The sequence below is a fragment of the Castanea sativa genome, chromosome 12 (assembly GCF_040712315.1).
Source record: "Castanea sativa cultivar Marrone di Chiusa Pesio chromosome 12, ASM4071231v1".
In the NCBI taxonomy this organism is placed as follows: Eukaryota; Viridiplantae; Streptophyta; class Magnoliopsida; order Fagales; family Fagaceae; genus Castanea; species Castanea sativa.
The window spans coordinates 40,191,763-40,253,718 of record NC_134024.1 but is presented as its reverse complement, the minus strand read 5'-3'; the positions used below and the strand labels follow the sequence as shown (position 1 = coordinate 40,253,718).

General features: G+C 34.6%; 4 protein-coding genes and 1 pseudogene across 8 annotated transcripts; 2 read left to right on the top strand and 3 right to left on the bottom strand.

Moving 5' to 3' along the window:
- Window positions 1–5,563: 5,563 nt before the first annotated feature.
- On the bottom strand, window positions 5,564–13,984 carry LOC142618301 (TMV resistance protein N-like; annotated as a pseudogene).
- Window positions 13,985–17,465: 3,481 nt separating this feature from the next.
- Window positions 17,466–18,266, bottom strand: LOC142620668 (uncharacterized). The gene has a single exon (XM_075794000.1). It carries the CDS (start codon window positions 18,264–18,266, stop codon window positions 17,466–17,468), a length of 801 nt encoding a protein of 266 aa, XP_075650115.1.
- A 10,284-nt stretch (window positions 18,267–28,550) lies between these two features.
- LOC142619544 (photosystem I reaction center subunit IV A, chloroplastic) lies at window positions 28,551–30,117 on the top strand. The gene is made up of 3 exons (XM_075792671.1): window positions 28,551–28,909; window positions 29,705–29,770; window positions 29,865–30,117. The coding sequence occupies exons 1-3, from the start codon at window positions 28,667–28,669 to the stop codon at window positions 29,967–29,969; spliced, it is 414 nt and encodes a 137-aa protein (XP_075648786.1). The 5' UTR covers window positions 28,551–28,666; the 3' UTR covers window positions 29,970–30,117.
- Window positions 30,118–30,290: 173 nt separating this feature from the next.
- Window positions 30,291–37,381, bottom strand: LOC142619183 (protein LOW PSII ACCUMULATION 1, chloroplastic). 5 transcript variants are annotated; one of them, XM_075792261.1, is made up of 7 exons: window positions 37,094–37,381; window positions 33,627–34,199; window positions 33,202–33,252; window positions 32,574–32,738; window positions 31,754–31,828; window positions 31,566–31,675; window positions 30,291–30,482 (listed from the first exon to the last, which is right to left on the bottom strand). In XM_075792261.1, exons 1-4 carry the CDS (start codon window positions 37,300–37,302, stop codon window positions 32,597–32,599), a joined length of 975 nt encoding a protein of 324 aa, XP_075648376.1. In that variant the 5' UTR covers window positions 37,303–37,381; the 3' UTR covers window positions 30,291–30,482; window positions 31,566–31,675; window positions 31,754–31,828; window positions 32,574–32,596. The 5 variants fall into 5 exon arrangements, with proteins under 5 accessions (XP_075648376.1, XP_075648375.1, XP_075648373.1 ...); XM_075792260.1 differs by having other exon boundaries at window positions 31,636–31,675; XM_075792258.1 differs by having other exon boundaries at window positions 31,754–31,791.
- Window positions 37,382–52,853: 15,472 nt separating this feature from the next.
- LOC142618459 (uncharacterized) lies at window positions 52,854–56,448 on the top strand. The gene is made up of 7 exons (XM_075791402.1): window positions 52,854–52,881; window positions 53,550–53,642; window positions 54,735–54,949; window positions 55,043–55,108; window positions 55,206–55,259; window positions 55,345–55,467; window positions 56,161–56,448. Exons 2-7 carry the CDS (start codon window positions 53,579–53,581, stop codon window positions 56,209–56,211), a joined length of 573 nt encoding a protein of 190 aa, XP_075647517.1. The 5' UTR covers window positions 52,854–52,881; window positions 53,550–53,578; the 3' UTR covers window positions 56,212–56,448.
- Window positions 56,449–61,956: the final 5,508 nt, after the last annotated feature.

Sequence of the window (61,956 nt, the reverse complement as noted above, 5' to 3'; positions counted from 1 at the left end):
AGTTTTTATTTTATAGGAGCACTATATTTTATTCAAACAAATAAATTGTACAAGGGATGACTATAACACATCCATAAAAATTCATACAAGCAATAAAATCCAAAAAAGAAAAAGAAAAAGAAAAGGAATCATGATATATATGCCAAAGAGCCCATGTCAAATCTGTTAAGTAGCAAGAGAACGCGTTTCAATGACACCCTTTCCATAACTGTTCTTTGTGATAGACTGTGACTGATTGCTTTTTACAGTCCTATGAACTCACCACTTTTTATTCTCTACTCACAGCTTGCCACATCAGAGTTGTGACAAAGTTGTGGCGCAAAAATGTGTGGTGCTAGATTTTTTTAGGCATAAAAGTCAAGCCTTGGTTCGTAGCACATGCCTTCCACCAAAACCGATAGGTCACGGTTTCAAGTAACATTAGATTATGAAGCAGAACACCATACTGAGAATAAGGTTAAATAAAGTGGTGGTGAATACATTACTTAAGAATGTAGAAGCCTAAGAACTCTCTCACCTTTTGGAATACTAAAATCACAAATTAGTCTAACCCAAGCCTACAAAAAGAGCATTCCTAGATGCCTTTCTAATTCTATCCGTGTCAAATAGCCCCCAACAACTGTCATAGTGCATGGGCAGCAACAGATACGTATCACAAGGAATCAACTATCAAGAAACAAGTGGTCAACAATGAAGGAAGCAGCATGCATCTCCTACACAGCATTAGTATAATTTTTGCTAGGGATTCAGAATACCAAGTGATATCCCTAAAAGTGGTCTCAGGACAGCACAATCTCATATTTTTTTTCCCTTCAGTATAAACTGCATTTATATCCACCATTTTTAAAGATGTTAGAAATGATAAGCGAGTGCATTTTGGAGAACAGAAGAGGAGCTTGCACACAATATTAAAAGGTTATAATAAAATCACAAAATGGAAAAACTAGATTGCACGTGCAAATTAGAGTGAACAAAGTCCATTTATTTACAAGGAAGATTACCATAACATTATTCCAAAATTGGGAGCAATAATTTGTCGTCATGATTTTCTTCCCTTTTTATTGATAGAATAAACAACTAAGAATCAGAAACATACCCTTAAAAGAAAGAAAGAAAGAAAAAAGGCCACTTTATAGCACACGCCTGATTTCTTTGATGCTCCACCAAGAGGTAACAGGAGTGAGGTAAAGTTACTAGGTGTAAGATTTTCAGCAAGCAATAGGGAACCAAAGTCTTTACAGCGAAATTTGACACTGCTGGTGTTTTCTGTATAGTACAGAGAAAGCATGTAAATAATCATGTCCAGGAAAGTGCATTTCCTTTAAATATTTTGAGTATGGCTGATTCATATCCATATAGAACTTTTCTAGAAAAAAAATAAATAAATAAATAAACGAATAAACCCAAATTGCAGTTAAGATGCATTTCTGAACATTTACCTCCAGAACAGTAATTTGCCTAGTAATAAAGACTACTAGGATTTTATTTATTTATTGTTTTATAAGAGTAATATATTTTATTCAAAACAAATAAATTGTACAAGGGATGGCTATAACACATCCATAAAAAAATTCATACAAGCAAGAAAATCGAAAAAAGAAAAAGAATCACTATGTATATGCCAAAATGCCCATGTCAAATCTGTTAAGTATGCATCAGTATTTCAAGGCGAAAAGAGTAATTCTAGTTTAAATTAGTATTCTAACTAAGGTATGAATAACAACAACTATTATTAGTATCCGATGATCGGTGACGGATCTTTATGGGTAGTTTTGGAAATTCGTCGTTTCATTGATACGTAAATGAAAACGCCCTTTATATATAGATGGGTTTGGGGTTTTTCTTTCCGAGAAATTGAAGATTTTTTTTTGGTCTGGAAATTTGGTATGAGGGGGAAATTTTGGGTGCCAAAATGGCACGTGGCTGAGAGGATGTACTACTCTCTCTCTCTAAAATGGCACGTGATTGAGATAATATCATGAGTTTACTCTGATACATTTATTTGAAAGGAGATCCTCCAACCAAACCGAAACTCCTTCATGGGTCTCAAAAAACAAAGCTAATTGATTAGCTATGCAATTTGAAGCAATACAACCAACTTAAAAACAAATTATGAAAGCGGAAAAGTTTGGTTCTAAACATGTTTACCTACCACGTGACAATTGAAAAAATCATTTATATATAGTTTTAATCATATAATTTTTTTTAATGGGTAATGTGACTTATTTAAAACTTTAAATGAGACAGATGAAAGCTAGTTTTTTAAGAGTCTTGAAGAGAGTATTGGAAGTAGGTATCAGTCTTGTAACAATTCCACTCATATCAAGTTCTTCTATGTTGGGTTACACATGTGAGTGAAGTCTCACATGGAATAATAATGAGAAAATTTGAGCACATAGTCATTACGTTTAGACATTTTGGGTTAAAGTGTGTCTCTATATATTATATTAATTATTCAAAAAAGCTCTCCAAGATGTTTATCTCCCAAACACTCTATATATACTTTTCAACTGTCCCAATGTTCTCTAGTAGTTTTGAGCATCCCAAAAGATTGAGATTTTTAAGTGATTTTATATTAAGTGTGCATTTTGCAATCGCTTATTTGGCTGGTTATTGAATGCTTTTTGCTGAAAATGTGTCAAAGTATATTTATACTTAGAAAAAAATAATAATAATCAGGGCTTAAAAATTATACATAAAAGTTAAAAGTTAAAAGTTGAACAAAAAAGTTGAAGCCAAACAGACACTAAAAAAAGTCATAGGAAGAGACGTGAGATTTTCACAATCTCTTAAGCTCAATGAAACAAGGCAAGTCAAGCATGCAATTGATGTGAGCATTTTTGTAATAGTAGTGTCATCCAATAAAAACTTTGATACACGATCCATGTTTTCCTTACAACTCTGGAATTTTTTTTTAAAATTTTTTTTTTTAACTTTCAAGCAAGTAGAAAAATTATGAATTTCAAGAGAAACATTTCAAACTTGCTTGGAAGAGTTATAAGGTTTTTCTAGCCTTTTAAACTAAGAAATTTAAGATTTTTATGAACTCGATCCGATTGATGGGTGCACCTAGATAAATTTATACATTGTCCAAAAACCAATTTCTCAAGAACTAGGATTCCAGTGAAGTTTGGGAGTTTCAATAAGTTTTTGAGACTTGCTTAATCGAATGGATTTTAGCCTATCAAATGATTGTTAAAAGCAACCCAAAAAAAAAAAAAAAAAATCAATTACCTACTACAAAACCTCGTAGTTTAAGGAAACTTAAGAATAAAGTCGTATAAGGCTACCTAAACTACTTTGGTTGGAAACTTGATGGAAAAGATTTTGAAGAGTATCCACTCCAATTGAGAAATCTTACGATATTTGGAATATGTTTGGGGATCATGCAAAAGGGGAATTTTATCAATTTTGAGCAATTTAAGATGATGCATATTTCCAAAGGATTTAGGATTCCAATAAGACTGTTATGGTTCAAGCAGCTTTAAGACTATCCTTGAATTGCTTATGTTCATAATCATGAACAAAAGGGATTGGCGGGTTGCAAAGTGTAGGATTACCAAAATCATTCCAAGTCTATTGAATAATATAAAAGGGCATGTGCTCAAGTTTTCAAAATAACATCTTACCATATTTTTTTGTAAGAATTTTGTTAATATCCTCAAACAACAGTAAACTATGCTTTCTAGGTTCTTATAGCACACTCTTGATATATTATGTTCTTGCTCATTTTTTGTAGTAAATCATGCATCCACAAACTATTGTCACTAACTTCTATGAGAGTTTTATCAATAAGAACCCTGAATGATAAAGACCAAGATAATCTAGTATTTCTACATGGTTTTAATGAATATTTTCATTGATCCCGATAATCATGATCATGTTAGAGCCAAGCATTCAGTTGTTAATATTAGCATAGTGTTTCCAGGAAAGTCAACAACTCAATTATTTAAACAAAGTAGGGGTACAAAGTGTGTAAAGTGTAAACAAGGACAGAAAGTTATTCAACTACATAAGAATCTTAAAAGAAGAAAAGAGAAAAGAGAAGAAAAGAGGAAGACAACCTTGAGGGACTAAAATGACAGCTGGGAGCAAAGTTCTAAAGGATACATGGGACTAACTGCTAGTTGCTACATGGGACTAGCTCTCTCCAAACAGCTTGATTTTTTTTTTTTTTTAATTTTAATACCAATTTGAACATGACAACTAATTTTCATTGTGCAATATAGTTTATGTAAGTCGGATTTTTTCTCCATCAAAAGCACTCAATTCATATGATTAAACTTTTTTTTTGGGTATATTGATAAAAAGGAACAAGAAACAACATTAGAATAAAAGAGTACAAGATTAGGAGTCCACTGTCTGCTATCCAAGCTAATGTTCATAAAGAAGTTAGGAGAAATGGTTCCTAGAGATTGAGGCTCTGCCAGAAGAGATCTGTCTACCCATCCGAATCCAAACATCTATAAACTGCTGAATGTCCTTCATCAGCTCTACATCTCTTTGTTATTTTTCTGCTGTCGAGGCTTTCCTTTATTCTGAACTGTTAGCTACCTTGCACAAAAAATTCGGACTTTTACTATACATTACCACATTAATGGCAGGGAAAGGATCTCCCTTCACTATTGCCATGTTCCTACAAGTCCAAATAGACCATAAAATAGAGACTTGCGTCACTGAGACGTACTTTTAAGTTTTCTAAATTACCAGCGATACCCTTCAGCCAGCTCTTGATTCATGCCTGAATCGAGTAAGGCTGAATGAAATCAATTCTAATGGATTGATCTAATCAAACTAGATTTCTAGATGCTACAAAGAAACAAGAAAGCCATTTAATAGTTCCAAACAAATAAAACCCTATTTTCATACTTTAAATTAAAGCAAACCAAAATATATGTAAACGAAAATGACCACAAGGAAAAATATAAGAATTAGAATTCTAGTATATTCATTTTGAATTACCTGTCAATTTGTCATGATTTTTCTTACCAATCAGCTTGCGGTTATGGACTACTAAAATAAGGACAACCCATAGGCATAGTTTTGAATGGAAACATGGGATAAAACTATAAATTAATAATACCTTTGGCAGTGAAAGCTTTCCAGTTTTGATCTTTACTTGCCATCCAGCACATGATTTCTATTGCTTCTAAAACACCAACAAAAAGCATTGAAACAAAGGAACCAAAACAGCACAAGAAGAAAAGAGTAGGAGTTCTCTCTCTGCTATCCAAGCTAATGCTCATAAAGACTTAAGGACAATGGTTGTTAGAGATCAAGGCTCTGCCAAAACGTTTGTTTACCTGTCAATCCCAAACATTTGTAAACTACTGAATGCCCTTCATCACAGCCTCTCTATTTGGTAACTCTGCCACCTCTTTGTTGCTTCTAAGAATACTAACAGAGAGGAATCCCAAAGCTAGAATCTTCAACAGTCCTCATAAAAAAACCAATAAAGCTGCTGTCACAATAGAATCTTTATCAGCCCAACTGAAACAACCAGCCACAGACATGGACCTCTATTTTTACAAAAAGAAACTGGATCCCCTTTCCTTCTCTTACCCTTGCAGCTCTCAACCAACCTGGTTGGTTGCCAGTTGGAACACTCTCTAAAGGTGTGGACTTGCTTCTCCTGCTGCTGTCGAGGCTTTTCTTTGTTTTTGAACTGTTAGTTATTCTGCACATTGAAATCTAACTTTTACAATACTTTTACCAAATTAGTGGCAGATAAAGGTTCTTTATTCATTGTTCCTATAAGTCCATAGACCATAAATTAGAGACAAAAGACAGCAAAAAGTACTTTAAGTTATCACAATGGCCCCTGATGCCCTCCATCCAGCTCTTCATCCATGCCTGAATCAAGTAAGGCTGAATGAAATCCATTCTAATGGACAAATCAAACAGGCCAGATTTCTCTACATGACCAGGGGGAAAATTTGATCTAAGCTTTCAGTATCTTGGACACAAAGGACATAAGTCCTCAGATGTCTTCTCAGTTCTACCCTCACAAGAAGAAGATTCAAAAAAATTTTAAAAAAAATTTCAGAAAATGATAATCATTTTAGAAGGTAATTGTATCCTACACAACTAGTTGCAATGCCATTAAGATCAATAAAAGGCCTACCAGCTTGTTTTCTACAATTCCTGGTATGCAACAGCCATTTTCCTTTTTCGACAAAATAAGACCCAGATTTGGAATGGGGCTTTATGAGCTTGTGAGCAACACAAACAGGAATTGGGAAAATTCTCTTAGCATCATTTTGGCTATTGAGTTTCCAAACTTATTCAGAATTCCCTCTTAAAGTATCTTTAACTAGGACATTTGCCACAACTTTCAGAGATCCTAAGCAATTTTACTGAACATCCCTTTGGAGAAATCCGATAAAATTGGAACCATATGTATATACTTGGATGTTTATAATGGAAGCACATGGCAAAGGCCATTTAGTAATATTACTATTTAATACTATCTATTATTCAGTGTTTGTTGTTTGGAAGAAAACAACATGAGGTAAAACAAAAAACTTTCCTATTTTGATGTTTACTTGCTTTTAAGCAAATGAATTCTTCTGCATTTAAAAATTTCTAACAAAAAGCTATTTCATTCTAGTCAAACTGCTAGGAGTGTCATTGACAACTCCAATCAAACATATGGTGGGCAATCCATTTACAAATGTACACTGAAGAGACAAACATAATGCAGCAACCAACAAAACTTGAATTAAGAAGAAAAACAATGAGGTGACTTACATGTAATTGCTTAGCTCTTCACCACATTCCTTGCACTGACTGGATTCCTCAAAATATTTACCATGGGCCATAAATTCAAGGACTCTTTCAAACCCTCATAAGGAATGATGCTGTTGTTGCTACATTGAACCATAGTACTGTTGAGATCTTCAATGTCTTTCTTGTATACCACACGCAACCCGCATTTCTTCACCAAGCTTGAACCTTCATTATCAATTTTAATTACAATCTCCCGGAATCCATTTGCATCATATTCCCACAATGATTTTTTGTCGTTCCCTATCCAAATCTCAAAGTTTTGAGGAAGAAAATACCACAACCAAATATGATTTGATAAAGCAACCATATTATTGGAAATTTTTAAGTTAAGACACATAGGTTTTCCATTGGCTATCAAGCTGAAACAAACTGGATAGTCACTTTGAATTTGGTGATGTGGAAGAGAACAAAGTACAAGGCAAACAGCAATCCCAATCCAATCATTACACAAGTGAGAAAAAGGTTCCATTATATTCACTTCATGCCCCATACATTGATGGCTAAACCACTCCGGAATTTCACTTCCAGGAAAAAGCAAACCATATCCCTTACCACCATAGTTAGGAGAGAACCCCTGAAACATACAAAGCATGATGCTTAGAACCATGAGAAAGAGAGAGAGAGACCTGAGGGGACTTTTTTATCGCTGCAAAAAACAAGTCAATGAATCCTTGATTGTCACTCAGTTTGCTACAATTTGAAAGTGCGAGAAGTGGCTCAAATGAAGAATTTGGTCTCAATAGATTTGGTATGGTTTCCAATGAGGAGCAACCAAATCCATCAATATAACCTACATTTAAAGGAAGCTTTGGAAAGGATTGAAGACTCGTGCAATTATCCACGATCAATTCATTCAGATTAGATAGTTGAGCCATGCTTTCCGGAAGGCAACCAAAATTATTTCCACTTAGATCTAAACGTTTTAAGGAGAATAAGCAGCCAATATCATTGGGGATTTCCTTGAGATTGCAATTACTTAAATTCAATTTGATCAAAGAAGACAAACCAAATAGAGAAGACAATAGCAGACCCATGGATTTGGAACTTGGATAAAAAGGGAGAAGCTGAAATCTACAAGAACCTATTCTTTTAAAAGTTTCGAAATAGCATTAGAAGAAGCAACCTGTCCGTTCAGGTCAACCCTTGCAGCGCTCCCCAAGTTCTTTAGTAGTTTTGAGCATCCGCAAAGATTGAGATTTTTAAGCCATGTCATATTAAAAAATGTGCTAGGAAGAGACATAAGATTTTTACAATCCCTTATGTTCAACAAAGAAAGGCCAATCAAATTCCCAATTGATGTGAGTAGTTTCGTAATAGCAGTGCCATCCAAGTAAAGCTTTGTTACACGTCTCATATTCTCCCCAAATTCTGGAATTATTTTTAAATTTGAGCATTTAGAAAGAATAAGGATCTCAAGAGACTCCATTTCAAACTTTCTTGAGAGACTTCTGAGCTTTTTGCAACCTTTTAGATTAAGAAGAATAAGCTTTTTGTGAAACACGATTGATGGATGTATCTCGCGTAAATTTATACAATCTTCAAGAACCAATTTCTCAAGAATTGGGATTTTGGAGAAGTCAGGGGTTTCAAAAAAATTTAGAGATCTTTTCAATTCAATGAATTTCAACATCTCACAAGACTGTAAAAATCCAAGAAGACATAAAACAATTTTTAGCTTCTAAAAATCGTATAGTTTAATGAAACTATTAAAAGAAAAGCTGTAGAATGGTATCTATTACCTTTGTTCCTTTCCAAAGTCGTTCAATGTTGCTATAACACATGTGTAGTTCAATCAACTCATTTGGTTGGAAACTTGCTGGCAAAGATTTCAAAGGATACTCACTCCAATCAAGAAATCCTAAGTCATTAGGAAGATGTTTGGGATCATGGCTAAGGCAAAAATTTCCAATGATGAGGAACTTCAAACAATGCATCTTTGAAAAGGATTCAGGATCCTAATGTGCCTTTTTTGGTTCAAGCAACTTTAAGACTATGCCTTGAATTGTTTCTGTTCCCTAATAATCATAAACAAAAGGGATTAGTGAATTGCAAAATGCATAATTACCAAAATTACTTTATGTTAAACTATGTTGAATAATATAATTAATAAGGTATAGTCTTGGGTTCTTTCAATAACCTCTTACCGTATTTTTTGTTAACACATTGTCAATGTCTTTATACAACCACAATCTACTACGCTTTCCAGGGTCTTTGGGGCACTCTTTACGAACTATATCTCGACCCATTTCTTGGAGTAAATTATGCATCCACAATTGATCATCTTGCAATTTGATGAGAGATTTTTCAATAAGAACCCTTAATCCAATTTCAAGGTAAAGCTCAAGACGATCTAATATTGCTATAATAGTTTCTTGATTTATATAATTCAAGAAAAATGCAATATGCAAGAAAATTTCCTTCTCTGTTTCTTGTAGTTCATCAAAACTTAATTGAAGTACGTTGAGAATTTTTCTTTCAGGAAATTCTTTAAGCCTATCTAATTCACTTTTCCATTCAGATGTTCTTCTATTGTACAGAAAGGAACCCAAAACCTCAATGGCTAAAGGAAGACCATTAGCATAATTTACAAAGGCTTGGCACAACTCTAGATAATCTTCAGGTGGATGCTCTTCTTGAAAAGCTTTTGAATTAAAAAGATGAAGAGCTTCCTCATTACTCAATCCTTCAACCTCATATGTATCATCTATTTTATATGACATTAGCAAATGCGCATCTCTTGTTATTATGATAACTCTACTACCTGGGCCTAAGCAATCATGCTTCACAACTAATTTATTCAACTGGTCTAATTCATTTACATCATCAAGAACAAGAAGAATATTTTTGTGACATAACCTACTCTTGATCATGGAAACTCCATCATCAGCATCTTTTACTTTTATGTCTCTAAGAATCAAAAGATCATTCAAAAGTGTTTGTTGTAACTTAACTATGCCATTTTTTTCATAAACTTCTCTGACATTAGAAATAAAACTACATGCTTCAAATTGATTGGAAATCATTTTGTAAACAACTCTTGCTAGAGTTGTTTTACCCATTCCTCCCATCCCCCAAATTCCTATAAGGCGAACACCATTTGATTCTATAGCTAAATGTGACATTAATTTCTCAACTCTGGAAGTTATTCCTACTAGTTCCTTGGTATCTATGAAAAGTGTATAACTTAGTTTATTTAATATCACTTTTACAACATCTTCAATAACTTCTGCCTCAGGCCTGCAATGAGGAGAGAATAACAAGCAGTGAGTTTGAACCTTCCATAAAGGGATCCAAAGTAGAAAATTTTGTAGATATATAGCATTTTAGTTGATTAAAATCCCAACAAATAAATGTATATGCAACCAATAATATAAAATCTGAATGTATCATTTAGTTTAGTTTCATTCCTTAAGAAACCTAGGCTTAATTTGAGACATAAAATATATACTCTATATTAAAATATGAGCTGGATTGAAATAAAATTAAGCTAATTTCATGCTACCTATGTTTCCATGTTCGTTTGGGTTTTGAATTTGATAAGTTTTCGACCAGGATAGTATAAGCAAGTAGCAACACCATGATTTTTCCCCTTCTATTAACAAAAAAATAACGATATTTTGAATGCAAGATTTGCTTTTATAGCACAATATGTTATCTTAAAACAAAAGTTACTTGGAGTTTTACTTAGCTTAATTGGTAAAATATTTTATCATAGAAAAAGTGATTTAGAGCTCGATCTCCATTTACTCCAAAAACTTTTTTTTTTTTTTAGAAGATACTCCAAAAACCAATTGATGTCTTGGTTTGATAATAATAATAAAAAAATCATTAGTAGCAGACGTCATATGTTAAAACTATATAAAACTAAATAAATAAATAAAAAGGTCACTTTGTGCTCCGTTGCATTTAATTGAGTTAAATATTGTCCATTTGGAAATAAGAAATGTCTTATAAAATGATGAAAAGTCCAACCCACGAATAGTTTAAAGGTTCCTAGTTTAACATGATTACTTATTGGGATAGAATAAAAGTTCATTATTTGTCAATAAGAATAATTTTATGTTTTTCTTTCACCAAAGAATAGGTATTAAAGGTTTATATATAAGCAGCACTACGAAGATTTTGAACATATAGTTTTTGGTGAATTTGAGAGTCAACAAATTTTGCCTAATTTGTCTATTGTGTTATTGTAAGAATACCTTTGGCTGAAATGATAACTTTTAGGAAAATTCTTAGGTAGTCCCGGAGTATAGTGAAATGGTGCTCCCTCCTCTCACATTCATGGTGGACCCCATCATGAATTTAATGAGCGGACCCCACCATGAATGCGAGAGAAGGGAGTATCATTCTCCGTGCTCCGGGAGTACTTAAGAATTACTCTAACTTTTATTACTTTATCTTTATGACAGTTGGGAGTGCAGTTATTTTTTTCTCATAATTAATGTTATTGACATTTTTTTTTGTAAGTAATGCTATGTCCATAATATTTTTACAACAAATTTTAAGTGAGAAATTATTACTAGTTCTAATTTGCTTCCATCACTAAAATAAGGCAACCAGTTACAATTTGTTACCTAGAATTTATTGTGAAATTGTTGTTGTGGATGTAGATTGTTATTATGGATGTGGAAAATTATTAGGTACTTCCGGAGTGCCATAAATGCGTACTCCTTCCATTAACATAAATGGTGGGTCCTACCATGAATTTAATTAGTGGAACCCACTATTCATGGAGAAGAGGGAGTACACAATAATTTCCTTATGGATGTAACCTTTCTGTTTTTTCTTTTTCTTTTTGTTAGTATTGCCCTTGAATGTAAGCACAGAGTTTGTCAAATTATGTTAACATTTGTGTCTAGTATTGCTTTCCTTTTTCTAGAGCGGCCACAAGAATTTGTAATTGCTTGAGCTAATGTACATTTCAAATTAATCATGCGATAAAAAATTGTACATGAAGCAAGTATTATGATCTTTTCATGGTTAATCTTTTCAGGGCTCCACAAAGTCCAAGTGCATCTCAAACTATTGATGCATAAAAGATGTTCTATTTTATATGTACTCTATTGGTGCGCACTAGTAGAAGTTCATTAAAAGTTATAAATGTTATCAAAGAAAATATTTAACTTATATGATAAAGAGCTTTGTAGTTCAATTAGCACCTCTTGATATTTTTAATAGAGCTATTCTTTTAACTTTTAAAGTAATTTAAGCTCTTATGTAGTGAACCAGAAGATACACATACAGCGTGTATAACACAACTTTTTATTTTTATAAATCTCAGTGGCTATTTTCTTTTTTAAAAAGAAATTTTATTTGGCTAAATTAAGGCCCTCAGCACTATGTTTTTAATTTTATATATAATTCAGTTTTAAAGCTCTTTTTTAAATAGAATTTTATTTTGCCTAATTATATTAACGGTCTTTAAATCTATTGCTACTTTATTTGTAATTGTTAGGTTTTACATTTGTGTTGGCTAATTCCTGTGTTAAGTTTAATAAGTGTTAGAGAGGGTTGTATTTAAATAGTTTTCTTAATATCAAGTCAAGGAGTAACATTGAAGAAATCAAGTTTGAGAAGACTCGTTCCAACAAACTTCATACAAAAAGTTTACGAACTCTCACTTGACATTCTTTTGACCCAAACTTAAAAAAGTTTTCTCAATTGTGATTTCAGTAAGAAGGTAACTTCCTTTTCTAGTCTAACAACTAAAAATTTTCAATGTTACTCCTTGACTTGATACTGGGCAAACTATTTAAAGAGAGCCTTCTTTCATTGAGCTTGAGCCTAATTAAAAAATCCCTCCCTATGCTTTTACAATTTTGAGCCTAATTTGATTTATTGCAAAACCACAAAAGTTGTTAACCAAACTAGTGTGTTCATTAGTTTCTCCATCCAAAAAGTTCTTTAGAATTCAAAGCATCAAAGTTCTGATAATTTGAAACAAGTTCGCTTGTTGAATTGGCTGGTTTGTTTTTATTATTATTATTATTATTATTATTATTATTATTATTATTATTATTATTATTATTATTATTATTATATTTTAGCCAAATCTGTGTACTCTTTTACCGTTTTCATTGCTTTTAGATTTTGGTGATACTTGTAGTGGTTGTCCGATAGATCAAATTTTTAACTCTGGACATATATGAAATTTGATTACTGTCAACATGTTAATCCATTGTTCATGCTATTGGGTTCTAAAATCATATTGTTTAGTGATTAGGTATGGTATTATTCTAATTTATAAAAAATAAAAAATAAAAACCTCTTTATCATTCTTTTTTTTTTCCCTCCCACTTTCCAAAAATTGAGATTTATTCTGAATCTTCTTATTTAACAATTTTAACCTTATCATATTCTATACTTTAAATTCTATCATTTTATTTAAAACTTTAATGAGATAATTCTTGATAAATCTAAGGATGAAACCATCAAATCTCACTCTGCTTATAGTAATATAAATTACCTATCATGTATAATGTGGGCGGATTTAACATAACAAATATTATAGTCAAAACATCGTTTTGTTGATGATGTGATTCATGATATATATATATATATATATATATATATATATATATATATATATATATATATATATATAGAGAGAGAGAGAGAGAGAGAGAGAGAGAGAGAGAGAGAGAGAGAGAGCTATTTAAAACTTTAAAAAAATAATTGTCAAGTTACATTACCTATCTTGTACATGCCAACCAGAGAGATTGGCCACTTCACTTAAAGCGTCTCGCCAAGTTTGCACCTTTTCTGTGTTTTTCTTCAAACGTTCTTCATGCTTAGCAAAGGCTTGTGCAAAAGTTCCCATTTGTTTTCGTACATCAGATGGGTCTACTTTATAAAATATGGATAGAACTGTCATTTTCATCTTTTTCATGCATCGAATGATCTTTGCAAGTTCATTCAAGCACCATGTTGAAGATGCATAGTTTCTTGAGAGAATAACAATAGCAAATCTTGATTTTTCTATTGCTTTCAAGAGCTCCGATGAAATAGATTTTCCTCTTTCAAGTCTTTCATTGTCTCTAAAGGTTAAAACACACGAACGTTGCAAAGCAGCATATAGATGGTCTATTAAACCATTGCGTGTGTCCTTGCCTCTGAAACTAAGGAAAACGTCATATATCCACCGTCTTGAAGAAGAAAATGATGATGTCATCGGTGAGGCTCCTTGAGTACTCATTGAAGCTAATAGAAATCAAGGAAGTCAATACCGTACCGGAGGCTGTACCAGTTTGGCCACCGGTACGATATATTTCGGATACCGGTCAATACCGGTGTACTGTTTCAGGTTTACTGCTATTTTATATATATATACACACACACACACACCAAAATCTTTAGAACCATGTTTATAAACATATAATATTTCACTTATATTATAGTAAATATAAAAGTTTATTATAAAACATTACCTCAATTCAGAACAAATTATTCATAGTTTTAGACTTTAGTATCAAATAAAAGAAAAGAAAAAACACAATATAAAAAATAGAAAGCTTAGTTGTTCATTGCATACTAAGAAAACAAATAATACTAAGAAGTTAATGTAAATAATTTACCATTATGCCTTTACAAAAATTTAAAAATTACAAAACTAAAAAAAAAAAAAAAAGCTTTTTTCTGTACCGGCCGGTACGCCCGGTATCGGCCGGTATTGCCCGAAATTGACCGGTACGCGGCCGGTACGGCCGATATTTTTTTCGGTACAATATAGAAGTGTACCGGTACCGGTGCACTGGCCGGTATGGTATGTACCGGCCGGTACAGCCGGTACCGGTACGGTATCGGCCACACTGATAGAAATATGTTGGTAAATCTTGAACCACAATAAGGATAAAGAAAAATTAGTTAACGAAACAATTTGAAGGATGTGTGTGGAAACTGGAAAGTAAAATAACTAGGGAAGAAGAATATAATTTAACGTGGATTTTTTGAGAAAAGAGAAATAAAAGAGATAAGATGTGTCTGAAAGGTGAATGCTTACAGATTTAAAGAATTGCAGTAATGGTTCTAAAGCTCAAAAGCAGCTTGAAACAACGCGGCCTTATCCAACCTTTTCTTTTTCCCTTACTAACTAAACTTATTGTTCTTGAAAGCAAGTCTTTATTTCCCACTAACAAGTAACAATTGAACCCCGTTTCATTTTCCTTTAAACAAAGTAGGGCAAAGTAGGTATGCAAGTGGTCCTTTTCTTCCAGGAGTCTTCCTAGCAAAACAATGATAAAAAATTATTAATAAATGTAATGACTTTTTTTTTAATATAAACATATACACAAGATAAACTTGTCTCCGTTTGGATAGCATTTGTGTTTCACGTTTTTCTTTTTTCTTTTTTGAGAAGAGTGTTTATGCTTTTTTAGTGGGTGCCGTACACTGTTTATGAAACCCACAAACTTCTTTTTTCAACAAAACTTTTATTAAAAATAGGTTCCGCAGCACTATTCACATATTTTAAAAAAAAATTGCTACAGTGTTTTCAGTTTTTAGTTTTTAGCAAAATAAGTGGCATCCAAACACACACTAGTATCTGTTTGGATACTGAGTTTTGCACGTCTTCATTTTTTTTTTTAAAACGCGTTTCAGCACTTTCAATGGGTGCCGTGCACTGTTCACGGGACCCACATACCTCTTTTTTCACCAAAACTTTCATTAATAATGGGTTCTATGACACTATTTACACATTTAAAAATTATTTTGTTACAGTATTTTCAGTTTTCAGTTATCAGCAAAATAAGCAGTATCCAAATGTTAGTTATTTTTAACTAAAATAATAAATAGTTTTCCATGTAATTGGTTAATTAAAGGGCCGAGTATTCACATCCTCTAATTGTTGTGGCTCAAGTCAATAAATTTTGTATTTTTTATTTTTGTCAAAATTTTTGTAATTTAATTGATTAACATTTCTTGATATTTTCAATTGAAATATTATAGATTAAGATCCTTCCTCCGTCAATTATTGTTTTATGAAAAGAAAAATTAAAAAAGAAATCATTTTTCATCCACGTTATCCTCTCCTTCTAGGCATCTCCCAAATCAAAAGCAAGACCAAAAGTTATCAAATTAATATATATATATAAAAGAGAGACCCACTGAGACTTTTTGTCTTTTGGCAAAAATAGGGTATGCAAGTGGCCATTCATCTCTTCTTGGCATCTTCTAGGAAAAATCATTGAAACTTTTTTTTTTTTTTAATTTATGATTAAGCACAAACCAAGACTACATCTAGATAGAATCAGGTAAGGAGTTCTTATTATTACAACAGATAAAGGATCTGAGAGGCGCAACGAATTTAGCTAAAGCATTTGCTTCCCTAAAAATGAGAGCTGGGAGAAAATAACATTCATAAAAAGAAGCTTTGACATCAATTCTACAATGTTTTTACCAATTCAAACTAACTACCATGTCTCTTTAACTATAGGAACCAGATCAAGCATGAGGGGATCACTCTCCATACCCCCTTTTGTTTTTTTAACTTTAATATGTCAACTTAAGTGTGTCCAGCAAATAGACTATTGTGATTTCAACTTAATTACTGTTGTTAAATTACATAAGTTTAAGTTAGAGTAGAGGAGACATAGATTGAACTTCCGAAAGTTATCAAATTGTTCAAAAACTAATAATTTAAATAACAAGAGGCACACAAAGACTTTTATTCTTTTGGCTAAAACAGGGTATGCTAGTGGCTATTCCTTAGGACCTCATACTCTAATATTATGTTAAATTGCCGATTTTTTTCAAAAGTTTAAGCTTTTAGAATATGATAAATTTAATCATTTGACCACATACTTCTAACAAGTGTTGTTACTCTATTAATGAGCCTAATAGCCACCTTCTGTTTCAAAGGAATAAATCGTAGCATATATATCTAGATAAATCTTGAATCACTAAGTAGTGTACATTCCATTAAAATTTAAAAATGAAGTAAAAAATTAAAAGGAAAATAAATTAGAGGAGCAAAAAAAAACTTTGTTGTGGATATTTTATTTCAAAGAGGGAAGTAGGATACATGGATGTGCAAGGAAAGTAATAACTTACAAATTTGGAGAATTGTAGAAATCGGTTATGGTGGAGCTCTAAAAACCTCTTGCAACAACACTTCTTGATACAGTTCTTTTTTTTCTTTTCTTTTTTTGATGAATAGAAAATTTTTATTAAAGAGGAGGAAAGAACTACAATACCCTTCTAGACTCTTCCAAAATAACGGAAGAGAAACAGTCAAGCCAAAAACCACAACCAAAAGATCCAAAAAAATTACAAGATAAGCACCACTTAGCTAAAGAGTGTGCAGCCTAATTACACAACCTAGGGACCTAAGAAACAGAAATATTATTAGAGAGAGACAGAAGGGACCTCAAATCAGCACATAGAGACTTGATTCTCTAAGGAGGAGGCACTGCCAAATTTGAAAGAAGCTGGACAACAACTTGAGAATCAGACTCCACAAGGACAGATTCGCCACCCAGAGCAGGGGCAATGGAAATCGCCCATCTGATTGCTTCTGCTTAAGCTTGCAGAGGGAGGGTAGTGTTCACTTTCATGGAGCCAGTAGATACCAACTCCCCTCTCCAGTCTCTCACAACGGCAGCAATGGCAGAGAAGCGAGGCCCCACTGCTGCATCAACATTTATTTTTATGTCCAGCCTTGAGGGAGGAATCCAAACCTAAGGGGGGGCCAAAACCTGATGTCTTGAGGTGGAAGCTCTTGAATTTTTATGCTCAACAAAGAGACTAGAAATCCTGGAAGCTACTCCATCAAAATTAAGAGCAACATTTTCAAAGAGGGATAGATTCCTCTGCTTCCAAATAACATCACAAAGGATGGCACCAAACAACAAAAATTCCTCTTTTTGACTAGGATTCAGATTGTCCACAAAAGGAGGGGATATGAGGAAACAAACAAACTCCGATGGGGACCCAAACTCAAAGGCTTCCATTCTCAACCCCCACTTACTCTGAAACCAAATAGCTTTAGCAATAGTACAAACAGTAAAGAGATGAAGGGTTGACTCATCTGTTGAACAGCACAAAGGACAACATCTATCTATATTCCCATTAAAATTACTGATTACCTCTTTAGAAGGCAGCACATTGGCAGCAATTCTCCATAAATGCATCTTATGGCGTTCATGCAACTTTGTTTTCCATATTTGACCCCTAATAGCATCAATATTTGAGGGAGTAGCGGCTGCCCTGCACAGCCAATAAGTAGACTTGGCTGAAAAAGATCCCGAGTTCGTTACAATCCAAGACCAACTATCCTCAGTTTGGTAAATAGGGATGGGGATTTTCAGAATTAAATCAACCACTGGCTCTTCGAAGAAATAGTTCAGTTTGGGAATATCCCATCTACTACGATCCGAGGATAGAAGCTGTAACACTACCAAGGCTAGGTCAGGATTAGCATCAACCTTAGGGGAAGGGATAAAGCCTGGGAGATCGGGGATCCAAGGATCAGACCACATTCGAATAGAGTCCCCATTGCCAAGTAAAATGCAGGCTGCCTTAGAGAAGAGGTGCTTAATGCCCAACAAGCTTTTCCAAAATGGGGAAGCATGGCCAGAATAGGAGTGATACAGTTCTAATATATAGAACAACTTTTTATTTTATAGTATTTGTTTTTGTTCTTAGGCAATGCTCTCAAAAATGATTTCAACCTTATCATTTATCCTTATTATCCAGAATGGTTACTTATTTATTTATTTATTTTAAATAATTTAATAGTTACAATGAAATAGAAGATTTGAATCATTAATGTTTTCATTGAAAACAACAAAAAATGTCAACTAATTGAAATACAAAACTCTTAATCTAACATGTCTAAATAGTTATTCTTGAATGCCTTTACTCTTGACTTTGCTTTTTTAGGTTCTTTTAGGCGTGGCATATGGGATGAATTTAGTTCCCATTAAGAAGAGAAAGAGGAGAAAGTTTCTAGTAACTAGTATAAAGTTTTGCGTACACTTTATTTTGCTTTTTTTTTTTTTTTTCTGAAAACTTTTTATTTCTTTGGAGGGAAGTAATTTAGTGGAAATTTGATGACAATTTTATTTTATTTTAAGTTTAAAGGAATTTGATGACAATTACACTTCACACATTCTGCGAGTGGGAATAGGGAAGAATGATTAGGACCTGTTTGGAGTGGGAATAGAGAAGAAAGATTAGGACCTGTTTGGTTTATGGTTGTACTCATTTTCTATTTTCCTTTTTTGTACTCATTTACTAAACTCAAATATTTTACTCATTTGTTTGGCATTATTTCTGCTTTGTCTTCCCTTAATTTCTTCTTCTTCTTTTTCTTTTTTCTTTTTTCTTTTTCTTGCCACCAAGGATACAAACACTTTTAGCAGTTATCACAGGATTCACACCCGCTAAAAACCACTTATCTCCTACAAACTAGCTCCAATCAAAGCAGATATGCCTAAAACAAACAACACACTACCATGAATCCAAGATCGGATTTTAATAAACTCAACCCCTAAACAAATTTTGGTAAACTCACCCCTAAACACCTCAAATCCTCCATCGTATATGCCTTAAAACCAAACATCCACCATAAACATTTCAATCAAACAAACCCCAAAGCAAACATTACACCCAGAAGGAATCTGCTAGCAATTGGAGCATCAGCCACGGTTTTATCTGATTTTGCTCAAGAAATAGCGAGATCCATTGAACTGAGAGTGAGCATCGACCATGGGTCCGATCAAGAGAGAGAGGGCCACACATGCTCGCCGATCAGCCACCGCCACCTCGTAGATGACACCGCCGCCTTAGCACGCCGATTGGCCACCAATTCTTGTCGATCTACCCTTTCAATCGCCGATCTACTAGAGAGAGAAAGAGAGAGCGAGACAGAGTCACGGAGAGAGTAGGCTGCAGAAGAGAGATAGAGAGAGCTGTTGTGCCGATTTCTCCTTTCCCACGCCAATCAGAGAGAAAAGAAGGCTGAAGAGAAAGAAAGAGAAAGATACGAGAGTCTGAGAAATGAGAGACAGACAGAAAGAGAGAGATTTCTTTCATGTGACAAGTGAGACCCATATATTTGATTTTTTAAAAAGAAAATACCATTATTCTTAAGATTCAGTCTGGCAAAATAACTATAAAAAAAAAAATTTAACACAATATTTTTATAATAAATTATAGATATGAAATTATTATTGGTTCAAATTTGAATCTAATACTAAGATTACTTTTTTGCCTTAACAATAACAAGTAACAACCTACCACTTAGGATTTGTTGTAAAAGTATTGTGGATATATCATTTCTCAAAAAATATATTTTCATTCTTTGAGAAAAGAGTATTACTACAGTCACAAATTATTTTACGAAAATTTTTATAAACTGTTGATATGACAAACTTCTCATTTGTTTGCATTTAGGCTTACTATTAACATTACTTTGTCATTTACCAATAATCACTCATTACAATAGTCGTTTGTAAAAAAGTTTGTATCTCTAACATTACTCATGAGAAAAAATTCACCTGGCAAAATCTTAAAATGAAAACTTAAGGAACAACACCTAAATACTGTACTTAAGTCTTGCTCATTCATCTATATTATAAATTATATAATAAAAGTTAGGTTTAAAAGCTATAGTTGGTGTCTCATCTACTATATACTATATTGCAGAAAATTTATTAAATATCTTTTTAAAAAATTAAATTTAATTGTTTGGTGTCATACAATCACTGTACTTAAAAGTACCATATTTTTGTAACTTTATGCAAATTTAAATTTCTATAACACACTGTTCTAACAAAAGTTTGCTTTCTCTTAAAAAACCATATTATTTCACTGGTACCATACTTTTGTAACTTTATGTATTTTTTTTATTGTTCATATATAATTTCGATTCAAGTCTCAACCCAATAAATCCTGATTTAAAGAGAGGGGGAGAGAATGAAATATAATTGCACAGAGAAAAGACAGAAAATACATAAGAAAAAAAATAGAAAGGCCAAAAAAATAGAACCTCAATTTCATGATCTGATGCATCTCTCTCAGTCAACGTTTTCTATTTTTCAATTCTATAGGTCTAATCTCCACCAAATCCAGCCTCTCCCTCTCTTTTTTTTTCAACTTTTATAGCGTTTGACAGAAGAAGATGAGAAGGAAGATAGCGAATGATCTTATTGTAGGGAAAAGAAAAGGAAAATTAAAAAAATGAAAAAGATAGGAGAGAGACGGAGGGACAGCTAGAGAGAAACTTCTTGGCAAAATATACGTAAATAGAGATGCTATCTTCATAACATTTTCACAATATTTTTACAATAAATCATAGTTTTCTTTTTTAGAAATAATTACAATATGCTGCTAATCCTACAACTTGAATCCTTTCCCCCCAGACTCCTAAGCACTTTGTACATAGTTAGTTAGCTATTATTGGTTCTAATTTAAACCTACCACTGAAATTACTTTTCTACCTTACTAATAACAACTTATAACAACTTGCCACATAAAATTTGTTGTGAAAATGTTGTGGACATATCATCTATATATCTATATAAAACCGAAACCTCTGAAACTCTAATAATTTTCTATGTCAGCACAATATTTAAATAAAATTGTCATTTTATTTAAATAAAATTATTTTTGTTTAATTTAAACTTAATAAGGAGTGAAACTTTATTTCTCTAACAAGTCCAACTTAAACTCAAACTCCTCATTTTTTTAAACAAAATTATTTTTGCTTAATCCAAACTTAACAAGAAGTGAAACTCTATCTTTCTAAATCGATACCTCTGAAACTCTTACAAATTTTCATGTTCGTACAATATTTAAATAAAATTATCATTTTATGTATATAAAATTATTTTTTGTTTAGTCCAAACTTAACAAGGAGTGAAACTCTATCTCTCTAATAAGTCCAACATAAACTCAAACTCATCATTTTTTTTAAACAAAATTATTTTTGTTTAGTCCAAACTAAACAAGTAGTGAAACTCTATCTCTCTCACAAGTCCAACTTAAACTCAAACTCATCATTTTTTTAAACAAAATTATTTTTGTTTAATTCAAACTTAATAAGGAGTGAAACTCTATCTCATTAACAAAGCCAACTTAAATTCCAACTCAAACATTGATAATTTTTCTTTAATATTTTTTGGTCTTTCAAAAGTTTTAATATCTGAATTTTTGAGTTATTTTTTTGCAGTATCTGAAATTGTTTGAAATTTTTTTTGTAAGCTCAAGCAATAGTTTCTTCATCAATTTGTAACAAAAATTACAAATTGAAATTATACAAGAACAAATCATGCAAATGTGTAATTTCTTAATCAATTTAAGATTTTATAATATTATTTTAGTCTACCTCACAAATAAATAAGTTCCCGGGCATAGCATTGGTTAGCGACTAGTTTTTCATATGTAAATATCATTCCAACTATCTCCCAATAGTCTTAATAAAATATGTGTTATATATTTATTTATAACTTCTACTCCAACATTAACTCTAACCCCAACATGACTCTATTTAGTATTATTTGTTTTTTCCTATCTTTTATCTCCAACAACAACTCTAACCCAACGTTATTCTATTTAGTATTTTTGTTTTTTTTAATCTTTAATCTTAAAAAAAATTGTTTTTACAATTACTTGAATTTGGTGTGGCTTAATTTTAGGATATTTTCACTATTTACAAAAAAAAAAAAAAAAAAAAAACTTACAAAAAAAGAATTGCCCAAACTGTTGGGAATTTAGATGACTTTTCATTTTTCAATAGGTACATTTTCGGTCAATAGACACATTTTCGTATATCTAATATGAAGTGTTATGAAATTTCAATAAGCATTTTTTGGTAGGCACCTTTCATTTTATAAACACATTTTCATTTAATAGACACTTTTTTGACCAATAGACACTTTTTCGGTCAATAGAAACATTTTCATTCATAAGCACATTTTCAATCAATAGACACTTTTTGGCATATATATTACAACCTATCTTATATATACCATATATATAACACGAACTAAACTAGAGACGCAACATTCTGTCTTTTATTCCTTCCCACAAAAAAAGTTAATAAATAAAATGTTACTTTCTTCTACCTAACTAATAAAAGTTTCTACCATTTCTTTCAATATCATTTAAAAAAAAAATTTCATGCATTTTTACTTACTACTCCAACTCAAAAATAATGGTTTTTTTTTTTTTTTTCTTGAAACTCATTCAGTGGCTATTCCCGTGCATCGCACGGGTTAGCAACTAATTTTCAAGAAAATGGAAACACTAAAAAGTTGTATTTAGTTTTTGTATTCAAATCCTATTTTTTTGGATATTGAAAATGAAAACTAAATACAAATACAAAGCCAAACGAGTTTTTTAGTGGTAGGTCTCACGAAAAACTAAAAATGAATATAAAATACACCCTCTTTTTCTCAAACCAAACAGGCCCTTAACTTCTTGGTGACCAGTTATAACTTCCTGTTTATATTGCTTTTTGACGAACTATAAATTTCTATTCAAATTGCTTTCTGACACACTATAAAGCCTTTTTTTTTTGTGGTAAAAGACAAACTATAAAATTCTATTCATATTGTGATGTGTCATGCATAAATGCTTAGTGGAATTTTTATGAGTAATACATCCACCATTCATATTGTGATGTGTCATGCATAAAACTTTGAGTAATACATCCACTATCCACCCGCGGCCTTTTTTTGTTATAAAAAAAAAATGCTACAAAAAATTTGAAAATTTCTTTTACATCTATTAAATTGGGAAGAGTTTACTGATTTTTATTTGAATTCACTGCTTACATTACTTTTTTATTTACTACTAATCTATCACATCAAGTTAGGTCAAATTTTTTGTGCCCCTAATTTTCTCTTAGAAAATACTAGCTTGAACTTTGAAGTATAAAAGGCTATCGGTTCTTTACACCGGTGTTCTTTTTAACCACAAACCCCATATGGATCAATTCTAAGTTTCTAACATTGCCCTCGGCCAAAGCGGGTGGACCGGATTTTGAATGTCACTGAATCAACACTGAATAGGCCCACCTAAGTGATTGAACTTACTTAAGCAAAGCAAAGCCCATAAAACTTTAGCCCACTGTTAAGATTTCAAGCAAAACCCAAAACTGAAAACCCCAGGCCTGTCTACAATCGGTGACCCCTCCAATGATGGGAAGATTTTTGTACGGTGCTGGAGGGAAAGTAAGACTAAATAAAATGTTGAAGACTGGTAGAGATATTTTAGCCAAAAGTATAAGCTTAAATTTAATTCTATTTTGTGTACAAGTCAAATATTTTATTTGTATTACAAGTCTATTAACCATAATTAGTGTCAGTGGTGAGGAATTTTTTTTTAGAGTAGTCAGTAAAACAATAATTAACTTGAATATTGAGCAAAATTGTTGTGTTTGCAAAGTTAAAAAGAGTATAAATATCGTCATTATCAAAAACTCATAACTACAATATTTTTCTTAGTACAATTTTTTAAGAAAAAAAATTAGAAATTATTTTTATTAAATAGGTTGAACGAGCTACAAATTTGAATGATTAGAGATTTTTATGTTATAGTTATATATATATAATAGGCTTTTAGTTAAACAATTTGTTCATATGTTGTTGTTTGGTCTTGTTTGTTGTTATTTAAGCTTTTTCTTTTAATAAAAAGGATTAAGGATTATGTTTGGGGACAAAATTAATTTTGAAGTAATCTTATGTCCACAATATTTTTACAATAAATTTTATGTACAAAATTTTTATTAGTTGGTAAAAAAATAATATTAGTATTGGGCCTAAATTAAAATCAGTAACAATTTACCAACATTGGATTTGTTGTGAAATTATTGTGAAAATGTTGTGAATGTAACATTATTTTTATTTTTGTTGAATCCAAATTTTTGTAATTCTCAAGTCAGTGTGTTTAACATTTTTATTAGGGTAATCACAATAAATTAGTTTAACCTATAATATTTTTTTGGCAAGTGTTTATATACATTTTTTTGCAAGTTAGGGTGGTCCTATGACCACTTTGACTTGCATGTGGAGCTGCCAGTGGTTAGTGTATGGTTAGTTTAGGGTTAAACATATTATATATATACCCATGTTTGGTTGTTGTAGTTGGGGTTGAGAACTAATGCTGACTTGGCTCCATTTATCCATAGGTTGGAGATATGGGCGATAACAATTCAACGAGTTGTGTAGTGTTTTTGCTGTTTGATTTTTGTTCTTGAAGAACATGAAATCATAAAAATATCATCTATGAATAGGAGGTGGGAAATGGGAGGTCCCCCTGCTCAGTTCAACCCCTCTCAATGTCCTTTGTTGTTCCATGTGCATCAACGCACATGACAACACATTAGTAAGGATTAGTAAGAATTAGAATCATAGTTTTCAGATCCGGATCGTTCATTGAACCGTAAAAAAGAGAGGTTCAAGATTTTTGAGGTCGAACTGTGATGACGTCATAAATAATTTAATAATTATTTTAAATATATATATATATAATTAAATTAGTAAAAAATAGAAAAATTAACTAAAATAGTCCAATTAAAACTATAAATCCATATTTTAACTATGTCTAATATATCCATCTTCAAACCCAAATATGAAATATCTATCCAATAATCATAATAACCATTTTTTTTATTAAATTTTTTTTAAAGCATCAGATTGTCTTTCTAATTTCCACTTTGTAATGCCCACGTGATCAGCTGTTTAGCTCACATTCACAAACCTAAAAAAGAACTAGAAACAAAAGTGAATGAAATTAAAGGAAAAGATAAAAAAAGCAATACAAACAAAAGCAGTACAAACAAAAGCAGATGAAGAAAGAATTGTTATGTTATATCCACAACATTTTTCGCAATATTTTTACAAGAATCACATCAAAATCTTATGCAGAAAGTTGTTACTAGTTCTAATTTAAACTCACCACTGAAATTATTTTTTGACTCACCAATATTAGCTAATAACAATCTATTACTTAAAATTTATTGTAAAAATATTGTGGTAGCATTTCATAATTCCCATTTCTTAATATAAAATACCACACGTTTGAATAAAAAAAAAACCACACGATTACATAAAAAAATAAATAATAAAACTAAGGATAAGGATAACCTCCACCACACATTTTTCATACCCAATTAATACTCAACCTTTACATTACTCAGTATTCACTATTCAGTTCACATGAGAGAGAGAGAGAGAGAGAGAGAGAGAGAGAGAGAGTCTAAAGCGCCGGTGGAGATTGAGGGAGATTGAAGTCACCGAAAGAGCAAGCCGGTGGAGATCGTTGGAGATTGAAGTCGCCGAAAGAGCAAGCCGGTGGAGATCGGTGGACATCGAGGTCGCCTAAAGAGCAAAGCTGGTGGAGATCGAGGTCGCCAAAGGGCAAAGCCGGTGGAGATCGGCATTCCCCATGCAGCACTACCTCGTCCGCCGCCCCATCACCGCTCGTCCTCCTCCCCACCACCAGACTGGGTCAGATCGGCTTGTTCTTCTTTTTCTTCTTCTTCTTCTTTTTTTTTTTTTTTTTTTTTTCATATTTGCTTGTTCTGATTCAACTTTATTGTAAGAATTGGATTTTTTTTTTTGTGTTTGGATTATGTGAGATGTTTTTTGAGAGTGAAGCAAAGAGACTAAAACAAAGATCAGACATTTTCTGGGTTAGATCCTCTGTTTTCTGATTTCTTTTTACGTTTTCTGTTTGGATTTTTTTTTTCTGACCAAAAATAGTAAATACTCTGGTATGGTGCTGTTTAAGGTTTTGAATTTTTTTTTTTAAGGGACCTAGGAGAACCGCGAGAACCGTGAGTTCTGACAAAATCGTGAGGTCCGACCGCGGTTGGCACGAGTCCCTGTTTTTTTCGCATAGAGCGGTTCTTGAGGGTAGAAGAACCGCAAAAATGAGCGGTTCGAGGTTTTCCTGGTCGGACCGTACAGTCCGGTTCGGGTTTCAAAACTATGATTAGAATAGTGGATCATCCTGTCTGAGACCACATTGGGGTAAGAGGTAAATAGGGTTCTATTGACTCTGATACGGTAGAAAATAGTTCATACACATTACATGAACGTTAACGAGTATCCTATGTCCCATTGATCATGTTCCAATTCATGTACCACTAATGAACTTATGACACACGTCTCTTTAGTTTTTATTTATTTATTTATTCTTAACATTGCTAGCTAATGTCTCTTTTATTGGCTGACTAAGACTGCGTTTGAATAGCTTATTTTTTGCTAACTTATTTTACTATTCAGCTTATTTTTGTTACAATTCATGGTTTCACTGTACTTTTTGTTACTATTTATGGGTCTCATCCTACTATTTTAGCTAATTTTTACTTTTATCTACAGTACTTTTAACAAAAGTTTTTTAGTTTTAGCCAAATAAACAGATTCTAAACAGATCTTACACTTCACAACGTTAATGTTACTTTAGTTTGCCAAAGACATCATCTTGTCTTTTAGTTTTCATACTTCTTTTGCGAACTAAAGTAACATTAACATTGTGAAGTTCAGTTAGTCAATAAGAGAGATGTTAACTAGCAGTGTTATATATATATATATATATATATATATAAAGAGACGCATGTCATAACTTCATTGGTAGTATATGAATTGGGACAGAGGATGCTCATTCACATTACATAACTAATTGTATCCACAATGGACTAAAACCCATCTGGAATAGAACTGTTTCGGTGAAATATCAGCTTAATTTGCCATAGGTTTTGCTCAGATCAAACTTTAGTGCAACATGTCTTAATTGCCGCCCTTTCTGTTTTCGATGATGATGGAGATGAATTTGTGCGCTAAAATGATGTTGTCTAAGATGAATTTGCCTTTTTTGTTTTTATTTTTTTTATTATTATTTTATACAAGATAGAAATTTTACTTTAATCTAATCTAAGTGTATATGTGTGTAAAACTCCCTCTTGGAAACTTGAACCCCAGCCCTTGCCCCTCCACACCCTACAAACATTATACTTATAAAGTAACCACCGCATCAAGAGTGCGTGATGGTGAGATGAATTGGCTTTTGACAAATGCATTTTGGTATAAGGTGATCAAAATATTTAATAGGAGCTTGCCACGGTTCATTAGTACCTTTGAAGCTATTTTATATGCCACATTGCAAAGGCTATTGCTTTGTATGAGAATTGAATTAGCATTCTAAGTACCTATTTGGGTACTGATGAAAAGGCAGCGTTTTGCGTCTGTGTTTTTATTTTTATTTTTATTTTATTTTATTTTAGATCCACGTTTTGTGGCTATGGTGTGTTTCTAGTGGATCTCGTGTACTGTTTATAGGACCCACAAATCTCTTTTTTTAACAAATTTTTTATTAAAAATATGTCTCACGGTACTATTCACACATTTAAAAATTATTTTACTATAGTGTTTTCAATTTTCAGCAAAATAAGTGATATCTAAACACGTCCTAAACTTTTGGGTGGTCAAATTGTTAGATTCCAAAAGACATGAATTTCCAAGCTGCATTACCAAAGGAAAAAAAAAAAAGAAAAAAAAGAATTTGTGATGTGGGTTAAAAAATCATTCGGTCCCGAATGCAATGAACAATAAGCCTAAGCCATTACGGACGTAAAGTAAAGTAAATGAACAATGCTGACCAAAACTGCCAGTGAGTGCGTCCACGAGATATTAAAAGATGACATGTAATCACATTATCCAAAGAAGCGGGATATGGTGTATAGGTGGCATCACCCTAGTGGAGGAAACGATTTATCCAACTTTCAAAAGATCAGATAATTCTCCCGGAAAGCACATAATTTTAGTTCATTCAAAGCCTCTCGATCTTTGTTCCATTTTCCTCACACGATTATTTTTAAGCTTTATTCAATTTTCAGAGAGAGAGAGAGAGAGAGAGAGTGAGGCGCAACATGGCAAGTTGTAACATGGCATCAGCTGCTTCTGGGTTTGGGCTAACACCAAATGTTACAAGCAACACAACTTCAGGTGCAAAGAGTTACATGTTATCTTTCCCTTTCAAGAACAACAATTCATCAAGGCTGATTGTAAGGGCAGCTGAGGAGGGTGCTCCACCAGCAACCACTACAGCACCAGTTGAAGGTGAAGCTCCTAAGCCTAAGCCTCCACCAATTGGACCCAAGAGAGGCACTAAGGTCAGTCAGTACCCAATCCTCAGTTTCATTTCACTGTTCATATGAGTTTTTTGCCAATCAAATTGGAATGTGAAAGTGTCTCATATATCCAAACCAACCTTATTTTAAAAACTTAGTTGATAAAAAAAAAACTGTGAAAGTGCCTTTCATAGCACATATTGCGATACATGCTTATGAACTTTACATGAACTTCTTCAGTGGGATAGCAAATTGCTCCTTCCTAGTGATTTTCACTTTTATAGCAAATTACATGAACTTTAACCTACGAATTATTTGCAACCACTTCAATTGTTTTTACTAGTAATTATGCACAAACACAGGAGAACACAAATCAAATAAAACACAAGAGATTTTAACCAAAAAGGGGGAAGGAAAAAACGGCAGTTTAGTCTCTTTGTTGATAAAATTAATATATTCATAGCCATAGTAAGAGGGTCATTCTTGTTTAGTGTTTATTCTTAAATAACATTTTGTTTATTCCATGCTAGCAAAGAAATTGAGAGGCGGTGAGGGGGGATCCCTAGGGATCATTATTTTAGAATGGTCAAAAGCTTTTGGTTTCCATTTTACCAGTTTTCTGTTCTGTACTTGCTAGCTTAATTCTTAATCATCTACCCTATTTCACTAACATATACTAATATCACATTCATTTTGTATTCTTTGAGTTTGGGGTCCAAGAAAAAAAACTAATGGGCAAATGCTTTTTTTTTTTTTTTTGGGATTTTGCCTAAACAGCATTGGTCAAATTATTATTATTATTATTATTATTATTATTCATGTACTTTCCTTCTGCAGGTTAAGATTCTTAGGAGGGAGTCCTACTGGTACAATGGCATTGGATCTGTTGTAGCTGTTGACCAGGTCTGTGCTCTCTCTCCCTTCCAATGTTATTTTATTTTTATTTTTTTTGGGAAAGGTAAATTGTTTGATTCTTTGTTTTAAATTCATTTGACAGGACCCTAAGACTCGCTACCCAGTAGTGGTCCGATTCAACAAAGTTAACTATGCAAATGTATCTACAAATAACTATGCATTGGATGAGATTGAAGAAGTTAAATGAGTGATGATTGTATTGTAATTGTAATTGTAATTTTCCTACTATTCTAGTCTCTAGCTTTAGCTTGTCTGTGTGACGAATATATACTCTCTCTGTGATTTCTTGTTTCTTCTTCCTTATTATGTTATGACAAATGCTGTCAGGAGCCAAATTGATATTGTCCATAACATATACTACACTAGCTGTAATTTGAACCAGTTTTAAAATCAAGGCCATCATTAATTCTTTATGCACAGTGACAGCACAATTTGAATACCGTTATCCTGAGAGATATATATTGATAGGAAACTCCAATAGTAGCAACAGATAAGAAATTCCAAAAAGTGAAAGCAAAAAATAAGTTCTTTTTATACAGGTTTAAGTATACTGAAGCCATAGTTATACCTTTATACAAAAAAAAAGTATACTGAAGCCATACTTAGACAGTTACATTTGTTACACATCTCATATTTTAGTGAACTTCCTTCAGATTCTAATTTGTGGTTGCTTGTTCATCCTCCTTGTATAAATCAAGACCTGGCAAATAACATAAACAAAATGTTAATAAGGAAGCATAAACTGGTTCATACATTTTTTAGATTGGAAGATTTCACCAAATTCACTAAGTAAAACATTTGATAGAATCTAACTCCATCAAAGCCCAAAATACCCGTACCCACCCCCATTAGAATGATGAGTGCTATTTGGTGTCACCCTTTTCAGAATACATACTGCACAGCAAACCTTGTCAATGTATATGGTGAAAACAAAGAGCCAAGCCTGTTTGGTGGGGAAGCAAAAGCATGATTCAATGAATGTGGAAATAATTCTTATGTACCTACGTACGAATTGGGTTCAAATTATGGGCTTGTATCTTGAATGGTGCAACAAAATTATATTTTAAGGCAATTTCAAAGCTATCCTGCAAGCGGTTTATGAAACTGGCTCATCAAATGAATTTTCCATGTCATAGTTTCAGAGCAGAAAATAATTTGGAATTCACAATGAATTCCCAAATATGTTTTAAACGCACATGTTCCTTTCCCATTAGAATTTTAATGGCCTCAAGAGGAGGAAGAAGGGGAGATTCGAGCTAGTAACTTCCACATCTCGAGGCATAGCTCCCAACTTTCCTACTAAATAAATGTGTTAACTGAGAAAATATGCCTCTAATATTCTCTTTCTTATTCATTCTCACTCTATCTCTCTCTCTGCCTTGTTTTTTTCCCCCTGTGCAGACAAAGCTGTAATTCCTAAATTAATTGCAAATTTTTTCGTGAATAAAAACTGTGGTTTTCTTCCATTGTAAGCAAAAAAAAGCCCTTGCAGATCTTACTACAGACATAACTTAACAAAGAATGAGTCTATACAGGAACTACAACTACATTTAAAGAGTAGTATGGACTCAAAAAAAGCTGTTTATGTTCCAAAGACACAAAAATCATATTGATCTAAGAAGAAAAAAAGCTTCCTGGTCACATAATCCTAAAAGTAGCTAATTTTTTTGTCCATTATAATATCCATCCTGGCACATAGTTTTGGTAGGAGTCGCATGCAATGATGAACTACATACAAGGAAAAAGAATGATAAAATTGAGGCATAACAAAATTGTCCTGTACCTGGATAGAAGCAATGCCAAGACAGATTCATTATATAGCCTTTCTAAAACAAAAAATGAAATGTTTGAACCTTGTATGACCATGAGGTTGCAGGCAGAAACTTGAAAATTCTGCAGTGGAAGAGCAAGAGAATTGGCAGAGGATCCAAATATACAAATTAAATGAAGAAATGGCCAATGCCTCCTCACCATGATTGGCACCGTTGCCTACATCCAAAAGCTTCTGCCTGAATGGTGGAAGCATGTCAGAATCTATTCAACAAGCTGCAAGAAATATTGAACTAGTTACACAAGATTAAAAAAGATTTGTTGGCCTGAGTGAATAACAAACCTAATGGTCCACTGTAAGAATGGGGTGGGGAAAGAATTAATATTCAATATTGAGCATTCTATTGGTATCATTATCTTTAATTTGCAGCAAATAGTTATAAAGAAAGAGTCTTATGGCTTTTTATCACAAACGTGTTAACCATGGCACTCGCAATTTCACCTATTCATCCCCTTAGTGGTTCCCAAGGTTCAATGTGTTGTGAACAATCATGGTTCAGCAAAGAATGACTGTTGGGACATTTAACAGGATCTTAAACTAAATAAGTTTTCGTAGTCAAGATTTACATTGTTCAAGTGAAATATTTTCCAAACATTTTGTAAAGGAAATAGTTCCACCAATTTTATATTTTTGCAGCCAGCATGATGTCCTAAGAAGCACATGCAACAGCACACCATTGACTTTACTGATCAATCTCTAATTGTTCTCAAAGGAGAAAAAAGGAACTTTCCCAAGAAACAAATTCGGCCTAAATGTTAAATGCAAGAATGGAAGTGCCTATTCTAACAGAATGATGTTATGGACAAGAACTCAAGGAAAGCATAGGAAAAAGAATACAGAATTGATGAATAAATAACCACAAAAAATCCCAAGTTCTCAACAAGGAGGCATTTTAATTTCCATCGGAATCAAGGACTAAAGTGAGCTATCATAATTAAATCAATTTGAAGAGAAATTAACCTTCATAAATGGAAACAGATTCTTCAAAGAACTCTTCCATCCATGCCATCCAGAATGCCTGACCATATTCCCTTTACAGGTGGTAATTGTGCAACAAAAGCATTCCAAGGAGGGTAACCAACACCACTTCCACGAACACGACCATCCAATCGTAGTGATAGATACCTGCACAACAAATACAATTAATCAAATTTTCTTAATGTAAGCATTCTATAGTTAACTTCTCAAAGATCCCAGAAGCACAACTTTTACAGCCCACTATATCGATTGAAGGACATAAATAAACTCGTTGCTGCAAATGTCTACTGATGTATGATGATCTTAAAGTGCTGTATTTGATCACTAACTCGTCAAATTCAAAAGAAAGAATGAAATTAGAAAATAAGAAAAGAATGTGGGCGGGTTGGAATTCTTATGCCAGGTGTGAACTGGAATAAGGTGTCTCTATATGCATTTTAAACAAATGAATTTCCTAGTCCAAATTTTTTTTTTAATCATTATTGGTAAGTTAGACATGCACCATTGGATTTTAGAATCCAGACCTCATCCTCTATTGCATTATAATGGGAGGAGAGTGTCATTTGAACTTCCTGATTCAAGGTATAAGTAACAGGATAGAAAAACTTACACTGGAGACTCAGAGGGGACACCGGCCAGCTTCTTCTGTTCAGCTAACCACCTATTGTTTATAACAACAAACTTAGAAGAGAATAAATAGCAAAAACTTGAAATTCACTATGGTTGTGTTTGGATTTCAGGATTTAAAATGAATGGATTTGAAGAACAATTGCTAGTATAAACAGCTAGATATATATTTAACGAAACATAATGATTTGAGCTTTGGAGATTTTTCTCAAACAAAAATACTTGTGATGGTTTGGATTTTAAATGAAATATTAATCCTCATTTCAAATCCATATTAATAAAGCTCAAATCTATCCATAAATTTCATCAATAGAAACAAATTTCCACAAAGTTGAAATCCAAATCCTTCTCTTTGAAAACCTCAATCCAAACGAACATAACCATTGATCACTGACCATTGTCACTTACTTGGACCACTCAGATGTATAAACAGGAGCCAGTTGCCAGAGTCTCTTTCTTTTGGTGGTAATCTCCTTTGTCTCTTCATTTTCTTCAATTTCAAAACTAGGCAAACTGCCATCCGTAGGAAAGGGTACTACAAGCACCCCTCTGTCCAAAAGGCTTTCAGTGAAAGGTTCACTTCGCCTAAAAGACTCCAAAATGAAGGATGCAGGGCCAGCACAAATTACAAGCCGAGCAATCCCTCTCAAAGAGCTGACTGGGATAATCCTCTTTTGGTCCACACGGAGCTTAAGATTTGAAAGGCTTTCCTCTCTTGAGAGCCTAGCCATTTGCAAATTCTTTGCATTGTTCTCCCTATAATAAAGGAATGCAAAAAGAGATACTGCTCCAATGTCTATGCCAAGACCTTTCAACATCTCAGGGATATCAGCTGTTTTTGATGAATTTGTTAATGCAGCAATCAATTGTGTGGTTGCTATAAATCCTCCAAGAGCACCACTTGCTATGAAAGCAAGATAAAAGAACATCCGAACAGACCGAAAGGGAGTAAGAACTTCACTCCGTATCCTGGCAGTAGAACTGAAGAACAAATAAAATTATGATTACAGGAGGCCTCACATGTTAAAGAGAACCTTATAGCAGAAGCATTGGATAAAAAGAAATCAAGTTAGAGAAGATATTTGAACATGCAACCAACCTCATTTTCTAAAAATAAAAATAAATATGTATATTAATTACTTCTATTTAAAAAAGCATGTCCTCTGCACACACAATTAAGTTAATTAGTACACAAAATTGCTGTAAAGTTGCATTGTACGATATGCCAAAGCATATAAGGCCTGTAATTTCATGACAAATAAGTATGACAAATTGGGAGAATAAAGTTTGTCTCAGCTATTACAACTAACAGTTAGGCAGAAAGTCGAATCTAGGAGAACAGTCACATAAGATATAGATGACAATGATTATTCTTGTAGTCTGATCTGCACCACTTACAAGGTCCCGTAAATTTGACAACATGCATTGTCCAGTTATATAAATTAAATAAGAGAGCTGACAACAGAAATGTAATCAAATTTATGCCTGCTTATACATAGAAAAGCTTATTTTAAGAGCAGGCAGCAACACAAGACCAACTAGTCAGCACAATACCATGTTAAAGAACATTTCATTTGCATCAGTACAAGTGTAAAGATCCTAAGCTGATGCATTAGTAAACAATCCTTATCTTAGTGTGCAAAATTAAGTATTCAACATAAAGATAAACGGAATTAACACCAGAATGTAAAATAACATTTAGAAAGGGGACCCATACTTAAATTTGTGCAAGTATCTTCATGTTAACAAGGAAATAAAGGGTTAGACAACACATTCTCGCGAATCATAATTTAATTCTACTATTAGATGAGAGCACACATGATGCGTGTAGAATTTTTTTAACTATCTAAAAATAGTTGAGAATGTAGTACAATTACAAGCATATATGAGATAAAAGACACTGTAAATAGAATTCAGAAGTTTTTTAGTTACAGGATAGAGAGAGGCTGAAAATGAAAGAAAGAAGGAAATAGAAACTAAATGAGACATTAGGGGGAACATTGTTGGAAGTTGAGTGACAGTAGTTTACTAAAAATGGGATTATTGAATTTTTCTTTGACTACTTTAACCTTAGTTTTTCATCTTTGATCTTCTATTATGTATGGAATTTTTCCAAGGTTATTTTCAGTATTCAAAAGATGACACCAAATGAGGGTTATTCCCTTTCTATTAGTATAGGTAATCAGGGCATAAAAATATAGGGGACTGAACTCAACTTGATAAATGGATTTGAAATGGAGAAAATATATTTTTTATTAATAATTCAATAGTTACAATAGAGTTGGGGGATCTGAACTCTGAATGTCTTCGTTGGAAATACTAGGAGATGCCAGTTAAGCTACAAAGATCTTGGCAGGTAAAACTAAATTCTAATAGAATCCCTACTCATGTCCAATGGAAATAGAAGTTCCCAAGATGTCATCAACACATGGTAACAGAGTTCAGCTCAACAGGTTAATTCACCATTTTTAGTCTTTCATACATCTTATCTAATAATTCTCAATTCTCACCAAGCAAAGTTTTAGACCAATAAAAGTTTTCAAGATAAAAATATAAGAGAAAAGAAAACCAAGAAATAAAAAGAAGAAACCCAATAGGGTATTATTCCACCTCTTTTGAGTACAACTGTAACATATCCTTGGCATAAACTCCATTAATCATAATCCAAACTAATTTTCTTCATTCCCTTCTATTTTTTGTGTTCTTTGCCAACCACAATGCTTCAACGCTGCATGTCACTCCGCTTAAGCAATTAACAAATGATGTCAACTAATTCATTTTAGCTGTAGAAACTACAAGTTCTTATGAGCATTTTATTTTCTTGATTCCCTTTATTATTACTCATCCAACTCATTATCCTCAAAACTATTCCAATTCTTTGGGCGTTCCACAGACATCCTAGGCTTACACACTACAAACCATCATCTTACAAACTATTTAAAATCAATTAGATGCATCAATTGCAAAATGCACCAAAAGGATCCATATTCATAAGATGTGACGAAAAGTGACTGTTAGACAGGTAACTGAGGACAGGCCTCCGATTAATTATAATTAACACTTAGTTGATTATTCAGATTTCAGAATAAAATAAAAAAAAAATAAAAACACACCAAGAAAGGCCACTTCTCCAATCCAGCTAAATTTCTATGAACAACACGTCAACACCCGCTTCAACCTTTCACTGCCCATGATAATTAACTATGCATTGTTACTATAATCCCTTGTCACAAGGAAAGTGCTAGTATCATCTAGGCAATACCTTAAAAAGGACTAGTCACAATTGAGGTTCTTTGTAATCACTTATATAGACCAATTTGACCTAGTACACACCTAATGTAGAACTTAGTGCACGCTATGTAACACAGATTTATGCAATCCATTCTAATACAATCTACATAATATCAGGTATCACATTCTCAACTACTTAATACATAGAAATCACACTCCCATCGGTTTCATCATTCCAAAAATAATTCTCTCTGAGTCCACATCCAAAAAAACTCTCCACAATTTCAAATTAGTATATGACCTCCCTAGAATCTTGTTGATCAAAATTACATATATATTATGTTACCTCATCATATACAAGGTAATTATGTCTCTCCCTCATAAATCTCATAACCAAATCCTCATACATTTCATACTTCAAAAAATTAAAAGCATCCCATTATAGGATAGAAGAACCCTTAATATCTTTCATGTACAAGGGTCCATTTGAATGCCACTTACACACTAAAGTATCCATATTCAATCATACACCATGGAAAAAACAATGAATATTCCAATAAATTTTGAGATTCTAACAAACAGAAACAACCATGGCTATAACTCCCAAATTTAAATTCAGTAAAAAAACAAATATGAGAGAGAACCTGATTTCAGTGGATGAGGATGGCTTATTAGCAGCAAAGCAGGTGACAGTTGAAGAATTTCGTTTTGGTGTGACAGTGGTAGCAGAGACCCACCAGATGTTCCTATGAAATGGAAAATGGTGGCAGAGAGATTTGAAGTTGTTGTTGTGGGGTTTGTGATGAGTATTTGGGGGTCCGAGAATGTAGGGGACGTTTGCCAAGGAAGCCATAGTTGTTGGTGGAGGTTTGGCACTTACTCTCAGTTGTTGTTAACTTTTTCTTCTTCTGTTTTTTGATAAGTTGTTGTTAACTGCTTTCTGTTGTTGTTGTGTGGACTGGACTATGGAATTTGGATGACCACAGTGGTGCCACGCACGCTTGACCGTTGCCACCTCCCTAGTCCCCAACTCCACCCTCACTTGACACAATAAGAATTATTTAGATACTAGTTATTTTACTTAAACTGAAAATTTATTACTGAAAGTTAGGTAGATAAAAGTAAAATTAGTTAAAATAATATAGTGAAACTTATGAATAATATCAAAAAGTGCAATGAGACTCATAAATAGTAAAAAAAAAAAATAAATAGTAAAATAATTTTAATTTTTTATTGGTATCTAAACACACACTAAGTCTTATTTGCACTAATTTTCACACCAACAAAAAATAAAAACCCACAAAGGTCATATCCATGGGGTAAGTTCCAACCTGTACAAAAACAGTAATGATTTGGGCATTGTCTTAAAAGAGATAGACTCAACTCTCAAGGTAGTAAAGTAAGATAACGATAAATGATAAAGTAAGATTAGTAGTGACCTCTAATGATAATTTATAAAAGAAATTGTCAAATTATTTATTGTAAAAAATATTATGAAAATTGTTGTGTCTATAACATTAGTCCAATTTACACTAGACGGGGTTGTAAGCTTAATATATGTACTGATTAATTAAATAAAATTAAATATCAAATTGTCTATTAAAGAAATAAGGAAATTATCATAATAATTAGTGAATTTCTTAAAATTTTAATAGAGTTTCACAAATAAATTGACAATGTTAATAAATTAGTGAGTCATATAACAAAAATACTTATATTTTAGACATGTAACACATGTTAAATTATTGGAGTAAATACACTCCCTCCTTTGAGGTTTGGAAAAATGATACTCTACCCAAAATTCGAAAGAAAAAAACATTTTTCCTCTTGATATCCGATTGTCAAAACTTTGTTAAATTAATATTAAAAAATGTTGTAAATTAATCTACCCTTTGCTTGAGGGGTAGATTTCTAAAATGATCTTATTTCTTAATTAAAATCTTTATTTTAAATTTTTAATTAATGTGTATTTTAAAATATTAAGTATGAATTTGCATATTATTATTATTATTATTATTATTATTATTATTATTATTATTATTTCTTTTTTCAACAAGCTATGTAGAGATTTGTCATTGCAAACTTGCAAGTGTTTTAGTGCTTGATAAGTTTTACATTTTTATTCTAAATTTATTAGTTATTTTTTTACTAACAATAGTTAAATTTTGTAAAAAGATTCTAATAAAAATTTAGAATATTTTGTTATTTATATAAATAAAAAGGGGAACATTAGTTTCTTCAAAGCTCAAGGGAGGAGTTTTTTATTTTATTTTTTATTTTATTCAAGTTTGAGATGGAGTGTCATTGATTTTTTTTAAATTTTTTTTTATTCAGGTTTGGGATGGAGTGCCATTCTCCCAAACCCCATACCTAAAGTGAGAGAGTGTAATTACTCCTAAATTATTTAGTGCAAACAAGTGCAGAATCTAGAATATGATTTTATTATATTATTAAAATATTACTAAAATACAAAATTACAATAACTGATCAAAATAATTTTAAAGTAAACTATATTAACTTTAATGTACTTCCATTAAGTCAAATGGAAAAATTATATTGTACAACTTGTGATGTTTAATTTGTGCTAAAAATATAGGCATAAATGCACTTTTAGTCCCTACATTTTGCACTTTTTCCATTTTGCTCTTTACATTTTATTTTTACCATTTTTAGTTCCTAAACCAATTAACGCCTGACATTTAGATCCTTTCCGTCACCCAACTAACAACAAAAGTTGATGTGACTGACGGTGGAATAAAAAAAAAATATAATCACACACATTAATTAATTAAATTAAAAACAAATATTAAAATAAATAAAAAAAATTAAAAAAAAAAACTCAATTTTTGGGAAGAACATGAAGATCACAAGAACTTGAACCCAGATCAAAGATCTCAAGAACACACGTCTCTCTCTTCCTCTCTCTCTATCCATCATGCCCACGACCAGTAATCACCACCACCACCAACAACCCACCAAAGCCAACAACAATCTAAACTCAACCCAACCACCAAAAGCTAGCCGCCGCCACCACCGAGACACCACCACCACCGAGACACCACAGAATCCTAAATTTTTACAGATACCCACATGAAAAAACACATTTGATCTGAACTACATCAACACACTTCCTAGACATCTTACAATGGAAATCACACACACAAATAAAAATAAAAACATGTTAGCAGCTTAGATCTAAACCCAAAGGCAGCAAATAATAATAATAATAATTTACAAGAAAAAGAATTTTCTAGGAGCTGATAAATATTGTTAGCAAATCTGGGTTTGTGAGAGAGAGAGAGAGAGAGAGAGAGAGAGAGAGAGAGAGAGAGAGAGAGAGAGCAAATCTGGGTTCGTGGATATTGTTATGGATTTTTGTTGTTTTTTATTTTTCTTTGTCTCGACTGGGTTCAGTTGGAAAAGAGAGAGCAAATATGGATTCGTGAGAGAGAAATTGCGAAGGGAAAAATGGGTAGAAGGGTTAGAGTGCTGGGCTGAGCAACGGCGGAGCAGCAGCAGCGGAGCATTGGTTCAAAACCCAGAAAAACTCAATACAAGCACAGAAGCATCGATCTATATCCAAAACCCATGCGAGCAAAACCCAAAACAACCAATCTTCAAGCCGCCGCTGCTGTCACCTTCAGTCTTCAAGTCTTTACCGTCGCCTTCGCTGTTGTCATCACCCTTGTTGAGAGAGCGAGATTGAGAGGTAGAGATAAGGTTTGGAGAGATTTGATGGGAACTATGGAATAGCCCAAAGAGAGGAGAAGAGTTTTTTTTTTTTTTTTATAAGTGGAGAAGAGAATTTGGTTTATAAGGATTTGTTTGGTTTTAGTTAGGAATTGGAACTAGAAATGGAATTGGAAGAAAGAGATAGTCTGAACATGTTTTTAACCAAAGATTGGGGAAAAAACATGTTTTTTCGAATATTTCGAATATTTTGTTTTTTTTTTTTTTTTAACTTGTTCAAGATACTTTTTAGATCTTAATTTTAGTGGTTTTTGGGTTTTAATTCTTTTTTTTATTTAGTTAAAATTAATAAATTAATTTTTTAAATTTTTATGCTGACGTGGCATTATATTCTGTGTGATTATATTATTTTTTTATTTCACAGCCACATCAGCTTTTGCTGTTAGTTGGGTGATGGAAATGACCTAAATGTCAGGCGTTAATTGGTTTAAAGATTAAAAGTGGTAAAAATAAAATGTAGGGATCAAAATAAAAAAAGTGCGAAATGTAGGGACTGAAAGTGCATTTACGCCAAAAATATAATGTATACAAGCTAATTTTTGTAAATAAATTTTTAAAAAATTATGTTTAATTATTAAAATAATATAAAATAAACAATGAAATTTCTAAAAAGGGTGACTATTTTACAAGAAAGATTAAGGAATTAATTTTATTTTCACGTAAGGCAAAGTTTGACGAAGTCGTTCACATAAGGCAAAGTTAATGGTCCTAATAAACCCGTCGACCTTGCTTATGCATTCATCAACATAAACAACAATATCATAAAGCTGACGGCTTCACCTTAAGGCCAACGGCTGCACCTCGAGATCAATGAAACATGAATGGGACGACCAGAATGCATAGATGAGACAAAAAGCTGACGGAAGGAAGCTGAAGGGGATAAGTAAACCTTTAACGGGTCTAACATGGCCTTGCTTGGCCTCCACGCATGAGTATATAAGGAAACATCTTGTGCTCCACGACTAACCTAAATTAAGGGAATTCTTACAAGGAAAGGATCTTGCAAAATACGCGTATTAATGAAGATCTTCCCTACAAGGAAAGGTCCTTTATACCAAGGAACGGATGTCAAACCTATACTACTATAAAAACCCCAAAACCCTCATAAACCAAGGTACGCATAATTTCCCTCAACCCTGGCACTCTAGAGTTGTGAAAGTTCTCTAACTTGACATTCAGAGGGTATTTGGCCGGTTCCATACCGGTACTCTCTACAAGGTCTTCTTTGTTTTTGTTTCACAGGTGTTGTCTCGAGCACGTGAGGACTGTGTGACTTAATGACGATTTTTGACATCATTAGTCGGCGCCGTCGATGGGAAATCACTTTCGTTTGTAAGCCATACTATCGCTTTCCTAACAAAGAGTTGCATGGTACTTACTCACTCGATGGCGACCACCATCAATAATCAAGGTGACGAACCACGTACCATCACCCTTGAAAGACAGGTTCGGACTCTCGCTGCGGCCGTAAAACGTCTCACCAAGCAAAACCATGACCTAGAGGAGCAACTGCGCCAAAAGAACGCAGGGCTTAACACTCAGGAGGAGGACCAAGAAGATACAAGTGTTGAGAGAAGGGACCAAGAAAGGTCGGAGGGCAGCAATGCCTCAAGCAAACAAGAGTGACAGGACAGAAGTAGTCCATCCGCCGCGAAAACGGCTCTACCACACATGGTCACGGAGATGTAGATGATGAAGGAACGGATGGATTTCATGATGAACGCCCTCAGAGGATTGGTGTCAAGCGACCTCGACGAGTTGGTCCATTAAACTAATTCACCATTCATTACCTCTGTCACTTCGTTCCCCCTTCCACCAAAGTTTCGTATGCCCTAGGTGGAGACCTACGACGGAGCTAAGGATCCCCTAGATCGCCTAGAGTCTTTCAAGACCTTGATGCACCTACAGGGAGTAGGGGACGAGATCATATGCAAGGTCTTCCACACTACGCTGAAAAGCCCCATAAGGAGGATGAGACGCTGAGGTCTTACATAACCTGCTTTAACAAAGAGGCCCTCTCGATCGATGAAGTTAACGACAAGATACTCGTGGTTGTATTCACGAATGGGTTATGGAAGGGTAAGTTTCTATTTTCCTTATACAAAAATGACCCAAAGTCTATGTCGGATGTACTCTATAGGGTAACCAAGTACATGAACATGGAAGATGCGCTGCTAGCCCGAGAAGAGAAGCCCAAGAAAAGGGAAAGACATGAGGAGGCACGGCAGGACAGGGAACGAAAGACAACAAGGACTGGAGACCAACTGGAGGGTAGGCGCTCCAAACCCCCCACAGGGAGGTTCACAAGCTTCACCCCGTTAACAACCTCGATCGACCAAGTCTTGATGCAAATCAAGGACGAATAAGCCCTAAAATTTCCTGGCAAGCTAAAGGAAGATCCCAATAAGAGGTCCAGAGATAAGTACTGTCGCTTTCACCGTGATCACGGCCATGAACAGACTCACCGCAAGGAAAGAACAGACTCACCACAAGAGCAGGTTACCCGTCACGAGAACAAGTGTCCCAAGCAACCTGTAGGAGACATAAGAATGATTGTGGGAGGCATAGCGGCCTTTGACTTGTCAAAAAAGGCCCGTAAGAGTTACCTCAAGATGGTCTAGAATATCCAACTGATGGGCTTTGTACCAAAGATGGCGTAGATCGACAACCCTATCATTGAATTCTCAGAGGAAGATGCTCGACGCCTCCACCATCCGCATGATGATGTACTCATCGTTAGCAAAAGGGTAGAAGTAGGAGACTACAATATACACCAAGTCCTGGTTGACAACTAACATCCTTTACTACCTGGCATTCTAGCAAATGAGGATTGATAGAGAATGGTTGTTTCCAACCAATGCCCCACTCATTGGGTTTGGAGGGACAAAAGTATTCCCCCTCAACCCAGTCACGTTACCCTTAACGGTTGGTGATTATCCTCAGCAGATCACTAAGGATGTCACGTTCCTTGTTGTCGACTACTTATCCGCCTACAATGCCATCCTACGATAACCTACCCTTAACTTGTGGAAGGCCGTAACTTCAACCTACCAGTTGATGATCAAATTCCCCACCTAGTATGGAGTAGAAGAAGTACGTGGAGACCAAGTGGCTGCATGCGAGTGCTATATAACAATGTTAGAGATGGACGATCATCTACAGACAATGAACATAGAAGAGCAGTGGAAGGTAGCAGAGCCCGCTGGTTCGCCAAGCACTCACGACTTCACTTAAAGAGAACCAGGATGTATTTCCTTGGAGCCATGAAGACATGCCCGAGATCGACCCTTCAGTTATGATGCACAAGTTGAATGTGTCGCCTATCTTTCCACCTATCCATCAGAAGAAGCAGGTGTTCGCCCAAGAATGAGATTGAGCTATAGCGGAAGAAGTCCGCAAGTTGTAAGAGGCAGACTTCATCAGAGAAGTTTACTACTCCGACTGGCTGGCGAATATGGTAATGGTCAAGAAAGCCAACGAGAAGTGGAGGATGTGCGTGGACTTTACAGGCCTAAACAAAGCATTCCCCAAAGATAGCTACCTCCTTTCACGAGTTGACGTCCTAATAGACTCTACGGTTCAACATTAGTTACTAAGTTTCATGGATGCTTTTTCTAGCTACAACTTGATCAAAATGGACGAAGTGGATCAGGAGAAGACTTCGTTCGTCACCAACCAAGGCCTCTTCTGCTACAAAGTGATGCCGTTCGGCCTAAAAAATGCGAGCGCGACATATCAAAGGCTCATGAACAAGATGTTCACACATCAGATTAGAATAAATGTCCAAGTCTATGTTGACAACATGCTGATAAAAAGTTGAAGGGAGGACGATCATTTAGATGATCTCAGGAAGACCTTCGACACCCTTTGCTCTTACAACATGAAGCTCAATCCGAGCAAGTGTGTATTAAGGGTGATAGTTGGGAAGTTCCTAGGGTTCATGGTGTCTCAAAGAAGTATCGAAATCAACCCAGACAAGATCCGGGCCATAATAGAGATGGCACCCCCAAAGAACTTGAAAGAAGTACAAAGTCTCAACTGCAAGGTAGCCACGTTAAATAGGTTCGTGTCAAGGGCAAAGAATAAGTGTCTACCTTTCTTCCACACGCTAAAGAAATCTTTTGAGTGGATGGTTAAGTGTCAACAGGCATTCGAGGATTTTAAAGCCTACCTCTCTTCCCCACCGTTGTTGAGTCCCTCCAAACTAGGGGAAGAACTGTTCCTCTACTTAGCTGTATCCCCAGCTGCTGTTAGTGCGGCCTTAGTCAGAGAAGAAGACAAGGTGCAAAGCCCGTGTATTACACTGACCAGGCACTCCATGGTGTAGAGGAGAGGTACCCACCGATGGAGAAGCTCACCTTTGCTTTGGTTACAATAGCCTACTAGCTCAAGCTATACTTCCAGGCCCACACAGTGGTCATCCTAGCTGACAAGCCTCTACGACGAGCAATGAGCAGTCCTGAAGCCGCCGGACGAATGGCACTATGGACATTAGAGTTGAGTGAATTTGACATATAGTACCGCCCGTGTGCTACCATTAAGGGACATGTGGTCACTGACTTCATTGCGGAGTTCACTAACATGGAAGGCCAGGGGGCAAAATAGTATCCTCAATGGAGTATCCATATGGACGGATCATCTAACAAACAAGCTGGCGGAGTGGGTATTGTACTTCGTTCTCCAGAAGGGGATGATATTGAATGCATGGTACGTCTCGACTTCCCTACGAGCAACAATTAAGCGAAGTATGAAGCTCTAGTAGTAGGACTAGATCTCGCGAAAGCAGTAGGGGCCACAAGTGTGGTTATTCATTGTGACTCCTAGGTCATCACAAATCATTTAGGATCGTGGTCGTTAGTACACAAATTTATTCGAGTGAGATACTACTAGCCTACTATGCAGAAGGATGCTCAGACATATGTCAAAGCCTGCAATAAATGTCAAAGGTTCAGCAACATCATTAGGTAGCTGATAGAAGAGCTCACCCCAATGATGGCCCCATGGCCTTTCGCTTAATGGGGATTGGACATCATGGGCTCATTCCCAATAGCAATGAGACAGCTAAAGTTCCTAATAGTCGGCATAAACTACTTCACCAAATGGGTAGAAGTTGAAGCCCTGGCCACCATCATAGAGAAGAACATGCGAGGCTTTATCTGGAGGAACATTGTTTGCAGATACGAGATCCCTAGAGTCTTGGTCTCAGATAACAGGAATCAGTTTGACAACGACTCTTTCAGGGACTTTTGCTCACAATTGGGAATCAAAAACCACTACTCCTCCCCCACCCACCCTCAAGCCAACGGACAAGTTGAGGACATGAACCGATCTTTGCATAAAATCATCAAGACTTGGCTCAAGAGGGTAAAGGGTATATGGCCAGAAGAGTTGCTAAGCGTACTATGGGCATACAGGACAACAGCCAGAACACCTACAGGAGAGATGCCGTTTTGACTAGCATACGGAAGTGAGGCAATTATCCCAGCTGAGGTCAGACTCACAAGCTACAGGGTGGAAAACTATGGTGAAAGAAGGAACAACGAAGGCATGCGTCTATAGCTTGATTTAATGGATGAAGTAAGGGAGGCAGCTGAACAAAGACTAGCACGATACCAGGACCTCACGGTCAAATACTACAGCTCTAGAGTCAGACATAGAGACTTCCAAGTTAGGGATCTCATCTTAAGGAAGGTAACGGGCGCCATGAAAGATCCCTCCTAGGGAAAGCTCGGACCCAACTAGGAAGGACCCTACAAAGTTATGTCATGGCAGAAGAAAGACACCTCCAACCTTGGGACATTAGACGGGCAGAAGTTACACCACTCAAGAAATACTAATAGTAGATGACAGTATAAAGAGTGACACTCCTCATTTCTAGTCTATTTTCTTTTAGTTAATTTTTACCTATAATACTTTCTACGCCCAAAGGGCAGGCTTTTGTCCTTTTTAAGAACAATTTTTTACTTAGGCATGCATTTATCATAATAAGAGGAGTTATTTAAATATAACCTCTGTGTATTTGTCTCTACAAAACTACTTTTCTATAAGTCCACAAGTGGACGAGTTCATCTCATAAGGATGCCTTAAAATTAATTAAGTCCACAAATGGACGAGTTCATTAATAAGTCCACAAAGTGGACGAGTTCATCCCATAAGGATGCCTTAAAATTATTTAAAGTCCACAAGTGGACGAGTTCATTATTAAGTCCATAAGTGGACAAGTTCATTATTAAGTCCATAAGTAGACGAGTTTATTACAAAGTCCATAGGCGGACGAGTTCATTATTAAGTCCACAAGTGGACAAGTTCATTATTAAGTCCACAAAGTGGACGAGTTCATCCCATAAGGATGCCTTGAAATTATTTTAGTCCACAAGTGGACTAGTTCATTATTAAGTCCACAAGTGGACGAGTTTATTACAAAGTCCACAAAGTAGACGAGTTCATCCCATAAGGATGCCTTAAAATTATCAAGTCCACAAGTGGGCGAACTTATAAAATCCACAAGTGGACGAGGTTAATTATTATGAAGTCCACAAGTGGACGGCTTCATTGTTAGGTCTTCAAATAGAACTATTTCAATGTCATGCCTAAAGGTGAACATGTCCACAAAAGCAAACAGATTCACCCTAGATATCCACAAAGTCGTTTGGGAGACAAGTACATCCTGATATGTGTACACAGAACTAGATGGACATATGCATATCTTAGAATAAAGAACATATGGAAAAATTATGCTAAAAGTGATGGATATAAAATAATAACAATGTGCCATAAATAAAGTATTTACAAGCAAGGCCCAAAAACAGAAGGGCACTTAATATTGTCTGAAAATTGGACGAAATACATAACAAATTATCATTAAAAAATAAAAAGCTAAACTAAGGGGTCCTAGACGTCTTGAACTGGAGGGTTCTCGTCGTCTTTGGAAGGAGGATCCTAGGCATCCTGAGTAGGGTTTTCAGCATCTTGAGGAGCTTTAGTGGACGGGATCAAAGGAGTGACAGGCTTCTCTATAGCAGGTTGAGCAAGAACAGCACCATCATTTTTTGGATCCTACTCTGACTCGGTGGAGTCGTCGATCTCCTCAAAGATGGTGTCACCAGGAGGGGTTGATAGTAGGGGATCGTCCATGGTGACCTTGGATAGATCCAAGTGTGGGTAGACAGACTTGACCTGCTTTAGGCAATCTTCAAACCCATCACCATAGTAGATAGCACAAGCGTCAATAAAAGGCTGTGAAGCCTTGAATTCTGTAACGGCATCAGCCCTGGCCGTCTCTACCTACCCTCAGAGAGCTGTCAGCTCCTTATCCAAGGTCGCCCTAGCCTCTTGCTCCTTTTCCCGCTGACAGGTCTCCTCTTTCAACTTCTCGTTCAACTCCGTCACCTTCTTGTTGAGAGTGCAGAGGGCATCCTTGTATTGATCCTATTCGTTGGTCAAGGTCTCATTACGCTCCTTGAGACGACTAATTACCCCTTCCTTAGCAGTGCACCTATCTTGGAGCACCTTCATGCGCACCAGTGCCTGAAAATGGAACACAACCGTCAGCTGACGAATAAAAAATAAAGTAAAATTGTCTAGGAGAAGAACATACCTTGGAGAGGTAAAAAAGACCCGACGTCCCAGGTCCTCCGTCTCCTGCTCGACACAAGGATCCACGTCTGTCTTCCTGATGATTGAATCAACCATCTCGATGGCGTATCCTTTGTGGGTAAGAAGATGACGAGTTCCTTAGGTGACGGCGCTAGACGCCGTCGTTAAGCCTTTGCCAGTTCCATGGCTTGGCTTGGGAAGAGATGGCTTCTTGGGCTACTTTTCCCCAGGGGTGACTGATACTTTCTTAAAAGGACGGTCGTCCTTCCCATCAGCTTCCCTTTTAGGCGCCCCCTTCACGATGAATTTAGGGGCCGACGAGGACGCTCCTTCCTTCCCCTTCTCCTTCTTTTCCTCCTTCTTACACGCTGCAGCAGACGCCTTTACCGATGCCTTCATTCTGGTTGCCTTCATTTCTGTAAAGGACAAAGGATGGGAGTTAAACACAGACGACAAGGAAACGACGAAAAGAAATAAGTAAAAGATGAAGAACTTACGCCGACGGGAGTAACTATTCAACCTACGTGTTGAGGCGTCGGCTCTGGACCACTACAATAGGCGGGCAGAGTATCAAGAGTGATCAGGTCCCTGCATTTCCATTCCTCAAAAGGAATCTCAAGAACCCAATGTATAAAAGCCTCCTGCTTGTCAGTTATGCGTGGACGAACACTAGCTGAAAAAGAAGAATGACGACGTTAAATACTTAACAAATAAACAGAGAAAGAAGTAAAAAGGGAAAACTGACGGTACTAAACTTGAGTCTTTGACAATACCTTAAGTATTGTCGAAGCTATGAGGCATTGTAACCTACTCCTTTAGACGGCATACCCAATCCGTCCCTTGGACAAAGAAATATCTGCCCTTCCAAGTCCTGTTGGAATCAGGCATATCCGACACAAGCCTAGGTTTCTTCTTCCGCGCAACAAAGTGGTGTATCCCTTGAGACGAGATGATTTGCTGGGGTTTATAGCACCAAAAGAACTCGTCCAGCGAAAGTTGACGGTTCCTACCACTAAGACGACCCCATAGGATCTCAGCTCCAATGAATATCCTCCAAGCATTGGGAGCAACCTGGCTGATGGATAATCTAAGAAAATTGGCTAATTGATGGTGCAATGTCGTCAGTGGCAGCCTTAGTCCTGCCGTAAACATGGCATCGTACATGCCAATGTTTGCGGTCTTCCTCGAGTAGCACTTCTTAAACTTCCTAGGGAGATAGATTTGGATATGGTCAGGAATTTGATAACGGTCCCGTAAATTCTTAAAGATGTTGACCGTCATCGTCGGCTTAAAGTCATTAACGGTCCACATTTGGGGAGAATAAATGGACGACTGTGGCCATCCCCGGGGCTTCCTGAACTTCCTTCTTCAGAGGCTCTCTTGTCAACTTCACCCTCGTCCCTGTCATCCTCTCCTCCTCTCCTCCCTCATTACCCTCATCCTCACTCTCTTCTCTCTATTCCAGATTAGAAGACTTTGTTATAGCCCGCTCCCTCACGGACTGACGACTGCTCACTCTTTGCTTTTCTAGACATCTATTCACCTACAAGCGACAAAGGTATTCAAAAAACCTAAGTTGACGGTCTCTCTAAAGAATTGACGATCAACTAGAAAAACGAAAATAAAAGATAGAATGAAAAAATAAAATAAAAGGACTTACAGAGTTAGTAGACAGTTCCTTGAGAAGTGACGGTCTCAGCAAGATGATGGCAGTGAAAGCGACGAGATTAGCAAGATGATGGAAGCAAAGTTTTCAAAGTGACGAGCTCTCTCTCTTAAGATCAACAATGATGAAATAAGAGAAATGAGGGGAGGAGCTAAGATATATATATAGGAAAAAAAATGCACAGGAGACGAAGTAACGCCCTTGTTCAGAAACGAGGCCAACCAACTTATGCCATATGTTCTAGCATTTAATAATGGCTGCTCGAGGAACCATCAATAAATACCCCTTTCTTTTTTCCAAAAAAAAAAAAGAAAAGAAAAAGCTACAAATCAAACTCCATAACTCGTCAGCTAGAGCCAACAGAGCTATGGAGTAAGGGGCAGCTGATAAGGGTAATTCTGAAAGTTTGATGAAGTTGTTCACATAAGGCAAAGTTGACAATCCTAATAAACCCGTCGACCTTGCTTGTGCATTCATCAACATAAAATGACGATATCATAAAGCCAACGGCTCTGTCTCAAGGCCGACAACTGCGCCTTGAGATCAATGACACATGAATTGGACGACCAGAATGCATAGATAGCACAAGAAGCTGACGGAAGGAAGCTGAAGGGGATAAATAAACCTTTAACAAGTCTGACATGGTCATGCTTGGCCTCCACACATGAGTATATAAGGAAACATCTTGTGCTCCACGACTAACCCTAATAAAGGGAATTCCTACAAGGAAAGGATCTCATAAGATACGCGAATTAATGAAGATCTTTCCTACAAGGAAGGGCCCTCTATGCCAAGAAACAGATGTCAACTCTATGCTACTATAAAAACCCCAAAACCCTCATAAACCAAGGTACGCATAATTTCCCCTAGCTCTGGCACTGTAGAGTTGTGAAAGTTCTTTAACTTGACCTTCGGAGGGTATTTGGTTGGTACCACACTGGTACTCTTACAAGGTCTTCTTTGTTTTTATTTCATAGGTGTTGTCTCAAGCACATGAGGACTATGTTACTTACTGACGATTTTTGGCATCATCATATATAAACCCAACAGTTTGCCCCCAGATTCAAGCATGTCCGCCATGGGAGCGTACACCATGGCCTAAGCAAATCAATTTTTTTGCACATCAATCAGTGGTATTTATGGGTGATAATACATGAAGAATACATTCCTATCATTAATTTTGCATCTCAATAAGTGAGAAGATGGGGTCTAAATAGATAAGTTATAACCCCTTTCCATCTTCCTTGTGTGTGTGTGTGTTTATTTCTCAAAAAAAAAAAAAAATATATATATATATATATATATATATATGTTATAAAATGTAAGTTTTATATATATATATAAAGGGCGAAATTTAGATACAGTACCTTGTGTCCTATACCTTAGGTTTCCCTTTTAAAAATTTGACACGTTATTACTTAACAGAATTCATATAACTGGCGTTAAATATTAAAAATTCTTTCAACTCTAATTCAATACCCACAGTATTGCCAGAAGTTCCGAAAACCAGATTTAGTAATTCCATTATTTTGCCTATGAAGTTGTCCAAATCAATAACTTTCAATTCACAGCAGAACCAGATTGCAAGAAAAGAAAAGACAATTCAAAGAATTTTACTATAGAATTAACTCCAATAAAGCTACTTACTTCCATAACCTAACATAAACAAATCCAAAAAAAAAATATTACTCCCACATCAAACCCTGTCAGAACACTCCGCATTGGAGAAAAAAATTGTTTCCCTTTCCACAAACCAATAAAAATTATATATAAATTCTTCAATTCATCAAAAACTGATTGATCTTTTGGTCTGATGATAGGAGTAGACGTTATAGGTTGAAACTTTCTATAAAAAAAAATCTTTAATTCAAATTTAATATTAGAAAAAAATTATTATTTAAAACTATTGTTTTAGACCTCAAATTATATTAACCTGGCCTTATTTTTAATTAAGTATATATAATAAAATTTATATATGTACATATATATGAAAACAAACTCATATTGATTGTTTACGTGTAGTCTCCCTTCGGAGTTGGTTATTTTCTCATACTTTTAGGCATTGTAGCACGTCTTAACTAGGAATTTTTTTTTGAGAGATAATTACAATATACTGTTAACTCCGCAGCTCGAATCCTTTCCTTCCTAGACCTCCAAGTATTTTGTGCATGAGTTGGTGCCAAATCTTAAATAGGAGATCTAGACTTTGTTGTTCGTTTGAAATTTGGATGGAGTCTGTTCCTCCAGATATTTCTAATGTTTTTATAGCTGATTTTCCAGCCCATTGAATAAAATTTCAAATGATGGTTTTCTTAACCCAAAAAAAAAAAAAAGGTGTAGTCTAAACTCTTTACAGGTTATCACTAGGCATTTGAAGTAATTTTTTTTAATAGAAGGGAAGGTCTAGAGACATCGAATTTGGCACTAAATTATTCACATTCATTTTGCTTTATGTGTTTTGTGATGGGATAAATGAAGTGGAATGTGGCAGAGGATGTGAATATTTGCTGTGAAAATATCAATGACCCTAATAGAACTCTTTAATTTTTATAGAATTAAGAGCATTCACATATGAGACTCTTTCATTTTTTTTTTTAGAGGAGGACTCTTCAAATTTTAGTTAAGAAGTAATCAAAAAAAAAAAAAAATTGCAAATGTTTACAAATGAACAAAATTTAAAAAACAGAACATATTGGAAAAAGAAAAAAGAATGGTTTTCAATTTGATAGCGGATGACAAAGTCTTGTAATTGATTTGATACTTCTTATTGTACAAAGTGCTAGTTAAATTGATATTCAATTGGTGGTCAAACTAATGGTATCATAAATAGTTTAATTAATATTAATACTTTAAAACTATAAATAAATATTCTAATTTTTGTTAGATAATTTATTTGTTATCTCCAATAATTAATTTGAGGGGGGAAAATGATTAATTAGGTCCTCCTCCCTCAAGTTAATAGGGTTTCCTACAATTAAAAATAACCTTTCCTACATGAACCAAATTACAGTAAAAAAAAAAAAACCTTCAAAAAGAATTACAGTAAAAAAAGAACAATTTAAAAACAAAAATCCTTTCTAATTTATTTTTGAGAAAGAAAATCCTTTCTAATTAAATGTTAAAACTTAAAACATTGATTAAAAAAAAAAAAAAAGTTGAAACGCAAAAGTAGTAAAAGTAAAACTGTAAAACTATAAAAGCAACAGATTTTGATTTTTGAATTATTTATGTTTTAAATAGTAATAATGTAAAAGCAGCATTGCTACAAATTCCCTAGTGACTCAGACCAGAGCAGAAAGCCAGAAACGAGTGATGAGCGATGAGCTCTCATCTCACTCCAGTCTGCGGCGGCGGCGGCGGAATCGATCCTCCGGCGAGGCGAGGTGGTCTCGACTAGATGCAGGGCGTGTCGTGTACTCGGTAACCCATTCCTAAGGTCTAAATGGTTTCAAATATCAGATCATATATATATATGTTGTTATGTATTTGGATTTCTTTTTTGTGGGGTTTTTATTTTATATTTATTTTTTATTATCACAATTTTTGGGCGATTTTTTGAACTAATTTAAAAAATTTGAGGACCTAACTATAAAAAATTTTAAGGTTTAAATCCTAAAACTTGTAATAGCTTGTCCGAAAAGCAAGAGTGAAAACAATGTATATGCTAATCACCGACTTATACAATTAGTTGGCAAACAAAGTTTAAATAAGTAAGTGTCCTAGTGGTAGTAGGATTAAGACATGAACAGCATAATATATATGTATACGTATACTTAGCCATTCAAACAGAGAGATCAAGCTTTTCTATTCTCTTTTGTCTATTACACAAGAGAGAGAATTATTGTATGGGTGTGTGTTGGGAGACTGAACAATGGAGAGGGGATCTGTGATTATAAGAAGGTGCTCGCAGTGTAGGCTTAGTGGCCACAACTCTACGACGTGTAGTAAGAAAAACAATAACAATATTACTACTACTATTGCCTCTGGCAATAATAACAGTAACAATACTAGTACTACCATCGGCAATTATAACAATAACAATGCTGGCCTTATCAAAATTTTCGGTGTGTATATCCAAAAAAATGTAGATGATCATGATTTGAACGCGAGCGTTAGCATGGAAAATCGGAGTTCCAAAAGTGTTGAGCACGAAGTTGATATTGATGCTGAGAGAAAGAAGGGTACAATTTTCAAATTCACTTTATATATACACAAATATATTAGTGTTGTTCTATATGTTTTGATTTATAACATGTTGTGTTTTGTGTGTATGTATATGGGATTCATGTATTCTGATTTTTATCATCTTCTACTTTTTTAAGATTAGAGTTTGGCAATCTATGTATTTGCTAGTTTATTACAATTTTTACAACTTTAATTCGTTATTAAAAAAACACATATTTTTAAGTGTTAGTTTTTGATGGAATTTATCACTGTTTTTTCTTTTTATTTATTTGTTCTTCTGGATTAATGCTTGTCAGTTTTCTTGTTTGTGTATCTGCCTATTTGGATTTTGGATGAGTTTTGATTTAAAAAGACTTGTGTTTTGTGCATGTGTGATTTTTTATTTTGATTTTTTTAATTTTATTTTTAAAAGATTATGGTTTGGCAATCTATATATTTGCTTGTTCTATACAAATTAATACTTTTAATTCATTAAAAAAAAAAAAAAACTACTTTCAGTTTTGGTTTCTGATAGAATTCAGCACAGTTTAATTTGTTGGGTTCATGGTCTTCAGTAAAATCTATCCATTGATATATATGATTTATAATAATATGTGGGAGAGTTTTTAATTTTTTTTGCTCTTTTGTTTTTAACTGTTTATTGTGGTATTTTTTTAAAGTAAAATTTTGACCAAAATCTGAAAAATTAGCCACAACAATTGTACACGTATATATTGTTGCAGATTCCCTTTATATTTCAGTGTTCTATATTATAGTAACTACTTACTACTGCTATTATTGTTAATACTGTAGCTTTTTTGTGCGTCTTGATTTATAGGGTACTGTGTTTTGTGTGAACATGGGATTTGTGGAGAGTAAAATTGACTAGCATTTATTCAAATATACACTAATTAATATTTATGAATTTGAATTCCTAAATATATCTAGGCTTGAAGCACAAACAATGGCTAAAAACAAGAAATCTCGTATTTTCTTTTATAAGAAAGTCATAAAACATTGCGTCAATATGGTGTTTGCTAAATACTAGTTATGGTTTGACATAATTGTTATTAGTATTTTGTAAAACACTTCGCTGTTTGTTTGTTTAGGAAGGCGATGGACTGAAGAGGAGCACAAACTATTTCTTATTGGTTTGGAGAAGCTTGGAAGAGGTGATTGGAAAGGAATTTCACGTGATTTTGTGACTACTAGGTCCCCAGCCCAGGTTGCTAGTCATGCTCAGAAACATTATATGCGACAAGTTGCAATTGATGATAAGAATAAAAATAGGCCGAGTGTGTTTGACCTATCTCTAAATGAAGATGTAATATATTTCTTGCTCTCTCTCTCTCTCTCTCACACACACACACATGCACACACACATTTCATAGATGTGACTATAATCATGCACTTATAGGAACTAGCTCCAAAGGATTCATCAGTTTCACATACAGAGAAAAGTGGTATTGAAAAGGCATTAAAGGTAAGTCCATCCATCCCAAATTATTCATTTATTGCGTAAAATGGTATGTTAAAATAGAGCATGGTTGTTAACATTGTTATGGCTTCTACTCATATAGGCTAGTAACTCCCAAGCTTTGGCATTGGTGAATAATAATGAGAACGCGCTAGAGGTAAAGCTCGTATATCAACAACCATTCTTGTATCTAAATGCAGTTGAAATTTGTCAGTCTTTAATGTCTTCCTCCAATGATATAGGCTACTACAGCATGTCAACATAATGTGAATCAATCCCCACATGTTGCCTTGGATATTCCACCAATTGCTCAAATGCCACCCCCAGTATTTGGTGCTCCAAATTATTGTAGGAGTCCTTCCACGGTAAGAAACAATTTGATTTTTGCCACATTTTATTTGTTGAATAGAAACTGATATTTTGTATAGTAGTAAAATATTGTATGTGTTTTATCTATAGTATTGGATAATTGGATGATAACTACCCAAACTATTAAGATAAAAACCTTGATTAACTATCTTTAGATGCAACTTGTACATACATTATTGTACCTTGTGAGGAAATAGACCATTGTTTGCACTCTTTGTAACAGCCGAAATTTTAACATCTTGAAGGGCTTTTCTTTATTTATTTTAATTATGAGGTTTTGGGTGAGGGATTAATATGAAGAATTCTCAATGAAACAAGATTACTTAATAATGGGGTTGGTGGAATCTACATTCTTGACTAATCAATGTTCTCTAATTATCCGCAAACAGCATGTTGAATTCTATCGTGAATAGGACAATTATTCTTGACCTCTATCATGATTAATTTCAACCTCGGATGATTCTAATAGCCACATATGGCTTGTTACCAATTACATCTATTTAAGCATGGAATTTAATTTGTAAATTCTCATTCACCACTAAATGTGAATATACCAACATCTCTTAGTATAAATGTAGTATGAATTTCCATCTCTTTCTTAGATTTATCAAACACTGTTTTCATTTGAATATTACTCCTTGCCAAATTGTTAAACCAACTGTTGCATGATGATCTTGTTGGTTTAACAGGTGAATTCCGCCAATCAAAGTTATTCATCTTGGTTGCCTGGAACATTGTAGAATTGGGTATTCCATCACCACAGGCATTCCTCGCACATAGTCGTACTCGATTAGGTCTTACTAGGCCTTCAATGATCGCAAAAAGCATACAATTGGGCTACCTCAACCTACAACAAAGTTATCTTCTCACACATCTGCAACCATTAGAGTGACATGAAAATTTTTATGCGGTGAAACTTTTTTTTTTTTTTTTTTTTGTGCATTTTGATTTATCAATTGTGGCTATAATTCTTTTCTTTTTTTCAATTTTTTTTTTTCGGAGATATGATAGAAATCTTATTTAAGAAATCAAATAAGCATATAGCTGTACTGAGTATTGACCACATCTCTAATTTTTGAACTTTTAGATGTTTTACACTATCTACCTTTTTGTGATCATTAAACCTGTGGCAAAAGCACTATTTTTATTTTTATTTTTATTTTTTTTTTTATCTATTGCTAATTATATATCAGTCTACAAGGTAATATAACCTACACCATCTTCTCTAAGTAGTTGTCACTCTTAGTCATTGTATTCTCTGTTTTGTTCATCTCAGAAACTCAATTCGTATTATTTTTCTCGTCCAACCTTTTTTAAAAGCAAAAAGATACTTTCACTTTTCATAGAACACACCATCTATTTGATATAAAGCTTTCAAAGTATTTTGACGACTAGACAAAATTAATGCCAAATCAAGTAATTTGGTTAAAAAAAAAAGTAAATAGGATATATTCTTAATGAGTTCATGTAGAATGTTAGATCAATTAATTAAATTACAATTAAATTTTGGTATTGACTAATTTTAAACTTAGCCACGGATCTATATCTTAAATAGAAAAATTGAATACAATTTTAAAGTTTAGTTACTATTGCAAATTTGCATAAGCATGTGCTAGAAGAAGTTTATGGTGCTCTTCACGATCTATCAAGGTAAGTTCTCATTTTTTCATAAATAAAATAAAAACAAAAAAATACAAAAAAAGAAGCCATATATAGGACACAAAATTCTCTGTTTCTCTGTGTTAAGTATAATATGGGTGAATGGTGATTGAAATGTAATGTTGTATTTACGTACAAGGAAAAAACAAGGGTGAAATTTCTTTCATTTGAATCTAAAATGAATGAGTTTAACTTTCCTGACATATCTATGATATGGAATTTGGCATTTTAGTGATTGAAAAAAGAAAAATAAAAAAACAAGGGTGATATTTTTTTTTTATTTGGACTGGGAAAAAGAAAAAAGAAAAACTGCTTTACCGGCTTATCTTCTTCTTTATTTTTTTTATTTTTGGGTTTCCTTTCTTTTTTGTTTAAAGGGTTTCTACTTTCCTTTCTCTTCCAAATACTAATCTCTCTCTATATATATAGTGGCGGAGCCAGGATTTTAGTTTAGGGGGGGGCAAAATTGAAAGACTAGATTGAAAGTAAAATTAATCTAAATATTACTAATCAATATAAATAACAAAATAGATAAACAATTATATACTAATGTAAGTGTCATACAAGACCAAATATAATATAAACTTTAATTTATATTTGCTTACCTAGTTGAATTTACTCAATTGGAAGATTTGCAAAATATACGTCGATACAAGTTCGTTTAGAATTTGATTTGAAAATCATTATTTTGATCAGGCTTCGTCATAAGCTCAATTGCTTACAAGTACACACTTTATATAATTAAAATAAATAAAATCACTTTATAGTTAATAACAATCGAATTAAGAGATTAATTTAAAGACATAGAAGTTAAACATGTGATTTGATTCCTTAAAATATCAATGTAAAAGTGTTAAGGATATAGAAATATACCTGCGAAGTAGTACTTTCTTGGCCTTGAATACTCTTAAAAAGTTATGTAAAATTCAACATTTCTTTCTCTATTCTTTTAAGTAAGAACTAAGAAGTTAAAATTTTGGTCTATAGCAAAAATAAAGTGTTTGAAACTGTGAAAAAGTTAAGATAGAAGAGAAAACAATTAGGAGGCTAGAGTTTTAGTTTGATATAAAAGGTCTTAAATATTATTTTATATTATTACGATGATGTGGATACCCTAATTCAAAGGAAACAATTGTGCGACAAAGCCACCAGGGGAAAAAAAAATTGCAGTTGCTTAAGAACATGCGGCAGGATAAAAAAGGAATATGGTTTTTAAGTGGGACCCAAAAAACATTGTTTTGTTTAAAAAGACAAATAAACCTATGGAACGTTTGTGTTATTTCTAATGGAACCTATATATGGAAAAAGACAAAATAATGTTATTTGTTCTCTGAATGTGGAATGTTTGAGGTCAAAATGGCAGGTATTGTAAATTGCAATACTATATAGGATTTTTTTGGGGAGGTCATGGGGGGCAACTGCCCCCTCTCGACCCCTCTGCCTCCGCCCCTGTATAATAATAATAATAATAATAATAATAATAATAATAATAATAAGGTTACAATTCGCACCTGCACCTAATAATATGAAGGGGACCGGCTCAAAAAGCCCAATATAATGAAATTTGTAAGGAGTGGGCTGAAATTTAGGTTCTATGGATGTCGGATAACAAAAATGATGGGCTAGATAGCCAAATCACATGCAATAAATTGTTTGAGTAATGGGATTATTCCTCGGACATAAGCCGAGGACGGTTTGTATTATTCTTTCCTTGTTCAAAAATAGGTTACAATTTAGGATGATGGCGTGTACAATGTTTTTTCTCCTTTTCTTCTCCGATCCCCCCCCCCCTTGAATACCTTTCATTTTCTTTTATATCATCCTCCTTCTTCCCTCCATCCTCCATGTATGAATAAGTACACTGATCTAGATACTTGTCCCATCCACCGCTCTCTTGAAGTCTTCAAACAATAGCTGCAAGGCTGATCTACACTGTTCAGATGTCATTTCCTCATTAATGCGGCTAGAGAGGTAGATGCAGAGTCTTTAATTCGGTAGTAACAGCTTTTTCTAAGATATTTCTCACCCGTTCTTCCTTTCCGTGCCCTTGTAGAGTACACCTTCATCCTCTGGACCTTCTAGAATATCATTCTTATTACCACGGCGTACCATCTGACTTTCACCTCACTTAATCGAGGAGCTGCCCCTCTTCGGACTATTTCCACCAGCCTCCCTCGCTACAATCTGCAGATGGGCCCCCAAGTTTGATATTGTTACCATCACCTAACCCTTCTCGGACAAGTGAATACACTCAGATCAGGCTTAAGGCCCAAAAACATGCCCTGGACCTTTTGTCCTCACAATAGCCCCTAAAAACTTCATTTTTCTTTTCCATCCGAATTCGAGGAGAAAATTAAGGTTTTGATCCAACGCCCCAACTTACGCATGCTTCTTAATCGTTACACGTGAAAACATCTTTTCCTTCTTTTAGAACTGCTTTTGATGCCTTGAAGTCCACAACGCTCCTATTAATTGCTCCAAGCAACGCATTGTCTCTCACGTTCAACGGTGAGATGTAAAGCCAACGGTTCGGATGTTTCCTTCGAATTTTGAGCAGGATAACTACCATTCGGTTCCGCCTCTCATATAAAACATCTAGGAAATTACAATTTTTCCATTTACTCCGGAAATCGACCAGTGCTAAAGAATTCCTCATCTTTTCTACTCCCAAGAGTTTCTTGAAGAGTCGTCTACTCCTTCTCCCATAAGTTTCTACACTTTTAAGTTCTTTTTATCCTCGGCTAAAGTCCTCGGCCATTAATTGTACCCCCTTTCCTTTCTAAATCTTCACTTTTTCTCCAACCAAATGGGTAGATTCAAATGTTTAGTAGATACTGACGCCGGTATGGAGGGTTTTCGAGCCAAATACCACATCCCTCAGGAAGTGGGTTTGAGATACTGGCCCTAGAAGCCATAGCTGACGATAGGGAAGAAGGAGAAGTTGTCATTCCCAAAATCGCATTTTTAGAGGACGGAATGACACTTCCCATGAAGAGCGTAACCAGTGAATACCTACGTAACCATAGATTATCCCTCGACCAATGTACACGTAACATGTTTAGAATCTTAGGTTGTGTCGACGCTCTCAATGAGCACATGGGCTTGAATCTCACATGACACGATGTTGTCCATATGTATGAGTGTCATAAACTTAAAGGCGTAGGATATTACCTCAAGTCTAGGTCTAACATCGTTAGACTTATATCGTGTCTTTCCAAGTCTAACAAAGGCATGAAGGACGACTACCTTATCGCCTCCAGGAAGTGGCACAACGGTCCTCACTGCCCGGTCACCGAGGGAACACTAGGTGTGACTCCATAGAGTTTAGGTCCTTTAGCATGGAGTTTAGCTTTTCTAACTTAATCACTTAGATTTACATTGAACTTTACTTTCTCCTTGCTTCACATCTGTTATTATTCTAACCATGTTTGGCTCCTCAGATGTTTTTGCAGATAAAAAGCACGTAAGGCCTCATTTAAGCCTATACAATATCGTGGACCTTAACAGAGTCTTAAGATCCGAGATATTTATGAGCGAAGACGGGCAGGTGAGGGCAACACATCTTATCTTGGGATATGAACCTCTGTCAACTATCTTCCAAGAAATTAGTAACGCAATCGTTGCGGGTGACCGGAGACGTAGAAGAATTGACGTCTCAAAAGTAGGATTCCTCGCCTAAACGATTTGCCAGACGATCCTTCCATTATCCTCTACATGCGCCCAATAATAGCAACCCCTCTACGAGCACAACCTAAAGCAGCAACTATCTGAGAAGAATCCTCATCCTCTCGCTTATCCCTTAAAGAGGAAATAGACCAATTCCGACTTGAGGAAGCAGAAAAATCTTCAGAGGGCCACATTGTTAACCTCTCGGACGAAGAAAATGAGTCTGACGAGAGCTCTGGTATTAAAGGTTTGGTAATTGCGCATATAGATAGCGGCATCGAGGAAGAGGAAGAAAAAATGTCTAAACAACCAAGGACAAGCTTGAGGGCCCTCCTTGGCAGAAAGGGTAAGTAGGCCACTGTGAAGGATGCTTCGGGATCCCAATCTTTGGCTAATCTTCCACCTACTCCTCCTTCTCCTCCTCTAAGCTCCCTTCTTCCCGACCCTAACCTTAAAAAAAAAGACAAGAACGGACGAGGTTGAGGAAGGGGAATTTGCCTAACAGAAAAAGCGAAAACAACAAAAAAGGGCAAAGGGTCAAACACGAGCTTCCTCTGTGGAGAGTAGGGAGAGCCATGATTTGGCCGAGGTGCGCCAAACGCAGTCCCATTGGTCTCCTTCTTTGGAATTGGATGGGATTCCCATTCCCTACCACTCCAGCATAAGGGAATTCCAAAAAAGACATGCCCACTACCTAGCCGAAGCCCTGGAATAGTCCATCTTACTGCTAAAGGACATGGATGCCCTGAAGAACATGAGGCAACTAGAACTTTTCCTATCTCTAAAAAGGGATTTAGCTTTGGTATGTGCAATTATCAACAACATCAACTGCCGCTTCTATTATTTTTTTTTGTTGCGATTAACTTCCTTTTTATCCTTTTAATCATATGCACCTTTTTATGTTATTATTGCCATAATGCACTTGTTCACCACTGTTGCGCAGGCCATCCAAGAGGTTTTTGTAGCTGAGAAGTGGGTAGAAGACGCTCGAAACAAAGCTAAGGATGAATTCAATGTTAGAGTTGAGACTGAAAGAGCTTTGGGCCATGCCAAGAAAGAGAAAAATGAGCTGGCCAATAAATTGGCAAATGAGAAGAATGCAATAAAGAGTGCCAAGGCCAAAATCAAAACTGCTGAAGCTCAGACGGAGAATCAGTGTA

What these genes read in the sequence shown, in the direction of transcription:
- LOC142620668 (XM_075794000.1), bottom strand. Translation starts at nt 18,266, where the DNA reads ATGTGGTCTGATCCTTGGATCCCCGATCTCCCAGGCTTTATCCCTTCC.
- LOC142619544 (XM_075792671.1), top strand. Translation starts at nt 28,667, where the DNA reads ATGGCAAGTTGTAACATGGCATCAGCTGCTTCTGGGTTTGGGCTAACA. An exon ending in GACCCAAGAGAGGCACTAAG is followed by an intron (nt 28,910 to 29,704) that starts GTCAGTCAGTAC and finishes TTCCTTCTGCAG; the next exon opens with GTTAAGATTCTTAGGAGGGA. An exon ending in CTGTTGTAGCTGTTGACCAG is followed by an intron (nt 29,771 to 29,864) that starts GTCTGTGCTCTC and finishes TTCATTTGACAG; the next exon opens with GACCCTAAGACTCGCTACCC.
- LOC142619183 (XM_075792261.1), bottom strand. Translation starts at nt 37,302, where the DNA reads ATGGCTTCCTTGGCAAACGTCCCCTACATTCTCGGACCCCCAAATACT. An exon ending in TCCTCATCCACTGAAATCAG is followed by an intron (nt 34,200 to 37,093) that starts GTTCTCTCTCAT and finishes TTTGTTCTTCAG; the next exon opens with TTCTACTGCCAGGATACGGA. An exon ending in GTCCCCTCTGAGTCTCCAGT is followed by an intron (nt 32,739 to 33,201) that starts GTAAGTTTTTCT and finishes TTTGTTGTGCAG; the next exon opens with GTATCTATCACTACGATTGG.
- LOC142618459 (XM_075791402.1), top strand. Translation starts at nt 53,579, where the DNA reads ATGGAAAATCGGAGTTCCAAAAGTGTTGAGCACGAAGTTGATATTGAT. An exon ending in GTATTGAAAAGGCATTAAAG is followed by an intron (nt 55,109 to 55,205) that starts GTAAGTCCATCC and finishes CTACTCATATAG; the next exon opens with GCTAGTAACTCCCAAGCTTT. An exon ending in ATTGTAGGAGTCCTTCCACG is followed by an intron (nt 55,468 to 56,160) that starts GTAAGAAACAAT and finishes TTGGTTTAACAG; the next exon opens with GTGAATTCCGCCAATCAAAG.